We start from the raw sequence: 64,833 nt of genomic DNA on the forward strand, positions 1-64,833 counted from the left end.
GTGAAGGTCTGTCTGCACTGGGGGCAGCTGCAGAGAAGCTTCTGGACATCCTGATCCCAGTAGCCTTTAATACAGTCCATACAGTAGCTGTGTCCACAGGGAATAGTCACTGGATCCTTCAGTATCTCCAAACAGATTAAACAACTGATCGAGTCCATGGCCTCTGCCATTTTGAAACACAAGCAGGCTGAGCTGACGAGATAAGGTTTGTTTCTATTCGTGCTGAGGAGTAGGCTTAGGAGTGGCTCCCACTGACCTATATAACATTTCACTTCCCGGATCTGTGAACTCACATATCAGATACCAGGTCTGGCCAGCAGAGGGGATATAAGTGGTCTGTCACAGACATAGAAAGAGAGAACTTTCTTGTAATGCATTGTAATTTTGAGATTGAATGAGATTTACTAGAACAGCCATACCCATTCAAGTCAAAGCTCTGTGACTGTGGATCGACAGGGCGGCAGGTAGCTTAGTGGTTAAGAGCGTTGTGCCAGTAACCGAAAGGTCGCTGGTTCTAATCCCTGAGCCGACTAGGTTGAAAAATCTGTCGATGTGCCCTTGAGCAAGGCACGTAACCCTAATTACTCCTGTAAGTCGCTCTGGATAAGAGCGTCTGCTAAATGACTAAAATGTAATTTAACAATCAACTCAACAAAACATATATTACAAAAGAAACATCCATTCCATGAGCTACATCAGATTGCATATAATTTATTTCAACAAACAATGCAAACAACTCATTGTCAATGGAGCTTGTATAAAGCTGGTGTCTAACATTAATAGTAAATCCCTTTCAGTGAAATGGACTGTATCTTCTCAATAGTGCACTCACTAGTAGATTGTATTAATGTTTTCATAAAATGATTATGTTATTGTGTCAGGCTGAAAAAGACTGTATGATATTTATGAACACACTGAAAGTCAATGAGTGTAGATACAACTTTATGTTTCTTTACTAAATTGGTGTCAGTATCTTCAGAGATTATCCATAACCAGGACCAACCCAGAATCCAGGGTAGAGGGGCTGAGTGAATGTGGTCTGGACTCTGTGGAGGAGGGTCATTGTGTCAGAGACAATGTAGAAGGACAGAGTTCCTGCCTTGATATTTACTCACATTTCAAGAACTCCTCTCTGGTATTGGGTTCAGGAGGTGAAACAACCTTAATCTTTGACAGCTCCTCACTGTCCTCCACTGCTGCCTGTGCACAGTGCTGTTAGGAAACACAGAGATAGGAGGGGGGTTCATTACAACCAATTTAATTAAACAAATAACTCTGCCCAACAACACCCTCCCCCCTCCCATGAACTAAACTGTAGGAACTATAACTTATTCCATGAATTGTATCCACTTGTGATGTTTTTGTTGTAATATTGTTTGTGATTTACATTGGTGTATGTATTTATGTACTTTATGTGGTGATGCTGTTGTATTGGGATGTTAATGTGTAAGACACATTTCCAGAAAGCGACATAATACACGATAATAATAATAATGTATTTTTGTCGCTTTCTGAAAATGTGTAATAATAATAATAATAATAATTAGTATTGTTCTTATTATCCCGCCCATTCACTCAGCTCTCACCAGGACCCCAGACAGCCTGTTCACCACAGTGGGACTCCGTGAGATTTGAACGAGGCCCTCCATGGGCTCCTCACTGGCTTTATATCAGACAGATACAAGTAGATTGTCCTTACCTGTTTCTCAGTCTTTTATACACAAATAGAATATGTTACAATTAGGGGTGTAACGATTCGTTTTAACAACGATTCGATTTGTATCACGATTCGTGGTTGTCGATACGATTCAAGGACGATATTGGTTCATTTAGAACGATACGATCCGAAACGATTCAGTGACTTGAAATCGATTCAGTAACCTTTTAGGCAAAAATTCAACCAGTGTGACTGAAATAAATACCTGGATACTGGACAGTGCAGGTGAAGTTTCCTAGATTCCTGTTTCTTGTAAGGACCGCAATGGTGGCTTGATAATTTCTCGCTCGTCGGCTTCTCCTCTGTCGTCCGCCATGCTATGTTTTGTTGTCTTTGCGCCTTTGCGCTGCTGCTGGCGCGGGGCGATGACGTCACGGATAGGCAGACTGAATCGAGTAATGTTTAAAGCCTTTATCATTAAAAGTGCTAAGAAAAAACATCCATATAAAGTCTGACGTGCTTAAATCCAATGGGTTATTTCCTAGTATCGATACAATCGATTTATTACATTTTAAAACGATGTTAGATTGATATATGTTGTCCAAAAGGCCAACTCGCCGAGCACAGATCGATGTAGTTGGATCATAGGAATATAAATCGATACATCGATGTAGTAGATGGATCGTTACACCCCTAGTTACAATATTGTTCACTACAAATATTTTAAAACAAACAATATGTGCAACATATAAAAGTCAAATGGTCAATAAAAAACACAACATATACAGAGCCTCTTACCCAGATCTTGGACTAGATGAGATTGTTTTTCAAATAGAATCTCATAAAAGGCTGCTTTCACCGTTGTTCCTCCTGAACATAGTACCTCGTAAAGCAGTCTCATCTGTTCCTGGCAGGGCCTGCCATCACGGATCGTATTGTACATTTCTTTATGAAGCATGTTTCTCTGGATCAGTTCATCTACTATGGGAATCACCATGGTCACCCTCTGAATTAGCTCAGCCCTTTGCTCATCCACAAACTTGACACCTTCAGTTAGAGAGAGAGAGGTAAAGTTATTAAGGCAATCTTAAATAATTACTCAGTGAATCTGACCCTAAGTTAGTAAGACAAGGTGGGTGGTACATTTAAAGTTTTGTTTTCACTAATGTTTGACAAACATGGCAGATATCGGTCAGTGTCATAATAACAATAATACTTTGTAATATTGGTATTATGGGTCTTACTCCTTGCTACAACTAGCTAAGTAATTTAATAATCTGTGAATGATTTAAACCAGTGCTTTAACTGTTGAGACTACAGCAAATCTTGGAGAGAACTTAATTCGGGAGCATCTAGTTCAAATTTTGAGAATGGAGCAAATGTTATATTGTTTTTTCTCTTAATCTCAGTTGATACCAAAAACTGTCACCTAACCATTTTCTGAACTCATGGTTGGAATAAGCAGTTTATTCTGAGAGAGGGGGGAGACAAAGAGACCATTAATCCTCCCCATTTATAAACTATAAACTAAAGATAAAATAAACTGAGGTAGCAGCTGGGTAACTGTAGGACTCTAATTATTATTTCTTTCATCTGTCCGGTATGCCTCAGTTGGTGGCGCTTGCAACAGCTGGCAATCTGGAACTTTGTAAATATCGTCAAAAAAAAAATCACTGGACAAGTTAATGGAAACATAGCTACTGACTGAGACTATCTTTATGACTAGAACTCTAAATGAATAAACAGCGATAGCAGCTGGGTAACTGTACGGCTCCCCTAACTCGGGATAATTCCTCTTTCGTGTTATATTTATGACGTTTTAGTCATTTAGCAGACGCTCTTATCCAGAGCGACAGTAGGCTAGTGAGTGAAATGATGAGGAAAAAGTCAAGGGGTCTGAATACTTTCCGAAGGCACTAATATATATAAGCTAGTGGCAACCAGTGAAGGAGAGTCATTTCATACAAGCGCATTTTCGTCCACATTCCCTCTTTTCGCCGCCTCAAATAGTTGAATCATGCCATATTTGGACTAGATAATGCTAAACAACGTTGGCACGTTGGCATGTTGTCTTAACAACAAAAGACAACAATTAGTTAATTTGACACACAAAAAAATAATCTGTTGAAATCGCTCTGTGGATGTATTAGACGGATCTTGGGTCCATGAATTGGGGTATCAGCCTACTCTGTGACACCCACAGCCTTGCTCAAGGGCACATAAACAGATTGGCTAATTGGCTCGGGGATTCGTACCAACGACATTTTGGTTAATCGCCCAACACTCTTGACCGCTAGGCTACCTGCGGCCCTAGCCCATCATTGTTTACATTGTGTCTTTGAAGCAGCTGGTTTCTCAACTAAAGTCTAGTAGGGGAGAGTAGGGTAAGTTGAGCCAAAATAGTATGTTGAGCCACCCTTGTCTCTAGTAAACCATACACAAAATTAATAATTTGACCAAATATTTAGGAAGAGGTCATCATTTCATGGAGTCTGTGATGGAAGAAACCACATGGACAAAGTGGTAAGCAAGTTAGGTCCAAGAAAGCAGAGCTCCCTGCTATCCAGGACCTCTATACCAGGTGGTGTCAGAGGAAGGCCCAAAAAATTGTCAAAGACTCCAGCCACCCAAGCCATACTGTTCTCTCTGCACGGCACGGCAAGCGGTACCAGTGCACCAAGTCTGGAATAAACAGGTCCCTGAACAACTTCTACCCCCAAGCCATAAATCTGCTAAACAAGACCGCTATATACAGTTGAAGTTGGAAGTTAACATACACTTAGGTTGGAGTTATTAAAACTCGTTTTTCAACCACTCCACAAATTTCTAGTTAACAAAATATAGTTTTGGAAAGTCGGTTAGGACATCTACTTTGTGCATGACACAAGTCATTTTAAACAGCTTGGAAAATTCCAGAAAATGATGTCATGGCTTTAGAAGCTTCTGATAGGCTAATAGACATACTTTGAGTCAATTGGAGGTGTACCTGTGGATGTATTTCAAGACCTACCTTCAAACTCAGTGCCTCTTTGCTTGACATCATGGGAAAATCAAAAGAAATCAGCCAAGACCTCAGGAAAAAAAATTGTAGACCTCCACAAGTCTGGTTCATCCATTGGAGCAATTTCCAAACGCCTGAAAATACCACGTTCATCTGTACAAACAATAGTACGCAAGTATAAACACCATGGGACCACGCAGACGTCATACCACTCATGAAGGAGACGTGTTCTGTCTCCTAGCAATTAACATACTTTGGTCCAAAAAGTGCAAATCAATCCCAGAACAACAGCAAAGGACCTTGTGAAGATGCTGGAGGAAACAGGTACAAAATTATCTATATCCACAGTAAAATGAGTCCTATATCGACATAACCTGAAAGGCCGCTCAGCAAGGAAGAAGCCACTGCTCCAATACCGCCATAAAAATGCCAGACTACGGTTTGCAACTGCACATGGGGACAAAGATCGTACTTTTTGGAGAAATGTCCTCTGGTCTGATGAAACAAAAATAGAACTGTTTGCCCATAATGACCATTGTTATGTTTGGAGGAAAAAGGGGGTTGCTTGCAAGCCGAAGAACACCATCCCAACCGTGAAGCACGGGGGTGGCAGCATCATGCTGTGGGGGGTGCTTTGTTGCAGGAAGGACTGGTGCACTTCACTAAATAGATGGCATCATGAGGAAGGAAAATTATGTGGATATATTGAAGCAACATCTCTAGACATCAGTCAGGAAGTTAAAGCTTGGTCGCAAATGGGTCTTCCAAATGGACAATGACCCCAAGCATACTTCCAATGTTGTGGCAAAATGGCTTAAGGACAACAAAGTCAAGGTATTGGAGTGGCCATCACAAAGCCCTGACCTCAATCCTATAGAACATTTGTGGGCAGAACTGAAAAAGCGTGTGCGAGCAAGGAGGCCTATAAACCTGACTCAGTTACACCAGCTCTGTCAGGAGGAATGGGCCAAAATTCACCCAACTTATTGTGGGAAGCTTGTGGAAGGCTACCCGAAATGTTTGACCAAATTTAAACAATTTAAAGGCAATGCTACCAAATACTAATGGAGTGTATGTAAACATCTGACCCACTGGGAATGTGATGAAAGAAACAAAAGCTGAAATAAATCATTCTCTCTACTATTATTCTGACATTTCACATTCTTAAAATAAAGTGGTGATCCTAACTGACCTAAGACAGCACATTTTTACTAGGATTAAATGTCAGGAATTGTGAAAAACTGAGTTTAAATGTATTTGGCTAAGGTGTATGTAATAATAATAATAATAATAATATGCCATTTAGCAGACGCTTTTATCCAAAGCGACTTACAGTCATGCGTGCATACATTTTTACGTATGGGTGGTCCCGGGGATCGAACCCACTACCTTGGCGTTACAAGCGCCATGCTCTACCAGCTGAGCTACAGAGGACCACATGTTAACTTCTGACTTCAACTGTAGCTAATCAAATGGCTACCCACTGCTGCTAATACTATCTATCCCGTTGCCTAGTCACTTTAACCCTACCTACATGTACATAGCTACCTCAATTACCTCGTACCCCTGCACATTGACTCTGTACTGGTACTCCCTGTATATAGCCATGTTATTTGTACTCGTCATTGTTATTCCCTGCGTCACTATTTATATTTTTTTAATTAAATGTTTTATCTTTAACTCTGCACTGTTAAAAAATGACCCGTATGTAAGCATTTCACTGTTAGTCTACACTTGGTGTTTACTTGCAAAGCATGAAAAAAATAACATTTGATTAGACTCAATACATAGTAGGTTGACTGGTGCGCTTAAAGAAAAAAATTTAACTTCATATTCATAATCTCCAGCCCCACCCCAACATCAAACATATGTGAAAATGGTGTGTTTCTATGTTTTGTAGTAAAAAAGATAGAGGAAGATCAGTGTTTCCAATTACATCAGTGTTCGTGTGCATCGTGTGATTTTGACCAATTGTGAGTAGACATTGCCTACTAATTGGTTGATGGTGTCATTGGAAACACTTATCTTTCTCTATATTTTTTACTACAAAGAAACATGCCACTTTCACATAGATTTCCCTTTAATGTGGCTCATTTCACACTGGTTTCAAAGTCCTGCAGTAAGAAAACTCTTCACAGTTGTGTTCTGTGGATGTCACTGAGTAGGCTGATATCCCATTTCATGGACCTAAGATCCATAGGTAAGGCAATACATTGCAATATGAACATTCAATACGCACAATAGTCTGTATAGTGAGGCGATTTCCCACAGTTCAAGTTCCCTAATATGAGCTACGACACTACTATTTGTGTAAACTCTACAGAATTGTAATCTGTGGATGTCATAGAGTAGGCTGATACCCCAATTCATGGACCCAAGATCCATAGGTAAGGCTGTACAGTGCATAAAACAGTTGAGGCTCCTCAGAGGAGGAAGGGGAGGACCATCCTCCTCAGTGAATTTCATAAAAATTTAAATTGTAAAACATTTAGACAGTTATCCTTTTTAGATAAAAACTATCCTAAATATAATCACATCACCAAATAAAACACACTATTATGCAAAGAAGGTCTACAGTAGCCTCAACAGCACTCTGTAGGGTAGCACCATGGTGTAGCCGGAGGACAGCTGGTCCTCCTCTGGGTACATTGACTTCAATACAAAACCTAGGAGGCTCATGGTTCTCACCCCCTTCCATAGACTTACACAGTAATTATGACAACTTCCGGAGGACGTCCTCTAGCCTATCAGAACTCTTGCAGCATGAACTGACATGTTGTCCACCCAATCAAAGGATCAGATAATTAATCTAGTACTGAAAGCATAAGCTACAGCTAGCTAGCACTGCAGTGTATAAAATGTGGTGTGTAGTTGACTCAAAGAGAGAGAAAGAAAATAGTTGAACAGTTTTGAACAAATTAATTTATTCCAAAATTAAGGAGAAGCAAGAGATTCTATTTTTTCCCCCACTTAGTTAGCTAGCAAATGCAGCTAGCTAGTTTAGCCTACTGAAACACCCTGCTCAAACAGAGGGATACTATGTTAGCTAGCTGGCTATGACTTTCCAACACAACACTGGAACTCTTCCAAGTCAAGGTACGTTTTTGGTATTACTCATTTATTGCAACCTGGGCCCGCCGGTGTAACTGCTTACTGACTGTACACTAACGTCACTGCATGATTGTAGCGGGTTTACTAATGCGTTAGTTCTATTAGCTATGCTGACTATGACGTTACTTTAGCTAATATGGTGACAACAATGTAGGCTGTGTGTAGCGGTTTGTTTTGGAAAGGTTATTTTGCCTGGTCACATACAGCTGATGTGTTGTGCATTGAAGTCCACAAGCGAAGGGAAGAGGTGAGATGAGGAGAGCGCATGGATGCGAGAAGGAATTCAACGTGGCTGCTATGAAAGTGAACTGTGTTTACACGTTATCAGGGGTGTATTCATTCCGCCTATTCTGTTGAAAAAGGTTTTTAATCGAAAGCAAACGGAACAAAACGGGGATAAACATACCTGAATTTGTCCAATAGAAACTCTCGTTTGCAACTGTTGTACTAATGATTACACCCTATTTCAGCTAGATGCAGGCAAGAGTGTGCAAGGCGGTACTGAATGTCACTGTCTGAAACCTCACATTTGTCTCTCGACCTGTGTGCACCTACGCTGTAAACTTTCATTCATAGGCTAGGTTGTAGCAACCTCATGGTGGGAAAAGGGAACATTTGAGTATCATGTAGTCGCCTAAACCTATCACTGTTAGATTGAACTGGGTGAATGGAATATGAATGAGAGTCAACCAATATGCTGTAATAGAAATAAGGCCATGCTCATGAAAAAAAATTGTCCTCCCTCATCTTAAACAGCACTGACCGCCACTGGCATACAGTGGGGAGAACAAGTATTTGATACACTGCCGATTTTGCAGGTTTTCCTACTTACAAAGCATGTAGAGGTCTGTAATTTTTATCCAGAAAATCACATTGTATGAGTTTTAAGTAATTCATTTGCATTTTATTGCATGACATAAGTATTTGATACATCAGAAAAGCAGAACTTAATATTTGGTACAGAAACCTTTGTTTGCAATTACAGAGATCATATGTTTCCTGTAGGTCTTGACCAGGTTTGCACACACTGCAGCAGGGATTTTGGCCCACTCCTCCATACAGACCTTCTCCAGATCCTTCAGGTTTCGGGGCTGTCGCTGGGCAATACGGACTTTCAGCTCCCTCCAAAGATTTTCTATTGGGTTCAGGTCTGGAGACTGGCTAGGCCACTCCAGGACCTTGAGATGCTTCTTACGGAGCCACTCCTTAGTTGCCCTGGCTGTGTGTTTCGGGTCGTTGTCATGCTGGAAGACCCAGCCATGACCCATCTTCAATGCTCTTACTGAGGGAAGGAGATTGTTGGCCAAGATCTCGCAATACATGGCCCCATCCATTCTCCCCTCAATACGGTGCAGTCGTCCTGTCCCTTTTGCAGAAAAGCATCCCCAAAGAATGATGTTTCCACCTCCATGCTTCACGGTTGGGATGGTGTTCTTGGGGTTGTACTCATCCTTCTTCTTCCTCCAAAAACGGCGAGTGGAGTTTAGACCAAAAAGCTCTATTTTTGTCTCATCAGACCACATGACCTTCTCCCATTCCTCCTCTGGATCATCCAGATGGTCATTGGCAAACTTCCGACGGGCCTGGACTTGCGCTGGCTTCAGCAGGGGGACCTTGCGTGCGCTGCAGGATTTTAATCCATGACGGCGTAGTGTGTTACTAATGGTTTTCTTTGAGACTGTGGTCCCAGCTCTCTTCAGGTAATTGACCAGGTCCTGCCGTGTAGTTCTGGGATGATCCCTCACCTTCCTCATGATCATTGATGCCCCACGAGGTGAGATCTTGCATGGAGCCCCAAACCGAGGGTGATTGACCGTCATCTTGAACTTCTTCCATTTTCTAATAATTGCGCCAACAGTTGTTGCCTCCTCACCAAGCTGCTTGCCTATTGCCCTGTAGCCCATCCCAGCCTTGTGCAGGTCTACAATTTTATCCCTGATGTCCTTACACAGCTCTCTGGTCTTGGCCATTGTGGAGAGGTTGGAGTCTGTTTGATTGAGTGTGTGGACAGGTGTCTTTTATACAGGTAACGAGTTCAAACAGGTGCAGTTAATACAGGTAATGAGTGGAAAACAGGAGGGCTTCTTAAAGAAAAACTAACAGGTCTATGAGAGCCGGAATTCTTACTGGTTGGTAGGTGATCAAATACTTATGTCATGCAATAAAATGCAAATGAATTACTTAAAAATCATACAATGTGATTTTCTGGATTTTTGTTTTAGATTCTGTCTCTCAGTCGAAGTGTACCTATGATAAAAAATTACAGACCTCTACATGCCTTGTAAGTAGGAAAAGGAAGATAGGAGCAATGAAGAAGCAAGGGACAGTCTCAAAAATAAATAAGGGATGGCAATTGGATGATAAATTACCAATATTACCTAAGTGATTGTTTAGGTAGGTGGTAATATTGACACATGGGCAAAACATGTGTCAAAAGGGGGGTGGTAGGATTATAGGAGATGGTAGGATTAAATAATAAATATATACGAAGGAGAGGACAAAATACTTTAAAAATTAAAAACAATTTTTTTTTTTTTAGATACAGTCTAGAAAGAGAATGCAGTCAGAAATAGAAATTGAGAGCTGAACACGTGTGAAGATGGTTTATTAACCACACCCGTATGTCAGAGGTTTTGTGCCCCACAAGTGAACTAAAGGAGAAGGTGACCCACTATCTAACCAGGTGACTGGTGAGCATCCAGTCCCTAAAGAAGAAAAACTGGAAGCAGGCCTGTTGGGAAGGGCCCTATCAGGTTATATTGGTCACTGCCTTTGCCATTAGAATAGCAGAAAGAGCAACCTGGGTCCACGTTACCCACTGCAAAGAGGTAAGAACACATACAAGCACCATTGAACACATGCAGAGTTAGAGAGAAGAACTGGACCAATAGGGTCTGGGGATCACCTCTGTTAACGAAGATCTCCTACCCCGACCTATCATCACTGTAGTAAAAAGAGGTTGGCTCTAGATCAGACAGAAAGGGGTGGTGTCTATAGAATGGTAAGCCATTGTTGTACATTTATCCCTAACAATACCAGTCCTGACGGGAGTATCTCTAAAGCCCTAGTTGGTTTAGATAAACTATCAGCTGAAATGAAGAGCATGGCTGGAATGGAGGGAAACGGTCTGTTCTCCTGGTTGGGGGAGTGGTTTGGTAAGTTCGCATCATTGGTGGTTACTGGATTTCTGACCCTAGTAATTGTGTTTCTAATATTAATGTGCTGTACTGCCTGTGTAATTCCTTGTTTGAGAAAATCTGTTACAGATGTTGTGGTATGATGCCCCTCCTAGGGGCTCAAGAAGGAGATGCAGACACTGAGATGGGGTTGACAAAGGATGATCCTTGGTTTGCTATTGGTGAGGTGGCGGAGTGACACCCTAGAGAGGGTGTCTAAAGGGGACCAACATTTACTTCCCTGTTTATGTTTTATGCTTTATTAATCAAGTTAACCATTGTGAATGTTTGTCTTTCCTTATGTAAAGGTTTGAAGTTCCTGGGTGGCTGGTAGCCAACCTAGTACAAGTTAGGTGTAGATGGAAGGACTGAGGGTTTTTATTTTTTATTATCATTATTGCCTATTAATAAAAGTGTGATTATTTTTGTTTATATTGTATTTTAATGAGTGACACCCTAGTGGGTGTCAAAAGGGGGAATCCTACATTTCCCTGAAATTTCTTATTTTGGGTTTTCTTATTTTGGGTTCACACCCAGTGGGTGTGAAAAGGGGTATTGTGGGAAATTATTCTCTTATATTTTAGATGTGCTGTTAGCTTAGAAAGAATACATTAATGATTAAACATAATAGGTTTGTACTGTACTGATATAAATTGTTTAACCTAACAAGCTGTGATTAATGTGAGGAACTATTAGGGGGTAGGCCGAGACAGACTTGTGATTCACACAGACACATACACACTGCCTCTTTGTTTGAACGCTCAAGGACATGTTCTGCTACAAAGATGTCTGGGGTTGCTGACTCGGGACAAGCTGCAGATAACAACTTATGCCTGGCAACAGTGAAGCGCCAAGGGTCTGGGACCAGCCTGTGCGCCAACGATAGGCTGAGTAAGTCTAAACCACGCTCAGTCTCTACTCTGATAGGCCAGCAGGGAGCGGGACTTATCTCTGTCAGAGTATTTAAAGAAGAACTTATAACAATGGACCAGTTCTCTGACTGCCCTGTGTGGTATTTCAGTGGACCCGTATATACGAACATCATATTTACCATTGAAGTGTTTTGCATTCATTAAAATACTAGTCTATTTTAGAAGACGTGTATTGACCTCTTTTTGTTCCAATACCAGATTTGAATTGACGCAACTTATCAATATGTATACATTTTGTGGAACACGCTGCATATTGTAAAAGTCGACTGCGCGACAGACCACACATAATTTCATATCCAACTTTTTACCTCTGAAATATAGCTAACGGATGTTCTAATGTTGCTAGCTTAGTTGCTAAATGTTGATAGAACTGCTAAGGAAGCAAAAAGGAAAGAAATTGTAAGCGTTAGATAATACATATCACAAAAACAGCTGAATGTTGTCAAGCTTTACCTATCAAAATTGGAGTCCTCTGACGGAGGCGTTTTGCACAATCTGCAAAAATGTTTCGAACTTTGAACCATTAACTTTTTGACACCTATCACTGTTGGCTATGTTTAATCTTACAACAGTTACATAGAGGCAGTATTTAGTCAAATGTTACAATCTATGCATCAATATTAAACTAATTGGGACACTAATTTTAGTTACAGATAACATCAAACAAAAAACGTTGCTACACTTTCAGTTATTGTGAAAACTTTCATCACCTTTCAATGCCTTAGCTTTGAAATGTAAATGTTTATACATATTCAGATTGAGTTATCTTTCTAAAATGTGTATAGTATGCCAAGTTATTTAGCTACATGTATTAACACCACAGCATGGAGAAAGTCAAGAGGAAGCAGTGGAGTGATGCGGACATGTTCCAAGCCATGGAGGACTACATGGCAGGGATGGCTATCCGCCAGGCTGCCAAGGTTAGGCATCTTTTGTTTTTAGGAGATTACCATGTGTATGTGAATTGTATCTGCTAGAAACAGTTATCTTTTCTTATTTACCAAGGTGCATGGTGTACCTCGGCAGACCCTGGCGAACAGGCTGAGCGGCCGGGTGACCCATGGTTGTCGCAGTGGACCACTCACATTGCTTGCACTAGAGGATGAAAATTCTCTGGTGCAGTACTGTATCTACTGCGCCAGCCATGGGTTCACCTTCACCAGACAGAGGCTGATGAAATACGCCGACAAAATACGCAGGTATTTGGTGTTTTATGTGTTTATGTATGTAGATTGGGGGACTGACTGTTCTTAATGTGTGTGATGTAAATGTGGATGTGTATGGTGATGCCAAAACAAACATTTTCATCCTGGATGGACAATTTATATATTCTATTCTATTGTAGGTTTCGGCACCCAGGGGAAACAATCCCACCACTGGGGAAGAGGTGGTGGGAAATGTTCAGGAGGAGGCACAAGAAACTGAGTTTGAGGAGGCCGAACACCCTGAACAGGGGGAGAGCTGAGTGTGCCACACGTCCGACGATGGACACCTTCTTCACTTCTTATGAGAAGCACTTAGAGGAGAGTGGGTTGAGGGAGAAACCCAGACAAATCTATAACTGCGATGAGTCTGGGTTTCGTAGTGACCAGAGCAGGCACAAAGTGCTGGCTCCCCGGGGCGCAAAACACGTGTACCAGCAGGCTCCGGGGACCAAGGAGCACATCACAGTGCTGGCCTGCTTCAACGCAGCTGGGGAGGACGTCCCCCCATTTATCATCTACCCCAAGTGTTTCCCCGGTGGACACTACACACTGGGAGGCCCCCCCCCCCAAGCCACTGAAGGGTCCCATTTAATGTCGTCTCGGTCCCTACCGCGTCCCACCACCGCTTCTCCTAGAACCAGCAGCAATTTGCCGTCCATCAGCACCTCCTCCCCAGTGACCACAGGAGGACCCTCAGCCCATCACCAGTCCCAGCCCTAGCTCTAGAAGAGCACCCCCTAATAGAGGGGGGGGGCTAATAGCGAAGGACCTGGGGCACATCCTCACTGTCCTGAAGTATCGGCTAGACCGATACAGAAGACTCCCTGTGGTCGCCACATGCCTCACCGGGGAGGAATACACGCGCCAGTGGCAGGAGAGGGGTGAGAAGGAGAGGGCCGAGGCAGAGGAGAAAGAGCGTCGGGCGGCCCTCAGAACACAGAGGGCACAGGAGAGGGCTGCCATGGATGAGACCATTGACGCCATCGCCTCTGCTGGACCCCCTGCTGGAACCACTCCTGACAGCTGCATCACCACTGCCAGTGCCTCCCAGTGTGCAACACCTGTAGGAGCCGCCGGAGTCCCCAGCTGCAGAAGAAGGCCACGTGCCTACTCTCCCGGCCACACCATCGTTGGCCCCTCAACCCCACCATTACAAACACCAGCTCCTCCAAGCCATCGTCAGCGGTTTTGTCCACCACCACCACGATGCACACCACCCCCCCTGTCTGTCACCACCAACAAGGCCTCCTCTAGACCAACTGCCTCCTCCGTCTCCCCCGGTCACACCACCATAGCAGCCTCGGCTGGTGTCCCTGCCCCCTGCAATTTGAATACAGCCACCTCCACATGTTAAATTACGAAAAAATTACTGTTTGTTACCTATTTTATAAAACAGCAATGTAAAAAAAAAAAAATCTCTTTACATTATATCTACAGTCCATAGCACCAGCCCTCAAGTCATCTCCACCTCCTCCAAAACTTCTGCAGCTTCCTCCAGAGGTATTGATGTAAAAAGGTTGAAAAGGGTTTTCATTAAACATGCTCTGTCTAACACTACTTTTTCTCAAACTGCAGCACAGAAAAGGAAGAAAAGCTCCAATGTCAAACCACCCATGGCACCACTCTCAGGTACTTCATAATCTGTTTGTCTCTCTCTCTGTTGTATCAATTACTATTGTTGTTGAAGAACTTCTACATTTTGCAAAACCATGTTAATCAATTTGATTATTCTTTTATTTTTTATAAAAGAAGACACCCTCGCTGCGGGGAGCATGATCCGCCTGCAAGCTCCCCTCAGGAGTGTAGATCCGAGGTGCCATGGGTGTGCTGTGACTTCTGCCAGCACTGGTTCCACTGCACGTGTGTGCAATGGGATCCAGAGGTAGCGGTGGAGCTTGACTTTTATTGTGAATTTTGTGACAATATAGGGAAGGAGGTCAAGATTTAATTGTTTGTTTTGTTTGTATTCATATGAAATTATTTATTTGTACAAAAAAATACATGTCTAAAATATAATATATATTTATTCAACCCATCTTGTGTATTTCTTCCTTTACTTTCCAAGTGCATCTCTGCAACACAAACTCCAACTGTGCTGCCATCCTGTTAGAAGGTAACAGATTATTTTACTATAGTGGTTGAGTGACTTTCATTGTGTTCCATGGTGTTTATCGTCCCCTAGTGGAGCTTTCTGGTACTTAGAAGAATGCACAAAAACCGGAAGTAGAGTAGTCATTCTGCACGCAGACAAGCAGCTAGAAACAACGCTACGGTACAGTTCTTTCTGTGCAACTATTTCTTGTCACGCTTCAGCCTCGGAAAATATTTGTTTGTAAGTTCAATTCAAGCATATTGCTAGTGATGATAATATTGTTATTGATAGAATTGCCTGGTTAAATAAAGGTTAAATAAATAAAAATAAAATAAAATTGATAGAATTGCAGTAAGCAATGTTAGTTGGTTACATTTACTCACGCAAATTGCATTGACGCGTCAGCTGTATTAGTTTGCTCGTGCGTCTTGTAAGTGAATTGTAAAACATACTATAGTTTGTTGCTGTTTCTAGTGTAATATGCTTTGTTATTGTACAGAGGTGTTTGCACATTATTAGAGTAATGAAAGTAGTTGGCTAGTTGCTACTCATATGGTAATTTCTTATCTGGTTTGTCGTCATGTCAGATACATGCCAGGTCGCAGTTGTAAATGAGAACTTGTTCTCAACTGGCTTACCTGGTTAAATAAAATAAAAAATAAACATGGTACTGTCAAAGTTGCGTCAATTCAAATCTGGCATTAGGAACAAAAGAGGTCAACACGACTTCTAAGGTATACTAGTTATTTTAATTAATGCAAAAACCTTCAATGGTAAATATGATGTTTCGTATATACGGGCTCTCTGATATGTCTCGCAGGACATTCCAGAGAACTAACACATTGCTCCAGAAACAATACCCAAATACTAGACAGAGGAAGTTTCCCACTTCTCTGCTGGCCAATTAGAGTAAAGATTTGAGCAGTTTAAACTATCTCAGCCAATCCGTTGATGCAGTGGTTGCTCTCATCTCCTCGGCGCCATTTGTTACACACTCCAGGCAGACACAAGATTATCATAACAACCTGTCATAGTGAGAAGAGCCAGCTCCCTTAGACATCATTCCCATGTCAAAGGAAGAGTCATAGATCACAATGAACCATTATAGTCTTGTATTTGAAGACACAATCCTTATCTTCTCTTCACATCAATCACAGCCTTGCCAGGTGTCACAGCCTACATTAGCCCAGTCAAGAATGCATTCTTTCTAAGTTAGTCATCCTATCAGTTTAGAAGAATAATAAATCCCTAATAATCCCCCTTTTCACACCACATAAGGTGTGATTCAAAAATAAGAAAACACAGATCTTCATTCATTATAATACAAAACAAACAAAAAATCACACTTTTATTAATAGGCCATTATGATACTAAAAAATGCAAACGCTCAGTCCATCTACACCCCACTTGCAAATTGTTACCAGTCATCAAGGAACTTCAAACCATCACATAAGAAAAGACAAACATTCACATGGTTAACTTGATTAATAAAGCATAAAACACAGGATTAATAGAACACAAAACATAAGACTATTATAACATAAAACACAAACAGAGAAGTATATTTTGGCCCCCTTTAGACACCCTCTAGTGTCACTCCACCAAGCCTGGTAGGTCATATCCTCCATTCCTAGGTTGGAGTCCAGGATTGGGCCGTATCTCACCATCTGTGGGAAATCACCTTCTCCATCTCCTTTCTCACCAAACCTCAGACACAGGAAATAAGACAACATCCACAAAGAACAAGTATACCCATAGAAGCTATAACTTCACCCAGAATAGTTACAACAATAGTTTTCCATTTATCAAATATGTTATCAAACCAACCGTTTATGGAGCTATCAATATCAGAGTTCTCAGCCAGTTTGTTCGTCAGTGTAGTTACTCCCCTGAAGCTCTTTTGTCACTGACCCGTCCGGTGCTATATTGTTTGAGGATGAAAATACAGCACATATATCCAAACAGAACACAAACTCCGCCCCTCTCAGCCAAAAGCATATCTAACGCTATTCTATTCTGCTTTGTCATTAAGATAGTTGCCGCTGTCTGCTCATCTAATCCCTTTATTGCATCACAAGTGTGGTTTATAAATCTTTGCTGGTTATGGTAAATATAATTTATCCAATCTAAGTTTTTATTAATTGTTGACCAACAAAAATACTTGATTCAAACTCAACTGCGGTCTGATTCCTAGCTTTGAATTGTTCTGGAACCTCTCGAGGTACTCCTATCCCATCACAGGATCCTTTCATCAAAGGATCCCAGGAGGAGGTCCTACTTTCTATTTGACAACTCACCAGTCTCTGACACATTTGATTGTTTACATATGTAGTTGAGTTCACAATCAGTTATCACCACACAACCATCAGATGTCAGCACAGGCCTGGTTTTGGGTCCTACAATCCTCTGTCTGCAACAAATAGGAGAGATTAGTCATGTTCTCTTTCAGTTGTGATATTCTCTGTGTAGGAGCACAGCTAAGATGCCCTACTCTGTATCCTATCTTACTAGTCCTAGAATAACAATTAGAATCCCCTGAGATTTCAAACGTATGCAACCTAGGTCGGAATGACTTTGTTATCGGGGATACTGATAGTTCAAGTTACTACAAGACTCTTTCACCACATTCCCAGGTGGTTTGCATGGGGATAAACCTGTTTTTGCGTACTTCAGACTTTCAGACAGTACCTACCCTTCTATGGGTCGCACTGCCATTTCTGGTAATTCCCTACCCTCACAACACTACACCTGTCCCCAAACTGTATATGGAGATTTACATATCCCCCACGCTCTCGATATGAGCAACTACATAGTCCCAGGATGTACACGGCGACACACATATAGTGATGTCCTCCCCTAAAGTCCTTAATCTTCCCCTTTCCCTACGTCTAGCTGTCTCCTATGCCTTCATAGACTATGCTCAGGTATCATTTTATCAACTTGTTTTAGGTTAACTACTACTTTTGGCTGATCAGAAGGGTTTGAGTGTGTTAGGAATATGGCCCCCCACAATCAGACAGCTACCTACCGTCAGGAGACCTGTGAATCCCCACCCTTGCCCTGAGAACATGTCAGACGCCAACCCATTACTTTACCTTCTACCAAACTCACACAGGGATGATCAGACAGGGTAAGGGAATCTTCGTTAAGGAGGCAACCCCGGACCATAGTGGTGATCGGATCTTTCTCCTAACTCTGTGTTTGTTCATCAGGTGTAACTGGGTTTACCTTTTTGCAGTGTGTGACATGCACCCAGATTGATCTAATAGGACTTGATAGGGCCCTTCCCAACAGGCCTGCTTCCAGTTTTTCTTCTTTTAGGGACTGGATCCACACCCAGTCTCCTGGTGTGATAGAGTGGGTCACCTTCTCCTTTAGTTCACCTGTGGGGCACAAAACCTCTGACATACGGGTGTGGTTAATAAACTATCTTCACACATACATGTTCAGCTCTCAATTTCTATTGTTGTTTTTTCTTTTTAAGTATTATTATTTAATTCTATCAATATTATTTAATCCTATCACTCCCCCTTTTTGACACATGATTCGCCCATGTGTCAATATTACCACCTTTCTAAACCATTTCTTATGTAATTTATCATCCTATTGCCATGTCTTTAATTTTTTAGATTATCTTTTGCTCCTTTATTGCTCCTCCCACTTCCTTTGTCTTTTATGGAAGCTAAATTCAACTTTCATCCAGTTCAGAATCAATTAGTAATCCAATCAATCAATCTCTTATCTTATAAAAACACTCATGTTTAGTTCAAACTCTGTTCTACCCAGGCTCTCCCGGGCTTGACCTGAAGACTAATTGTTGGACATGACAAGTCTATTTCTTAAGTTACCTAAGTCTTCTGTCTAGCAACAAAGAATAAAATCTCTATGTTCATGATTAACCCAGTTATATCTAATAGCCCACCAGAAAACCTAATCATCTTTAAATCACTACCAATGTCATATCCCTCGTTATTCTCTACCATTTGGATAACATCCCTGATGTATGTATGCCTCCTTAGAGTTCCAAATTACTTTACCATGGGCTACCATTGCCTTCCCATAGCTAAGATCACTTAATTTACCCGTATGCAGTACATAATGGAGTACGCAAACTTTACAGCACTTTATCATTACCAATAAGCTCATCATTTGTTTTTGTTTTAACGGTTTTGGCGCTCCAAATATAGCAGTTTTTATGGATGAGTTTAACATTCTCCCCTCCTGTGTTATAGTGTGTCCTAGGTAAATGACCTCGATCTACCAAAGTTTAAGTTTCTTTCTGCTCACTTTGTGTCCCTGTTCTTCCAGGAAGGTTAACAATTGGATTGTATCCCTCTTACATCCCTCCTGAGTGGGATTAGCCAATAGAATATCATCTATATAAACTAACATTTGCATCCTTCCCTATGTTCAAACTTTCCCAAATTATTAGTTATAGCCTGGGCTAAGATTGTAAGACTTCCCGAGTAGCCTTGAGGCATCCTAGCCTAAGTCCATTTCCTTCCCTGAAAAGTAAAGCCAAACCACCCCTAACTATCCGGATGAACTTGGATGCTAAAGAAAGCATTAGCTAAATCTATCACTGTAAAATAGGAGTTCTCTGGTTTCAATTGGTTCATCAATGTATGTGGATTTTGTACACATGGAACTCTGGGAATGATATTTCTATTAAACTAACTGTAAGTCCATGACCATCCTCCAGTCGGCGCTAGGTGCCTCCTTTCTAACAGGAAATATTGGAGAGTTTCATTGTACCTCATCTCCAGGAATTATCACCCCTCCCTTAAGTAAATGCTCAAATGTAGGTGTTATCCCTTTTATTGCTTCTGGTTTCATAGTATCATTTCTTGGTATGGTCTATTATCGAATCGAGGAATCACTTTTACTGGAGCTACCCCCTTTATTAGTCCTACATCTGTTGTCCTTGTGACCATAATTTGAACAGAATTGCTGCTAACTCAGCCTCCTGTTCCTGAGTTAAGAAAATCTCTTCCTGTCATCCGTTAAAACTTATCTCCAGATGGACACTGGGCTGGGTTTTTGCTCTCCCATTCAACTTTATTCTATATCTCCCAGTGGAGTGGCCATACTGATCCCCATTTTGTGTATTCTGCCAGTCAGTAATGTTCTTCCCTTGTTTTATATATTTACCTAGTGATAAACATTCCTCTGAATGTTCTTTCACTAGGACAACATGGGGGCTCCACCTTTCTCTGTACAGCCTCTGGCTCTGTGAACCCATTTTAACCCAATTTGTAAAAACAACAATCACAAATAGCCAGGCTTCACTCAATTTGATAGCTCACTTTTATGACCTAAATTCTGCCTAACTGAGATGAGCTAATCTCTTTCTCCTAGTTATATTCTAAAGATGGTAGTACACACAAAACATGATAGATATTCCCAGTCTTAACCCATCAATAATTGTTTGTATCATTCTAATTCCTCCTAACTAATCCATTAAACCACTCAAAATTCCTCGAGTATACTATGATTATTTAATTGATTATCCTAACTCTGCTACATGTGATCTCATCTCAAATAATCGATTTATCAATTATTTATTCAACTCCCTAGGAAAACCTGTCTTCCCTTCCATCGTTCCTGTCCTCCCTGTATATGTCATATTTGAGTTTTTAGCCAATACAATCACAGTTACATCAAATGTTCCCTCATTTAATGGTATTTTCTTCCTAATATAACTTCCCTGAATGAGATTAAATCCCCTGTCTTCCTCTACTATCCTTATATCATTACTGGATCAATGATAATAACCGTAACAACTATCAACAACAATTGTAATAACTAATTCACATTACATTGTGTCTTTTTTCTGATTATGCTACAATTGTAGCCTATTTTATCACCCCAGTCCAAAATATAAGTTTATGTAACAAATCCATAACCCACTACAGGCTTGCGCCATTCCCCAGCACAACAGCCAATGCATACTTTCATCCTAACCAAAATAAATTATCGTTTCAAAATGGTCCATCTATCTTGTATTTCCCCGCTAACCCATTTCAGTTCGCTATTCAATGTATTTAACTGTTCTCTCTGATTATGCCCTAATTAATAAAACAAATACTTGCTATCGTTGGTCAGCATACGCTTAATGACATTCTTATCATCTGAACTATACTGTCTCTCACCCTCCCCTTGCTCCTTCGGGGAGAGCGCATGGTAACCTTATTACATATTTTCATAGACTTTTCTAGAATACTTCTATTTAAGCTATCTAATTCAACCTTTCACATAGTAATCTAGGTATATAGCCCCACTGCGAAAGCTTTGTCTACTGTCCCTACCTGTGTTCGAACCAGGGACAACGCCAGTCACTTCACACCATCTGCGATGCTCTCAAAGTAACTACTTCCAGTTCATAGAGCAAGTGACGTCACCAAATGAAAATCGCAGTAGCTTTCACCTCAGCAAAAAACTCTCTCTCTCTTTGATTCCCTATTGTATAATTAAGTTTTTCTATTTACCCCCTAAACACGCTCGCTACAAATAGTCCATTCAACATTACCAAACCAAATACTCCATCGTACCCATTCAATCAACACATCAGCCGTGGAATTCACACTCATAAATGCAGATTATTACTCCATGCCTTGAAATGATAAATAGATTTCCACTAATAGTACCATTAATGATCTCATCTTACCCTCTGACACAAAATGAAGTTCCCTCACTGTACTACGTTAGCTCTACCATGATAATTAGTTCAATTTAACCCTCTATTTGTTTTGTACTATATTATACATTACGTCTAAAACAACATTACTTATGGTCAGTTTATTCCGCCATCATATTATCCAACAACGCCACAATCTTAAACTCATATGGGGCGGCCGACAGTTTAGTGACCAATAGCGCCGCGCCAACAACCGAGAGGTCACCGGTTACAATCCCCGAGCCGACCAGGCGAAAAATCTGCCGATGTGCCCTCGAGCAAGGCACTCAACCCCAATTGTTCCCATAAATCGCTCTAGACAAGAGCGTCTGCCAAATTACCAAAAACGCAAATGTGAATATTCTCTACTCTCTCACCCAACGCACGTCTACGCTCGGTGAGCAAGTTTAGAACACCCTCTCATCAAAAACCCACATGCGTTCCCAGCCATCTCCCAGTCTTTTCATGGCTCCAAAAGCCACACTTTCGCTCTCTCCAGCCCCTCCCCTCGCAACTCTACCTTTTTGAGGAGCTGTGAGGAGCTGCTTCTCGTCCCAGCGCGCCTCCAATATTCCGCCGTTACTCAAAGTACTCCAGTCCATTTATTTAAATCAAATAATTCCCACCTAATTAGTTAAAGTTTGTGCACGTTTATAAACCGAATTATTTCGGTCTAATTGTTTAACCAGTATTTTGCACGGTCAAACATCAAACGTTAAATCAAATAATAAACCAAATAGCCCAAACCAAGCACCTAAAACCAGTATTATTCTATGTCAAACATCAAACCTCAAATCAAATACTAAACCGAATTGTTTCGACACAACTATTCAAAAGCAGTATTATGCTATTTCAAACACCAAACGTTATATTTCAATATATCAATTCAACCGTTTTAGTTCAGTCACACAATTCATCACTTTAGCTTTATGTTCCCAATTGTTTTTAACGGGTTATATGGTTTAAGCAACCACAAATCCAACAGTTATTCCCAAATTATACCGTTTGGACAGCCACAGACGTCTTAATATACAGGTTTATTATTTTTTAATAACCCCTATTCACTATTTTATTTAGTCTGTGATCATTCGCGCACTCATGCATACAACAACACCCAGTGTCCCCCTGATTCTAGCTGTATCTCGCCCTCTGATACTTGTCAGTAGTGTAACACTATCTAAAATTTAAGTGCCCGTTATGATCGTAGCCGTATCTCAGTGGATATGTGCCACAACGTTACACTTTGATCAATTAACCCCTGTATCTCACAGTTACACCATTTGTGCTCCAGAGATTTCAGTATTTTTCTCAGAACCTAGCCATATCTCTTCTGGATATGTGTCTCAGAAACAATACTCAACTAAAATTTTTGGCGTTCCTCTGATCCTAGCCATATCTCTGATGGATATGTGTCAGCAGCCAACGCCCTTAGCCAATAATTCCCTGTGTCTCACAGTTCTCACCCCTGGTGATCCTAGCCTGGAGACTTCAGTATTTTCCTCAGAACCTAGCCATATCTCTTCTGGATATGTGTCAAAGAAACAATACTCAACTAAAATTTTGGCGCTCCTCTAATCCTAGCCATATCTCTGATGGATATGTGTCAGCAGTCAACGCCCTTAGCCAATAATTCCCTGTATCTCCAGTTCTCACCCCTGGTGATCCTAGCCTGGAGACTTCAGTATTTTCCTCAGAACCTAGCCATATCTCTTCTGGATATGTGTCAAAGAAACAATACTCAACTAAAATTTTGGCGCTCCTCTAATCCTAGCCATATCTCTGATGGATATGTGTCAGCAGTCAACGCCCTTAGCCAATAATTCCCTGTATCTCCAGTTCTCACCCCTGGTGATCCTAGCCTGGAGACTTCAGTATTTTTCTCAGAACCTAGCCATATCTCTTCTGGATATGTGTCAAAGAAACAATACTCTACGGTACCAATGTTTTAACATCACATTCACCAGAGGTTTACATGTCACAATATTGTGCTTATCTACTCATAATAGTTTCATAATTTAGTTCACTTACATCAGACAGGTGTTTCACAAAATTAATTTGGATAAAGCCAATTTGCAGATCTTTGGTTATTTAACAACAGGTATCTGCTTACCTTTGTAGAAGCCCGGGCAGTTTGTGAAACACACGGTTCGATTAAAGAGTTGACCAAATGGGCCGGAAAGTATCCAGCGAAGTCCCTTCTACCAGATCGCGTCGGGGTCACCAATTGTCAAAGTTGCGTCAATTCAAATCTGGCATTAGGAACAAAAGAGGTCAACACGACTTCTAAGGTATACTAGTTATTTTAATTAATGCAAAAACCTTCAATGGTAAATATGATGTTTCGTATATACGGGCTCTCTGATATGTCTCGCAGGACATTCCAGAGAACTAACACATTGCTCCAGAAACAATACCCAAATACTAGACAGAGGAAGTTTCCCACTTCTCTGCTGGCCAATTAGAGTAAAGATTTGAGCAGTTTAAACTATCTCAGCCAATCCGTTGATGCAGTGGTTGCTCTCATCTCCTCGGCGCCATTTGTTACACACTCCAGGCAGACACAAGATTATCATAACAACCTGTCATAGTGAGAAGAGCCAGCTCCCTTAGACATCATTCCCATGTCAAAGGAAGAGTCATAGATCACAATGAACCATTATAGTCTTGTATTTGAAGACACAATCCTTATCTTCTCTTCACATCAATCACAGCCTTGCCAGGTGTCACAGCCTACATTAGCCCAGTCAAGAATGCATTCTTTCTAAGTTAGTCATCCTATCAGTTTAGAAGAATAATAAATCCCTAATAGTACCTTGGCACTTGCTTTGTAATTATGCAACTTCAACTTGAAATGTATAATGTACAGCTACACTATGTCAATTGGATAATAAAGTATGTTATTTTCTATATATTGCAATTTCACAAATGTTTTCAATACATTCGTTCAAGAAAACTCATGCCTTGGAAGTTTTATTGAAGACTCAGTTGTTAGCTATCTGTCTAGTTTTGCATGGGAACGCAATTCCAAGGCAGAATACCAACAGTTTTCATTGTTTGTCAATACACATAATTGAAATTAGTTTTATTTGATGTAAATTATTAATACTCATATTTTAGTATTCAACTGTTATCTACTTTCTCAACATAAGATTAATCTGTAAAACAAGCGATGAGACATTATTTGGTTACAACACTGAATGTTGGTGAAGAACCATTTCTTAAGAGTCCACAGGAGGGCGCACCGGGCTAAGCAATGAAAAGTTGACCGGCAAGTCATTTTTTACCTGAAGGCTAGCCAACTATCTAGTGAACATTTCGGATACGAGGTTGGTGTCTCTTTTTTCAACACAATTAAACCGATATATCTTGTAAATGAACAAAATAGTAAGGTGGCCTATAACTGGGGACCGTATGCCAATAATACGGACGTATTTTTTTTGCTAAACCGCTTATCAAAAAGCTGATAATAGTATTTCCACTGAAATGTCAAACATGCTAATTGCTAACCCGTTAGCTAACATTTTTACGACACCAATAATCACAAATTTGATGGCTTGATCACAACACTGTTGAAGGTAATACATTTCTTAAACGCTGTTGAATATGTCGATAATACGGGGTTCCACGCTAGCTAGCTACAATACTGAAGCTAAGACACTCACCTTGACCTGTTGATATTTAGCTAACGTTAGCAGGTAGCGGGCGTTGGCTAGGTTTTTTCAAAAAAGCTCTGGCTTCGTTTGGTCTACTACAAATCGCGCCTTTACTTTGGCCAATCAAAAACGATGGCGTCGTGGCGGTAAATTTGAGCCATTCTCCATCAACTGACTGTCCACAATCTTCCATCCAGCATAGGCAGCAACACAGAAACATCTTAAAATCGGTTTACTGTCCAGCAAATGACAATGTAAGAGCGTATGCTTTCATTTGAATTTGTATTAAGTGTAATGATGAATTGGCAAGTACTAGATAGGTAGCTGTGTTTTCAGTGCAAGGTCGCTCATGAGGAGTGTCATGACACATCTAGTAGCAGATAGCTAGCTCAGGTGGTGACAACAATCTGTGACTACTGCCGCGTTCATAACATCTCTGCCCTCAAATACAACTGGGAACTCGAAAAAAACGAGATGGGAAAAATCGTTTTGAACAGTCATCCACCTCAGGATTGCAAGTCTGGAACTCGGGCCTCTTTCTAGAGCTCGGACTTTCGGACCTGAAGATCACTGAAGTCATGATTTGACCTAGTTTTTTTCCCCAGAGTTCCCAGTTGTTTTGAAAGCACCATCCCACAGAGTTTCTAAACCTTTTTGATCATACTTCCTTGCTAGCTAGCTAGGCAACAGCACAGATGAATACAGCTATATTTATTTGGTAACAACATCTGTCCGACAGTTCTAGCTAGCATCCTTATTTCTTTAAACATATCCATGTCCAACCCTGGCAGCTCCTCAATCCTTTGAAGATGGAAATGAATGTTTCCAGCATAAGCAAACATAATGGTGAGTATTATTGCTGGACTTCTATATGTTACACATTACACCACTTTTTTGTTTTTGTTCATTTATTTGTTATTTTTAATTTTTTTAGCCACAAAGACAGATCTGAGTTTGTTGCTGGAGTGTCTGAAGTACCAGATGAATTGTCCTGCTTCACAGAAACAAGCTCTTCTCACCATCTACTCTATCTGTCAACAGAGAGGTCTCTCACACACACAGGGCCACAAACAGCAAATCTCCTGTTGATTGATCTAATAGACAAATTAATCACTAATAGTTATGTAATGTCACTGATTCTCTCTTTCTCAGAGGAGAATGTGGACTTCTTCAGAGAGATGGGAGGAGTGGTGTTTGTGCGCAACCTCTCCAAATCCAGTGCTCACTCAGAGGTCAGGGAGACTGCTCAGTTCACACTGGGAACGCTGGCAGAGGCCAATGGTGTGTGTGTTGGTAGTGTACTTGAAGCAGTTTCTCTCTGATGCTGCTGTACGTGTATTGTAAACAAACTGTGTGTGTGTGCAGTGTACTGTAAGCAGGCCCTGTGTAGGAGGGAGACATTCAGTGATCTGTCAGATTGTCTGATGCAGCAGGAAAGCCCACTGAGCCAGAAGAGAGTAGCTGTCTACCTGCTCTCTGTCCTTGTCGCCAACAACAGTAAGAGCAGACAGGAAAAACTGACTTTGGGTTTCTTTGGTCCTGCTGAGGTTGAGAGTTGATTTCAGACAGGGAGTGATTGTCATGACAGGCAGGTGTTTTACCTGGTACAACCAGAGGAGGATGGGCCTCCCCTGTCTAGTGCCTCTCAAGGTTTCTTCCTTCCAGGGATTTTTTCTTGCCACTGTACTACTTCTTGATCTTTGGAGTCTAAGCTGGGTTACTGTGAAGAACATAAGCCTTGTTCACACTGCAGGCCTAAATGCTCAAATCAGTTTTGTAGGAAAAATAACAGATGTGGATATGCAAAAAAAAAAAAAAAAAGGATTTGAGTCACTTCAAAACTGCCAGTGTGAACAAGGCTTTAGTGATGTTTATGTGAAAAGCACTAGGCAATATACACTTCCGGTCAAAAGTTTTAGAACACCTACTCATTCAAGGGTTTTTCTTTATTTTTACTATTTTCTACATTGTAGAATAATAGTGAAGACATCAAAACTATGAAATAACACATATGGAATCATGTAGTAAACAAAAAAGTGTAAAACAAATCAAAATATATTTTCTATTTGAGATTCTTCAAATAGCCACCCTTTGCCTTGATGACAGCTTTGCACACTCTTGGCATTCTCTCAACCGGCTTCATGAGGTAGTCACATGGAATGCATTTCAGTTAACAGGTGTGCCTTCTTAAAATAATTTATTTTCTTCTTAATGCATTTGAGCCAATCAGTTGTGTTGTGACAAGGTAGGGGGGTATACAGAAGATAGCCCTATTTGGTAAAAGACCACGTCCATATTATGGAAAGAACAGCTCAAATAAGCAAAGAGAAACGACAGTCCATCATTACTTTAAGACATGAAGGTCAGTCAGTACGGAAAATGTCAAGAACTTTGAAAGTTTCTTCAAGTGCAGTCGCAAAAACCATCAAGCGCTATGATGAAACTGGCTCTCATGAGGACCGCCACAGGAATGGAAGACCCAGAGTTACCTCTGCTGCAGAGGATAAGTTCATTAGAGTTACCAGCCTCAGAAATTGCAGCCCAAATAAATGCTTCACAGAGTTCAAGTCACAGACACATCTCAACATCAACTGTTCAGAGGAGACTGTGTGAATCAGGCCTTCATGGTCGAATTGCTGCAAAGAAACCACTACTAAAGGACACCAATAAGAAGAAGAAGAGACTTGCTTGGGCCAAGAAACACAAGCAATGGACATTAGACCGGTGGAAATTTGTCCTTTGGTCTGGAGTCCAAAACCTCTGTGTCTTTGTGAGATGCGGTGTGGGTGAACGGATGATCTCCGCATGTGTATTTCCCACCGTAAAGCATGGAGGAGGAGGTGTTATGTTGTGGGGGTGCTTTGCTGGGGACACTGTCTGTGATATATTTAGAATTCAAGGCACACTTAACCAGCATGGCTACCACAGCATCTTGCAGCGATACGCCATCCATCTGGTTTGGGCTTAGTGGGACTATCATTTGTTTCTCAACAGGACAATGACCCAACACACCTCCAGGCTGTGTAAGGGCTATTTGACCAATGAGAGTGATGGAGTGCTGCATCAGATGACCTGGCCTCCACAATCCCCTGACCTCAACCAATTTGAGATGGTTTCGGATGAGTTGGACCGCAGAGTGAAGCAAAAGCAGCAAACAAGTACTCAGAATATGTGGGAACTCCTTCAAAATTGTTGGAAAAGCATTCCAGGTGAAGCTGGTTGAGAGAATGCCAAGAGTGTGCAAAGCTGTCATCAAGGCAAAGGGTGGCTATTTGAAGAATCTCAAATAGAAAATATATTTTGATTTGTTTAACACTTTTTAGTTTACTACATGATTCCATATGTGTTATTTCATAGTTTTGATGTCTTCACTATTATTCTACAATGTAGAAAATTGTAAAAAAAAAATAAAGAAAAACCCTTGAATGAGTAGCTGTTCTAAAACTTTTGACCAGTAATGTATATTGTACATAAAAATGTGGTTAATTGTTTGTGTTCTTCTTCAGGGTCTGGCCAGACGTTCGCTCAGACCTCAGGCTGTCTGGATATCCTGCTGGACTTGTTCAGGTAAACACTGAAAATCACCACACTGGGTTTCCGGCAGACATGGGTTCTTTATTGTAAAAGATCATTATGGTCAAGAGGTGAGCAGCAGATGACATTGTTTTAAAACAATACCGGACATCGCCAATTCCAATTCAGGTTTATTGATGTTTATGTTTCTTTCCCCAGGACTAGTTTCCCTCTCTCTGGCGAGGCCACAGTGAGACCTGCTAACGTCACTCAGCTGTTCCAACTCTGGACCTCTGTGTCCAGTGCTCTATGTGGCTGTGTAAACAACCCCCAGAATGGTAACGTTTGTCTATTTGTGTCCTTGTACAGTGTTCTATGCAGCTGCACATTAAATAAACAACGGTAATTATGTATACATGTGTGTATCTTGGAGGAAGAAGAAAAACTTTATTTCCCTAGAGGAGAGCCAGCGTATCTGTGTGTCAGCCTTCCCCCTGGTCAAGGGCTGGCTGCAGCAGCTCTCTCACCCCTGCACAGAGATGGTTCAGCCCATCTGCTCCTTCATAGCCATGACTGTCGCCAACAACCGTGAGTAAAACAGGGATGATGCACTGACACTAATGCTTAGTCAGTTACTTACATACTGTATGTATTAGTATCTTGTGATTGAAATGGTATGTTAGCCTTTTTAACAGATTTTCTTGAGTTGTCTGTCACACAGAGTACCTAGGTTGCTTTTGCAATGGATGGTTTGTAATTGTAGTCCGACTAGTTTTATAAGTGTAGTGTTGTTTCTACAGTGAGGGTAAAAAAGTATTTGATCCCCTGCTGATTTTGTACGTTTGCCCACTGACAAAGACATGATCAGTCAATCATTTTTAATGGTAGGTTTATTTGAACAGTGAGAGACAGAATAACAACAAAAAATCCAGAAAAACGCATGTAAAAAATGTTATAAATTGATTTGCATTTTAATGAGGGAAATAAGTATTTGACCCCTCTGCAAAACATGACTTAGTACTTGGTGGCAAAACCCTTGTTGACAATCAGAGGTCAGACGTTTCTTGTAGTTGGCCACCAGGTTTGCACACATCTCAGGAGGGATTTTGTCCCACTCCTCTTTGCAGATCTTCTCCAAGTCATTAAGGTTTCGAGGCTGACGTTTGGCAACTCGTACCTTCAGCTCCCTCCACAGATTTTCTATGGGATTAAGGTCTGGAGACTGGCTAGGCCACTCCAGGACCTTAATGTGCTTCTTCTTGAGCCACTCCTTTGTTGCCTTGGCCGTGTGTTTTGGGTCATTATCATGCTGGAATACCCATCCACGACCCATTTTCAATGCCCTGGCTGAGGGAAGGAGGTTCTCATACAAGATTTGATGGTACATGGCCCCATCCATCGTCCTTTGATGCGGTGAAGTTGTCCTGTCCCCTTAGCAGAAAAACACCCCGAAAGCATAATGTTTCCACCTCCATGTTTGACGGTGGGGATGGTGTTCTTGGGGTCATAGGCAGCATTCCTCCTCCTCCAAACACGGCGAGTTGAGTTGATGCCAAAGAGCTCGATTTTGGTTTCATCTGACCACAACACTTTCACCCAGTTCTCCTCTGAATCATTCAGATTATCATTGGCAAACTTCAGACTGCCCTGTATATGTGCTTTCTTAAGCAGGGGGACCTTGCGGGCGCTGCAGGATTTCAGTCCTTCACGGTGTAGTGTGTTACCAATTGTTTTCTTGGTGACTATGGTCCCAGGTGCCTTGAGATCATTGACAAGATCTTCCCGTGTAGTTCTGGGCTGATTCCTCACCGTTCTCATGATCATTCCAACTCCACGAGGTGAGATCTTGCATGGAGCCCCAGGCCGAGGGAGAGTGAAAGTTATTTTGTGTTTCTTCCACTTGCGAATAACCGCACCAACTGTTGTCACCTTCTCACCAAGCTGCTTGGCGATGGTCTTGTAGCCCATTCCAGCCTTGTGTAGGTCTACAATCTTGTCCCTGACATCATTGGAGAGCTCCTTGGTCTTGGCCATGGTGGAGAGTTTGGAATCTGATTGATTGATTGCTTCTGTGGACAGATGTCTTTTATACAGGTAACAAGCTGAGATTAGGAGCACTCCCTTTAAGAGTGTGCTCTTAATCTCAGCTCGTTACCTGTATAAAAGGCACCTGGGAGCCAGAAATCTTTTTGATTGAGAGGGGGTCAAATACTTATTTCCCTCATTAAAATGCAAATCAATTTATAACATCTTTGACATGTGTTTTTCTAGATTTTGTTGTTGTTATTCTGTCTCTCACTGTTCAAATAAACCTACCATTTAAAATTATAGACTGATAATTTCTTTGTCAGTGGGCAAATGTAAAAAATCAGCAGGGGATCAAATTTTTTCCCTCACTGTATGTCTATGATGGCCAGGCAAAGATAGATGCAGACCTTCAGTCTGTAGAGATTAGTGTCCTAGAGTGTTTTAGTTTAGACAACCTTGGACTGACTGTTCAAATTATGGTTTCTATCTCTCTCTTTCTCTCTCTGGTGCAGAGGACGGTTTTGGTTTATGTATTGAACTCTCATTATCCTGTATTCATCTATCTCTGTGTTTCTCACCTTATCTCTCTGGACCCCTCTGTCAGATTGTGCTCAGGAGAGTTTTTCCACAGTTGGCGGGCTCGGAACTCTGACCCTTACTCTGATTCGCTTAGCCTCTGATGCCGCCCACAGCCCATTGGCCTGTCAGCAGTCTGTCATCATGACCAAGACCCTGTCAGCCTGCATCATTGACAACCGTGAGGGACTCACTCCCTGAATCCCAAATCAACCCCTCTCCCCTACCGCTAGGGCTAGTCACTTGTGTAGAACTCACTCACTCACTCACTCACTCATACAGCCATGTAAACCAGCTCTCCTTAGGTAACCAGTCCATTTTCTCCTCTCTCCCCCTACTGTGCGTAGCTGTGTTGGCGTCAGGTCTGGCAGGTTATGGTTTGGTTCCTCAGCTCCACTCCCTGCTGTCCAGCCCCAGCCTGGAGCCCCAAGACAGGCTCATTGTCATACTCACCCTGGGACACTGCACTGAGGCCTCTGGTATGGCCGGGACACCCAGCTTTATTGGCAACAAATAATGACGAGAACACATCTTACAATTCCAAAGAAAACATGAATTCATTACAACAATGATAACAGCACAGTAATAACTACAGTATTTATTTAATTCAATTCTCTCCCCTCCCTCCTCTAGAGGAGCACCAGTCTCAGTTGTTACAGTGTGGAGGTCTGTCCCTCATCATCACTCTACTGACTGAGTCTACAAGCGAAGAGCTCAGGAAGGCTGCTACCTTCATACTGCAGACCTGCAGACAGGCTAGTGAGTACACACACACACAAAGACCTGTATGCAAACGTGAGTCTAGCCATTTCATAACGTCCATAGCATTGTCTTTCCTCTCATCCTTCTCCTCCCTGTCCTTCCAGCTGTGTCTCTGCGTGGTGCGGTCCAGGGGGAGTCTCAGGGTCAGACTGGGGAGCTGGAGCCCCCTGTGGACATGGAGGGGTACTGGAGGTCAGCACGAGACATGCTGCACAGGATCAACCAGCTGGAGAGACAACAGGCTCAGGTATACTACACCACACACACATACACATGGCAGGAACCCGGTTACTGATATTTACCGGGATTTACCGCCCAAAACCCGTCTCTTTTCCCGGGATAAATAACTGCGAGAACAGCATGGCGTGAAATGGAACTGTTAAATTATATGTGATGTCTAAATCTGGCTTCTTTATGGCTTCTGCATGATGAATTATCAACGCTCAGGGTGGGGACAGACAGCCCATCTCAGTATGGAGCACAGTTCACAATGCATGTAGACCTATCATCTCATCATGTTAACTTTTTTTCTTGTGACAGGTAGGCCTACATTTGCTGCAGCGTAGCCTATGCTACAGTAATATAAAGACCGAATGCGCATCTAATTTACCCATCTCCATCTGGCTTTCGGGGGTCACCGTATTTTTTTTTTATTGTAAAGATTTTAAAAAATGTTATTGCAGCTGCAGTCACTTGAATATCGTTGCTTTAAATCAGTGCACGCCCAAGCACTCTCTCGCAGTCTTTATCTCCATCAACTCCATTGAAATGGCATCCAAAATAGATAATCATGTTCTAGTTAAGCAATAAGGCACAAGGGGGTGTGGTATATGGCTAATATACCACGGCTAAGGCCTGTTCTTATGCACGACGCAACGCGGAGTGCCTGGATACAGCCCTTAGCCATGGTATATTGGCCATATATCAAAAACCCCAGAGGTGCCTTATTGCTATTATAAACTGGTTACCAACGTAATTAGAGCATTAAAAATAAATGTTTTGTTATACTTGTGATATACGGTCTGATATGCCATGGCTTTCAGCCAATCAGCATTCATCGCTTGAACCATCCAGTTTATACATTGATATATAGCCCTATATATAGATGCCCTAGCCTACCTCTTTCAGGTAATACATTCAATGCAGTATTAGCCTTATATTTAATATATTAATTATGGGTTATGGATAATAAGCTTCTAACTTATAGCGTCTGTCTCTTGTGCAATTCACACGCACCTGTGCTCCTCTGGCCTCTCCCATGCAGGAAAAGCTAGACTAGAATAACTTTCTGGACATTATTTTTTTTGCATTTCTTATACCAATAGACGATTCGAAGAGGGACGCAAGCTCTTGTTTGCTGAATGTTAAATACAGCAGCCAATAGAACTCACAGGTAGTTTGAAAGGAGAGTGAACGCCTGATGGCGGTAGGCTATAGCAGTTATTTATTCGGACCCATAACAAATCAATAAAAAAAACTCAAATCTTCGTGAAGAGAAGTGAAAGCCTTCTGCATCTAATTCTAGTCCTATATTATTCAACGATGTCATTAAAATGATGAAGATAAGGACAACAAAACGTATTTCATTTAACGGTTGAAAGCTAGGAGGGAATGAAGCAACAATAGAGAGAGAAATAGGAGGTAGGCTAATAACATACTGTGTTATGAAAGGTATATATGTGTCAGCCTACTAATTATACAAATAGGCCCAATTATATTTCAAAATTAAAATCAAATTCGCTAGCCTATACTTTGTAGGCCGCATGTGCTGCACCAGAATTGCATGTTCTCTCCCTGCTTTATCATGGTTTGAACAATGTGCATAATTCCAGTCCATCTATTACAGTATAATACAGTACAGTAATACAGTTCACACTCAAAAAGATTAGCTTACTGGAGCTAGTTTAATTTATTTACCAAGAGAGCATATAGCTAGCTACATCTATGGGCTTTTTCTGTTTTTCTGTTGTGTGTAATGTTCAGTAGCCTATATCATAGGCTATATGTATTGGATAATGGCACAATCATTTGGGATTTTTTGGGCTTAGGCTCATTAAATGTATTTTAATGTATGGCTCATAAACTGTATTTAATGTATGGCTCATCAGGCTCAGGTAGAATCAGGCTTGAATTTTCGATCAAAGCTCTAATCAACTCCAGACATAGGCCTATTTATATGCTTTATAATGCTTTTGAATGACACTTCCGATTTTGGCGGGAAATACTGGTTTATCCGGGAAAAAAGTGATTGATTCTCGGGATGGAACATTTGTAAAATACCAGGAAGATATTCAACACATACACACCCTTCTCCACATACAGGCATGCACACTCTCACTCCCACTCACTCACTCATCCACATACACACCCCTTAAACAGCAAGCCTTTGTGTGTGTGTTGGGGTTGTTGCACAGGGAGCGGAGGAGGAGTGGGAGGGGGTTGAACCAAACCTCCCAGACCAACATAACCCTGCAGAATGGGGGAGGAAGGAGCTACTCTCACCCCTACCTCTCCCCCCATCCGTACCCCTACCCCCTCACCACACCTTTTTACCATACCAGGAGAGGAATGGAGGAGGAGACAAGAGGTGTGAGGAAAGAGAGGAGCGTTGGAGAGGAGTAGAGAGTTGGGGTCAAGAGAGAAGAGAGGAGAGAGGAGGAGGAGAGAATAGAGGAGAAGAGCGGGGGATGTCCTGTGAACGCACCCCAGTCCAGCCGGTTCTAGTGGGAAGGGGTGGAGATGGAGAGAGAGTGGAGCGACACCAAGAGGAGAATCAACCCACAAACAGAGGGCAGGACCTAACGGTGCAGGTCTAACACAGCTCTGGTCCACTCCACACACAATGGTCCTGTCCAGAAACAACCCCTACCCTCTAGGGGACTTCATGTCAATCTGAAGGGATTGGATAGGTATAATAAGCAATATGGTACCTTGCCCTCTGATATGTTGTTTCTGGACAGGACCAATCTATTTTATACACACTGTACTAGGCTCTTCAAGCCCACTGACTCTCTTGGTTTTATATAGTAAGTTAAGTGTCAAGGTGTGTGTGTGTGTGTTTTGATCAGAAGCGTGTAAGGAGACAGATATTCCAAACCAGTGAGGAGCCTCAGAAACCCAGCCACAGCAGCAGAGAGAGAGAGAGGGAGAAGAGGACACACACACACACACAAAGGCACACCACGCTGCACGTGTACACACTTGGAAACACACAACCAGAGAAGGAAAGGGACAGGGGCTTGGCAGCTAAGAGAAGCACTTATCCTCTCTACACAAACGCACTCACAGAGAAAGGCAAAAACACAGCATCACACACACATGGAAACACACAGACAGAGAACCGCCGAGACAAGCACCCTGGGATGAGGGAACAGGCACACACACAGTCTGTGTCAGCCGTGTGCGATGCTGGACCTGGTAGAGCTAGTGTCCCGGGGCAGCCCAGTGGTGGAGAGGATGAGAGGTGTTCTGTATGTCTGGGGACAGGAACACCGGTCCCTTCCTCCTCCTCGTCCAGGCCACTAGAAGGACACTCCCAGACACACAGACACAGGTCAGCACTCTGCACTATATGCAAATACTACATTTATTGAAACACGAAGTGTGAAATGTAATTCTGTGTGTACTGTTCTTCTCTCCCTCATGGTTTGTGGTTTAGCCAAGTGTTCAAGTGCCCAGCTCCAGGCAAGCCAGGAATGAGCAGGCAGAAGAAACCGTTGGATGATGAAGGTACAAAAATGTCAATGGGATAAGGTGACAATGCAATACTGTCTAGACTATGTATACAAAGGTATGTGGACACCTCTTGAAATTAGTGTATTCGGCTATTTCAGCCACAGCCGTTGCTGACAGGTGTATAAAATTGAGCACACCGCCATGCAATCTCCATAGACAAACATTGGCAGTAGAATGGCCTTAGTGAAGAGCTCAGTGACTTTCAACGTGGCACGGTCATAGGATGCCACCTTTCCAACAAGTCAGTATGTCACATTTCTGGCCTGCTAGAGCTTCCCTGGTCAACTGTAAGCGCTGTTATTGTGAAATGGAAACGTCTAGAAGCAACAACGGCTCAGCCGGGAATTGGTAGGCCACACAAGCTCACAGAACGGGACTGGCGAGTACTAAAGCGTGTAGCGCGTAAAAATCGTCTGTCTTTGGTTGCAACACTCACTACCGAGTTCCAAACTGCCTCTGGAAGCAACGTCGGCAGAAGAACTGTTCGTCGGAGCTTCATGAAATGGTTTTCCATGGCCGAGCAGCAGCACACAAGCCTAAGAACACCATGTGCAATACCAAGTGTCGGCTGGAGTGGTGTAAAGCTCGCCGCCATTGGACTTTGGAGCATTGGAAACGCATTCTCTGGAGTGATGAATCTGGGTTTGGCGGATGCCAGTAGAACGCTACCTGCCCAAATAGTGCCAACTGTAAAGTTTGGTGGAGGAGGAATAATGATCTGGGCCTGTTTTTCATGGTTCGGGCTAGGCCTCTTAGTTCCATCGAAGGGAAATCTTAACGCTACAGCATACAATGACATTTTAGACGATTGTGTGCTTCCAACTTTGTGTCAACAGTTTGTGGAAGGCCCTTTCCTGTTTCAGCACGACAATGCCCCGATGCACAAAGCGAGGTCCATACAGAAATGGTTTGTCGAGATCGGTGTGGAAGAACTTGGCCTGCACAGAGCCCTAACCTCAACCCCATCGAACACCTTTCGGGATGAATTGAAACACCGACTGCAAGCCAGGCCTAATCGCCCAACATCAGTGCCCGACCTCACTAATGCTCTTGTGGCTGAATGGAAGCAAGTCCCCGCAGCAATGTTCCAACATCAAGTGGAAAGCCTTCCCAGAAGAGTGGAGGCTGTTATAGCTGCAAAGGGGGGACCAACTCCATATTAATGCCCATGATTTTGGAATGAGATGTTCAATGAGCAGGTGTCCACACACTTTTGGTAATGTAGTCTATCTCTTTATCTATAGCTCTGAAAAAAGCTGAACTGTCTCTTACCAAATCGATCCAGTAACAGTAACACAGTTCTCGTCTCCCCCCCATGGGTGTGTATTGTGTTAAGTGTGTGTTCACCCAGCTGTGTCTGTCTCCCCAGGCTGTGTGTCGCGGTTCAGTGAGGTGACCAGCCGGTCGTTCCCTGTCTTCCATAGGAACTGTCCCCACAGCTGTGACCTGCACCTGGTACTGCAGCAGGCCACACACAGCTACACACAGCACCTCCGAGATATACGCAGGAGGAGAGAACTACACACAACGGGACAGAGAGAGACGCAACGAGAGACACAGAGAGTCTGGGATCACTGCAGAGATAAGATTCCTGAAATGCTGAATACACCCACACACCGATGTGATCTGAATTGGGATTTGTGTCCTGTACGAACAGAGGCCAGTCTGACTCCTGTCTGTAAAGGAACCCTCCTGAGGAGCTTCTCAACCCACAGAGGACAACGCAACACTGACCACAACCGTAAGATTCACCATCTCAACAAAATATTTATATATCCTCCATCTTTTGGGTGGAAAACAATAATATATTATATACTTCTCTTCTCCTCTGTCTCTCTCTCCCCTCCCTTCTCTCCCCCCCCCCTATTTTTCTATCTCAGATGTGAGTCTCACTCCCCTTAAGAAGTGTGGTCCATGTGAAGGTATCACTCGGACTCCTGTGCATAAAGGTCTGATGAGGAGCTTCTCTTCTGTGACCAACAGGGGGCAGGAGAGAGGAGGTACAGTATGTTCAGAAACCATAACAACACATTAGCCTTTATTTTACCCTGCTAATAATGAGATAGCCTTATCGTTTCTCATGTATCATCTGCCTCACTCTCTCCCTCTGTCTTTTGCACCTCTATTTATCTTGTCTCTCTTTGTCATTCACTTTTACTCTCTCAGATGTTAGTCTCACTCCATTGAAGAAGCCTCTGCCCTCTGAAGGTAAGAAAAGGAAGCTACTGTTGAAATCTGATACTGTATATTTAGTTTAGATCTTTTTTGGGATGGAAGTTTTACGGAAGAGGATGTGTGTGTGTGTTGCATCATCATAATGATGTGGCCAGTGACACCTTGCTTCTTGACAGTCCAATATCTTAAAAATTGGCTGCTTACATGCAAAACATTTTGGGACTGTATCAACAGTGGACTGAGTGGATTTTCCCTTTAAGTTATGGGATAAGTTAGATGCTGGTGACAGGCTGCTATGAAGTTACAACTAATATGCGAATTGAATGTCTGTGTATGTGTGTATTTTTTGTGGGATTCCTGGTCTCCAGTGTATTCCTTGCAGCATAGAGAAATGTTGAACTGCTGCCTATGTTCTCACAGCACAGGCCAGGGCTGCCTTAGAGTTGTACAACACTGGCTGATAGCTAGTTAACACACTGTTACTGACCTCTCTGTTACTGACCTCTACAGCTGTACAGCACAACACTAGCTAGTTTACACTGTTCTAGAGCAGTACAGTTGTACAACACAATCTAGTTTACACTCTGTTCTAGAGAAGTGCAGTTGTACAACACTAGCTAGTTTAGACTGTTATAGAGCTCGAATGTCGTGTAGCAGTGGCCACCTCTAAGCTTCTGTGTGTGTTGATTCACAGTTCACTCTGATTTACTCTTGCTCTCTCTTTTTGAGCACCTTTCCTCCTTCACTTTGTCTGAAATACTACACTATCTTTCTCTGTCTGTTTCTCTCGCTTTCTCCATCCAGACTGTCGCCCTCTCGTGTGCTCTCTACCCCACTCGCCCTCCTCTTTTCTCTGCTCTTTCACCATCTTGATCTGTCCATTCTGATGACCCCCCTCACTCTCTGCCCTTCTCTCTCATGCTCTATCTCTCCTTTTATTTTCTTTCTCCCTCTCTGGCCAGAGAATCTCTCCTCATTGTTCTATTGTTCTGGTAGCAGGCAGCTGTATTAGGCTGGACGGATGATGTAATGTCACTCCAATGAAGAAGAGAAAGAGGGAGAGATTGTATTTGCTCTTTATTAGATTGTCTCTCTGTTTAGCTCAACGCGCTCTGAGAGCTGTTGATCTCTGCTCACAATGAGGCTTGACACATCTGTTCTTTGCTTACTGTCTCCCTCTTTTTCTCTCACTGTTCTCTCACTCTTCTTTACACACACACACACACAGACAGAAGAACACATCATGGGGAAGATGGTGCCATTGATGATCAGCAGAAGACTCTGTCCATGGGAAACCCCTCTTTGACTGTAATAGAGAGAGTGTGTGTGTGTGCATGTCGGGAGTTTGTGAATGTGTCCAGATGTCTCTGTAGAAGTGTATATTGAATTGGAGGTTAATCTAAAGTGGATGGACTGTATAGAACGGCCAGTGTTCTAGTAACCAGGCAATGTGGCAACAGAGATGACTATGCCAGTGTGTGTGTACTAGCGGAAAGTTACCCAAGAGGTATGTGTGTGTGTCATGGTGTCCTCTCTCTTGCAGCACACTGAGCAGAGCAGTTCCAAAACCAAGGAAAAGAGGATGATGACAGATGAGGTGTGTGTGTGTTGTCTCATGTCCTCTCTCTCTCTTACTGTTCTATACTCTGCATTCTCCTACATTGACCTCGCTCTTGCGCTCCCTCTCCCCCCTCCCCTTTTCCCTCTCTCCATCTCCAGAGGAGGGAGAGGAGGAACTTCAGCTGTGAGGAGGAGAGTTATCTGTGTCGAGGTATAGAGCGGTTTGGTCCATCCTGGAACGCCATCCTTTGGGCCTATCCGTTCCAGCCGGGACGCACCAACGTAGACCTGGCCAAGAAATACAAACGTCTGCAGGTAATGGGCATCAACAATGGTTTTACAAAAAATGATGTCACTGACTTCAATTTCAGTTGGTGAGTATTCAACTGACCCTGCTCTCGCTCTGTGTCATTTTCTGGGTCTTGTTCTCTGGCTTTTGTTCCCTCTCTCTCATTCTCTCTTTCCCTCCCTACAGGCTAAAGCCCAGGGTATGGATTCAGACTCTCCATGAGATCCTAGTAGAACACATTGATTGTCTATTGTACATAAATCAGTCATATATTTGAAATACTCTGATTTAATATTCAGTAATAGTTTAAGTACTATAATTTAATCCCCAGTTTGAAATTAACTACTATGCTGTACTACTGTAAATCAAATACATTCTTTAATTTAGTAATATATTTGAAATATGTTAATTTAATGGTCATGGAGGATTAATGAAGGATCTGTTCTGTATTTCTCAACCTTGTTTGTTTTTACACAGCAGTATTTTGCTGTCAATTTGAAGTAGTTGGAATATAGTTTGGAATAGAAAAATGGAAATGATTCATGTAATGATTTGCACTTGATGCTTTAATAATTTATTTTGTTAATTGTTCATGTATGAATTGAGACTGAAATGGTTGCTCACTCGTCATCCCCTGAAGTTGTTTGTATTGAATTAAACAGAAGGGTGTCAGTATGCAGCGATGGGTGTCAGTCACTGTCTGTGATACTCTCACACCATGCCTTTTCATTCTGGGACCCTCAAGGCTCCATGGAATTAACAATGAGGATGTTCATTTACTGACTTGAGGTTAAGAACCACATTTTTTAAAACTTCTAGAGAGTTTATCATGTTTGTCCGTCAAGGGGAAATGTTTTCTACAGCTTATTATTAGATATTTTAGTTTAAGACAATTTTATGTAATGCATGGGTGTGAGTTGGTTAAACATGCATTAAACATATAAGGCCGCGTGGGAGAAGAGAATATATGTGAAAGTGCACAGTATGTCTATATGAGTTACAGTGGCCTACAGCTGACAGACATTGAATACTGTATCTTGATGGATTTATGAGTATGGATTTGGATACAGGGATTGTGTTCTCATTGGGAAAACAACAGCTGGAGCTCATACTTTTGATGGAACTGACAGTTTGCATATGTCAAAGCTATATGGAACAAAAATATAAACGCTACATTCAACAACTTAAAAGATTTGACTGAGTTACAGTTCATATAAGGAAATCAGTCAATTTAAATAAATTCATTAGGCCCTAATCTATGGGTGGGCCTGGGAGGACTAAAAGGCACATTTTAGTGGCTTTTTATTATCCCCAGCACCTGTGTAATGATCATGATGTTTAAGCAGCTTCTTGATATGCCACACCTGTCAGGTGGATGGATTGTCTTGGCAAAGGACGAATGCTCACTAACAGGGATGTAAACAAATTTGTACCAAAAAAATGATAGAAATAAGCTTTTTGTGCATATGGAAAATGTCTGGTTTCTTTTATTGCAGCTAATGAAATTATGAATTATGAATTTTTTACATCACAACACAACTGATTGGCTCAAACGCTTTAAGAAGGAAATAAATTCCACAAATTACCTTTTAAGAAGGCACACCTGTTAATTGAAATGCATTCCAGGTAACTACCTCATGAAGCTGGTTGAGAGAATGCCAAGAGTGTGCAAAGCTGTCAAGGCAAAGGGTGGCTATTTGAAGAATCTCAAATATAAAATATATTTTTTTGGTTACTACATGATTCTATGTGTTATTTGATCGTTTTTATGTCTTCACTATTAATCTACAATGTAAAAAATAAAAAATAGAAAAAATAAAGAAAAGCCCTTGAATGAGTAGGTGTGTCCAAACATTTGACTGGTACTGTATGTCTCCTGATAAGGAATCTAGATTTTTTTAAATAAAGAGAACTAATAATGAAATGCTATTAGCGACCACCAGTCAGACTATATATCATTAGTCTACATACGGCTCTAGCTAGCTATCACTACGTCGTCTTATTAAAATAGACCAGTAGCCCTTCTCCTAATTCTCTGTGGTGACCACATCTGGACAGCCCAGTGAATCAGCAGAGTGGAGTTACAGTGCATTCGGAAATTATTCAGACCCCTTTTTCCACATTTTGTGACGTTACAGCCTTATTCTAAAATGTATTAAATTATATTTTTTCCTCATCGATCTACACACAATACAGTGGGGGAAAAAAGTATTTAGTCAGCCACCAATTGTGCAAGTTCTCCCACTTAAAAAGATGAGAGGCTTGTAATTTTCATCATAGGTACACGTCAACTATGACAGACAAATAGAGAATTTTTTTTCCAGAAAATCACTGTCTGATTTTTTATGAATTTATTTGCAAATTATGGTGGAAAATAAGTATTTGGTCACCTACAAACAAGCAAGATTTCTGGCTCTCACAGACCTGTAACATCTTCTTTAAGAGGCTCCTCTGTCCTCCACTCGTTACCTGTATTAATGGCACCTGTTTGAACTTGTTATCAGTATAAAAGACACCTGTCCACAACCTCAAACAGTCACACTCCAAACTCCACTATGGCCAAGACCAAAGAGCTGTCAAAGGACACCAGAAACAAAATTGTAGACCTGCACCAGGCTGGGAAGACTGAATCTGCAATAGGTAAGCAGCTTGGTTTGACGAAATCAACTGTGGGAACAATTATTAGGAAATGGAATACATACAAGACCACTGATAATCTCCCTCGATCTGGGGCTCCACGCAAGATCTCACCCCGTGGGGTCAAAATGGTCACAAGAACAGGGGGACCTAGTGAATGACCTGCAGAGAGCTGGGACCAAAGTAACAAAGCCTACCATCAGTAACACACTACGCCGCCAGGGACTCAAATCCTGCAGTGCCAGACGTGTCTCCCTGCTTAAGCCAGTACATGTCCAGGCCCGTCTGAAGTTTGCTAGAGTGCATTTGGATGATCCAGAAGAGGATTGGGAGAATGTCATATGGTCAGATGAAACCAAAATAGAACTTTTTGGTAAAACCTCAACTCGTCGTGTTCGGAGGACAAAGAATGCTGAGTTGCATCCAAAGAACACCATACCTACTGTGAAGCATGGGGTTGGAAACATCATGCTTTGGGGCTGTTTTTCTGCAAAGGGACCAGGACGACTGATCCGTGTAAAGGAAAGAATGAATGGGGCCATGTATCGTGAGATTTTGAGTGAAAACCTCCTTCCATCAGCAAGGGCATTGAAGATGAAACGTGGCTGGGTCTTTCAGCATGACAATGATCCCAAACACACCGCCCGGGCAACGAAGGAGTGGCTTCGTAAGAAGCATTTCAAGGTCCTGGAGTGGCCTAGCCAGTCTCCAGATCTCAACCCCATAGAAAATCTTTGGAGGGAGTTGAAAGTCCGTGTTGCCCAGCGACAGCCCCAAAACATCAATGGAGGAATGGGCCAAAATACCAGCAACAGTGTGTGAAAACCTTGTGAACACTTACAGAAAACGTTTGACCTTTGTCATTGCCAACAACGGGTATATAACAAAGTATTGAGAAACTTCTGTTATTGACCAAATACTTATTTTCCACCATAATTTGCAAATAAATTCATTAGAAATCCTACAATGTGATTTTCTCTACTTTTTCCACCACTGTCTCTGACACAATGACCCTCCTCCACAGAGTCCAGACCACATTCACTGAACCCCTCTATCCCTGCTTTCTGATTGAGGATGGATGTTCTGTGAGGATACTGATACCAGAACATTAATGAAATGATTAACACAGAATATTTTCAGTCTTTAAACATAATTGAAACAAGTGTATTTACATTTTACAATAATGTCAGAAGAAGCATCTTTATTTCATGCAGCAAGAGTTGACTGGGGAGATGACTGGGGAGAAAACTGGGGAGATCTACTCACAGACAATGGCAGGTTATAATTCTATGAAACACAGTACGAGATTTGACGAGATTTGACGTGACTTCCGTCTCGCTTCCGCATTGTCTCCGTACTGCTGTGCTGTTTGTTGCTACTTGGCTACCTGCCAAACTATTCACGTTTTACTTTTAATAAACGTTTAATCAATCTTTGTGTTCAACAAATTTACCAACTTTTTAGTTTTGTCCTCACTCATCTTTTTTCGTTAAACTTTTTCACCCCGGACGTTTATCCCGAGACAGAAGAGTCATTTTCCTGTGCGTTTTAGCTGCCAACTTTACGTTATTTTCCTTTTTCCATCGCAACTTTTTTCCCTTATTCAACTTTTTCACTCCGGACGCTTTATCTGGACATGGTTCATCAACATCTTCAACAGCCGAAGCTAAGTAGTAACATTAACATGATGTCTTCTAATTGCAGTCGCTGTACTCATAATATACAGGAGAACGATCGCCTTACTGGCGAAAAATAGCTGTGCTACAAGCCCAGCTTCAGACGCAATCGTTAGGCAAGGGTAATCTCAGTGTAGGAAAGGAAGAAACAGCGTCTGTGCCACCAGTAAGTACAGACAGTAACGTTAGTATAAATCCCCCCGCACAGTCCCCGCAGCCGGACAACTTTCTCATGGCTTCTGGAGGGAAATACTGTTGGAATGCTCAACCGGTGTCGCTCATTCAGCCGACAGAAACCTTCAACCGGTTTTCCCCATTATGTAGCGAGTCGGAGTCGGAGTCTGAGTCTGAGTCTTCTCTAGTCTCTACTCCTCCCGTTACGGGGTCTGAGACGCCGAAGGCTCCCACCATTAGCTCTGACAAATTGAAAACCCTAGTCATTGGCGACTCCATTACCCGCAGTATTAGACTTAAAACGAATCACCCAGCGATCATACACTGTTTACCAGGGGGCAGGGCTACCGACGTTAAGGCTAATCTAAAGATGGTGCTGGCTAAAGCTAAAACTGGCGAGTGTAGAGAGTATAGAGATATTGTTATCCACGTCGGCACCAACGATGTTAGGATGAAACAGTCAGAGGTCACCAAGTGCAACATAGCTTCAGCTTGTAAATCAGCTAGAAAGATGTGTCGGCATCGAGTAATTGTCTCTGGCCCCCTCCCAGTTAGGGGAAGTGACGAGCTCTACAGCAGAGTCTCAGCACTTAATCGCTGGTTGAAAACTGTTTTCTGCCCCTCCCAAAAGATAACATTTGTGGATAATTGGCCCTCTTTCTGGGACTCACCCACAAACAGGACCAAGCCTGACCTGCTGAGGAGTGACGGACTCCATCCTAGCTGGAGGGGTGCTCTCCTCTTATCTACCAACATAGATAGGGCTCTAACTCCTCTAGCCCCACAGTGAAATAGGGTGCAGGCCAGGCAGCAGGCTGTTAGCCAACCTGCCAGCTTAGTGGAGTCTGCCAATAGCACAGTCAGTGTAGTCAGCTCAGCCATACCCATTGAGACTGTGTCTGTGCCTCGACCTAGGTTGGGCAAAACTAAACATGGCGGTGTTCACCCTAGCAATCTTATTAGGATAAAGACCTCCTCCATTCCTGCCATTATTGAAAGAGATCGTGATACCTCACATCTCAAAATAGGGTTACTTAATGTTAGATCCCTCACTTCAAAGGCAGTCATAGTCAATGAACTAATCACTGATCATAATCTCGATGTGATTGGCCTGACTGAAACATGGCTTAAGCCTGATGAATTTGCTGTGTTAAATGAGGCCTCACCTCCTGGTTACACTAGTGACCATATTCCCCGTGCATCCCGCAAAGGCGGAGGTGTTGCTAACATTTACGATAGCAAATTTCAATTTACAAAAAAAAAATGGCGTTTTCATCTTTTGAGCTTCTAGTCATGAAATCTATGCAGCCTACTCAATCACTTTTTATAGCTACTGTTTACAGGCCTCCTGGGCCATATACAGCGTTCTCTCTGAGTTTCCTGAATTCCTATCAGACCTTGTAGTCATAGCAGATCATATTCTAATTTTTGGTGATTTTAATATTCACATGGAGAAGTCCACAGACCCACTCCAAAAGTCTTTCGGAGCCATTATCGACTCAGTGGGTTTTGTCCAACATGTCTCTGGACCTACTCACTGCCACAGTCATACTCTGGACCTAGTTTTGTCCCATGGAATAAATGTTGTAGATCTTAATGTTTTTCCACAAAATCCTGGACTATCGGACCACCATTTTATTACATTTGCAATCGCAACAAATAATCTGCTCAGACCCCAACCAAGGAGCATCAAAAGTCGTGCTATAAATTCTCAAACAACACAAAAATTCATTGATGCCCTTCCAGACTCCTTCTGCCTACCCAAGGACGTCAGAGGACAAAAATCAGTTAACCACTTAACTGAGGAACTCAATTTAACCTTGCGCAATACCCTAGATGCAGTTGCACCCCTAAAAACGAAAAACATTTGTCATAAGAAACTAGCTCCCTGGTATACAGAAAATACCCGAGCTTTGGAAGCAAGCTTCCAGGAAATTGGAACGGAAATGGCGCCACACCAAACTGGAAGTCTTCCGACTAGCTTGGAAAGACAGTACCGTGCAGTACCGAAGAGCCCTCACTGCTGCTCGATCATCCTACTTTTCCAACTTAATTGAGGAAAATAAGAACAATCCAAAATTTCTTTTTGATACTGTTGCAAAGCTAACTAAAAAGCAGCATTCCCCAAGAGAGGATGGCTTTCACTTCAGCAGTGATAAATTCATGAACTTCTTTGAGGAAAAGATCATGACCATTAGAAAGCAAATTACGGACTCCTCTTTGAATCTGCGTATTCCTCCAGGGCTTAGCTGTCCTGGATCTGCACAGCTCTGCGAGGGCCTGGGATCGGGAGAGACACTTAAGTGTTTTAGTACTATATCTCTTGACACAATGATGAAAATAATCATGGCCTCTAAACCTTCAAGCTGCATACTGGATCCTATTCCTACTAAACTGCTGAAGGAGCTGCTTCCTGTGCTTGGCCCTCCTATGTTGAACATAATAAACAGCTCTCTATCCACCGGATGTGTACCAAACTCACTAAAAGTGGCAGTGATAAAGCCTCTCTTGAAAAAGCCAAACCTTGACCCGGAAAATATAAAAAACTATCGGCCTATATCGAATCTTCCATTCCTCTCAAAAATTTTAGAAAAAGCTGTTGCGCAGCAACTCACTGCCTTTCTGAAGACAAACAATGTATACGAAATGCTTCAGTCTGGTTTTAGACCCCATCATAGCACTGAGACTGCACTTGTGAAGGTGGTAAATGACCTTTTAATGGCGTCAGACCGAGGCTCTGCATCTGTCCTCGTGCTACTAGACCTTAGCGCTGCCTTTGACACCATCGATCACCACATTCTTTTGGAGAGACTGGAAACCCAAATTGGTCTACACGGACAAGTTCTGGCCTGGTTTAGATCCTACCTGTCGGAAAGATATCAGTTTGTCTCTGAATGGTCTGTCCTCCGACAAATCAACTGTACATTTCGGTGTTCCTCAAGGTTCCGTTTTAGGACCACTATTGTTTTCACTATATATTTTACCTCTTGGGGATGTTATTCGAAAACATAATGTTAACTTTCACTGCTATGCGGATGACACACAGCTGTACATTTCAATGAAACATGGTGAAGCCCCAAAATTGCCCTCGCTAGAAGCCTGTGTTTCAGACATAAGGAAGTGGATGGCTGAAAACTTTTTACTTTTAAACTCGGACAAAACAGAGATGCTTGTTCTAGGTCCCAAGAAACAAAGAGATCTTCTGTTAAATCTGACAATTCATCTAGATGGTTGTAAAGTCGTCTCAAATAAAACTGTGAAGGACCTCGGTGTTACTCTTGACCCTGATCTCTCTTTTGACGAACATATCAAGACTGTTTCAAGGACAGCTTTTTTCCATCTACGTAACATTGCAAAAATCAGAAATTTTCTGTCCAAAAATGATGCAGAAAAATTAATCCATGCATTTGTTACTTCTAGGTTAGACTACTGCAATGCTCTATTTTCCGGCTACCCGGATAAAGCACTAAATAAACTTCAGTTAGTGCTAAATACGGCTGCTAGAATCCTGACTAGAACCAAGAAATTTGATCATATTACTCCAGTGCTAGCTTCCCTACACTGGCTTCCTGTTAAGGCAAGGGCTGATTTCAAGGTTTTACTGTTAACCTATAAAGCGTTACATGGGCTTGCTCCTACCTATCTTTCCGAGTTGGTCCTGCCGTACATACCAATACGTACGCTACGGTCACAAGACGCAGGCCTCCTAATTGTCCCTAGAATTTCTAAGCAAACAGCGGGAGGCAGGGCTTTCTCCTATAGATCTCCATTTTTATGGAACAGTCTGCCTACCCATGTGAGAGACGCAGACTCGGTCTCAACCTTTAAGTCTTTACTGAAGACTTATCTCTTCAGTAGGTCATATGATTGAGTGTAGTCTGGCCCAGGAGTGTGAAGGTGAACGGAAAGGCTGGAGCAACGAACAGCCCTTGCTGTCTCTGCCGGGCCGGTTCCCCTCTCCACTGGGGTTCTCTGCCTCTAACCCTGTTGCAGGGGCTGAGTCACTGGCTTGCTGGTGCTCTTTCATGCCGTCCCTGGGAGGGGTGCGTCACTTGAGTGGGTTGAGTTACTGACGTGATCTTCCTGTCTGGGTTGGCGCCCCCCCTTGGTTTGTGCTGTGGTGGAGACCTCTGTGGGCTATACTCGGCCTTGTCTCAGGATTGTAAGTTGGTGGTTGGGGATATCCCTCTAGTGGTGCGGGGGCTGTGCTTTGGCGGAGTGGGTGGGGTTATATCCTTCCTGTTTGGCCCTGTCCGGGGTTTCTTCGGATGGGGCCACAGTGTCTCCGGACCGCTCCTGTCTCAGCCTCCAGTATTTATGCTGCAGTAGTTTATGTGTCGGGGGGCTGGGGTTAGTTGGTTATACCTGGAGTACTTCTCCTGTCTTATCCAGTGTCCTGTGTGAATTTAAGTATGCTCTCTCTAATTCTCTCGTTCTCTCTTTCTCTCTGAGAACCTGAGCCCTAGGACCATACGTCAGGACTACCGGGCATGATGACACCTTGCTGTCCCCAGTCCGCCTGGCCTTGCTGCTATTCCAGTTTCAACTGTTCTGCCTGCGGCTACGAAACCCCTACCTGTCCCAGACCTGCTGTTTTCAACTCTTTAATGATCGGCTATGAAAAGCCAACTGAGAGACCTGAGCCCTAGGACCATACGTCGGGACTACCGGCCGTGGTGACTCCTTGCTGTCCCCAGTCCGCCTGGCCTTGCTGCTATTCCAGTTTCAACTGTTCTGCCTGCGGTTATGGAACCCCTACCTGTCCCAGACCTGCTGTTTTCAACTCTTAATGATCGGCTATGAAAAGCCAACTGAGATTTATTCCTGATTATTATTTGACCATGCTTGTCACTTATGAACATTTTTGAACATCTTGGCATGGTTCTGTTATAATCTCCACCCGGCACAGCCAGAAGAGGACTGGCCACCCCTCATAGCCTGGTTCCTCTCTAGGTTTCTTCCTAGGCTTTCGCCTTTCTAGGGAGTTTTTCCTAGCCACCGTGCTTCTACACCTGCATTACTAGCTGTTTGGGGTTTTAGGCTGGGTTTCTGTACAGCACTTCGAGATATTAGCTGATGTAAGAAGGGCTATATAAAATAAAATTGATTGATTGATTGATTGTTGCCAATTACCCACCTGTCTAAATAAAGGTGAAACATTTTAATTGAAAAGGAAATTATTGTCACGCCCTGACATAGAGTTCGCTAGTTGGGTTGGTCAGGGTGTGAATCCATGTTTGCTATTTCTATGTTTGCCGGGTGTGGTTCCCAATCAGAGGCAGCTGTCGATCGTTGTCTCTGATTGGGGATCATACATAGGTAGCCATTTTGCCTACCTATGTTGTGGGATCTTGACTCTTGTTTGTGTGTAGCAATTGTGAGCTTCACGTTACTTTTGTTGTTTTGTCGTGTGTTAACTTTGTTAATAAACATGTATGCATTCCACGCTGCACCTTGGTCCAATCCTATATTCAACAAACGTGACAATTATTATTAAATAGTGGCAATATCATATCAGGATTTATTTGACTGTGAAGAATTTATAGTGCTTATGAACACTTTATAAAAGTTATTTTTCGTGTGACCAAATAGTCATTAGTCATGAGTGTTCTTTCGTTTTTAAGAAATAAAGGAACTTAGAAAAGCCCTTTGGTCTGTAACAACTGCCTGACCTTTGCCCAAGACCACACCCCTTACAGAATGCACACTCAGATTTAGCGTTTATTTCCCAGTCACAACCACCAATGCTTCTAAAGAGACACAAAGGATTTTATTTTACTTACAGAACTCTGCTGCTCAGTCAGTGTGTGTATCAACATGGCAGAGGCCATGGACCTGGGGCCTGTTGCACAAAAGTAGAATTAAGACATCCGGGATAAATGACTCAGCTGAGCTCAATGAAGCCAAAACATGTGCGTCCAGGCTTAATTGGTTGCACAAAGACCAAGCCAGGATGAGCAGACACGGATTCATTAAGCCAGGTGAAACCAATCCTGGATAGGTGCGCGCTCACGGCTCACTCAAATAGACCCCGCCACAGATCACAGATTAACTGATTTACCATGGCAACTAGAGCCGCGTACTTTTCCCCGTCGGAAGCACAAATCCTCATGGAGGCATACGAGGAGGTAAAAGATATAATTAAGAAGAAAGGCAACACCGCCACAGTGATAAAGCAAAGAGAAAAAGCGTGGCAAAGTATTGCAGACCGCCTGAATGCGTAAGTAGTGCACAATTACACACTCACCGCTCCGCTGAAACATCACAATTACAATTCAAATATTTAATTCACATCTCCAAAAATGCAGTTGTACTGTAATTATGAAACGGTTAAATTTTTAATTGAAATGCACTGCAGATATGAGTGAAATTGTGTAAAGTAACTCCATCACACTGTATAAAGCTATGATAAATTTTTTGATATTTTTACTGAAAACAAGACAAAAATACCAAGTAATTTTTTGCAGTGTGACTCCATTAAATGTGTGTGTGTGTGTGTGTGTGTGTGTGTGTGTGTGTAGATTAAACATGAACGGGCCAAAACGGACATGGCAGCAGGTCAAAATCAAATACAAGAACATTCTGCAGAATGGTATGGTCCCTGACTAATATTTAACAAAGCACAAGCATATATTGTACCCAGAAGGTGCCTGCTCACACATTGTCTGTACTGTTTTAGCAGTGAAAAGAATACCCACAGACAAGGCACGGGTGGTGGGTCACCAAAGGCTGACCTTACCCCAGCAGAGGACATGGCCTTGGAGCTAAATAAAGGCAGGCCCGTCTTAGAGGGGATCCCTGGGGGGAAAGAGACGAGCATAGGTTCCTCCCAAGATGCCACCCGCTTCATTCAAGGTATGTCCTTCCATCTCTACATGGGATACAACCACATTCATATTGAATCAATTTGGACTGTCTGACTTTGGTTTACCTATTGCCTTGCAGTGTCTGGCAGCACTGTGTTCCTGTTAGAGCCACCAGCACAAGCACCAGACGATGCTGATCCAGTGAGTACTCCATCAAAGGCATACTGTAGGCCTGGCATGTCTTGTCTACTAGCTTCAATATGAATCCGATTAAATGTGATAGGGTGAAGGCCCCAGTGCAGCAGCAACAGCACATGATGGAGACGATGATGAGGAGGAGACCATCTCTCTGGATTCCAGAAGGCATGAGGTATCATGTTAAGACTGTGAAAGTACTATTTACTCTACAATGGTGAGGAGTCCTCATCAAAATCAAAAAATCTAATTTCTTTTACAGGACCCAGATGCTATACAGTGGGAAAACCAGCCTGGCAACATAGTGCGTATTAATAAAAGGACACCACATCCTGCCAAATTCCAGCTGCGCTAATTGTATTGTGTTCACAGAGCTCACAAGCTATCAGAAAGTTGTATGGCAACCACCTCCGGCGCCAAATAGAACTGGCAGACATAGACATTCAGTACAAGAAGAAAAAGATGGAAAATCTTGCACTGGAGTCCGAAATAAAAAAGAGGACAATTAGGAAACTGGACCTTGAAATAAAAAAACTTGAGAGGGAGGTGAGATATGCCTTCAATGTACACTGTATGCTAACTGTAACACAAATGTATTAATCATTATTTTTCTTTCCTCCCCCAGCTCCAAGAAGATGACACAGCTCAAAATAAAAATTAGGTATATTCTCGTAAAGTCAAGTGAGCCATGACATATGAGCTCTTATTGTGAGCACACAGGACGGTGGCATCTTTCTAAGGTTTTTTTATTTTCCCAGCAATCAGTACAACCAAGTCATCGTTATAAGGCATCGCCCTCTTTTGCCCACCCCCAGCACCAGGTGTGGCCACTAGCCTATATGAAGGCCCAAAATTGTGTGTTCCTTTCTGCTCTGACAATGGCATGCCCATTCGTGCGAGATGTGGTGGATGAAGAAGCACTTGTGCTGAGGAGAGCCTTCAGGCGAGAAAGGGTCTTCAGGGACCGGTTGGACCCACTGGCCTTCCCTGATGACCATCTATATGAAAGATACAGGTTTTCTGCAGATGGCATCAGGTATCTATGCAGACTACTGGGTCCCAGGATTAAGCACTGCACGGAGCCATGCACTGAGTGTGGAGCAAATGGTTTGTGTGGCCTTGCGCTTTTTTGCTAGTGGAGCCTTCCTGTACTCAGTGGGGGATGCAGAACAGCTGAACAAGGCCACAATTTGCCGCACAATAAGGAGTGTGTGTCTGGCTATCAAAGCATTAGCAGATGTCTTCATCTCCTTCCCTGGCCACAGAAGACTCTGTGACATCAAAGAGGAGTTCTATAGGATTGCAGGTAAGAGGATCTACAAATTACAGGACAACTGTTAACACATAGTAGGATACTCATTACTTTGTGTGACAGGTTTCCCCAATGTCATTGGTGCAGTGGACTGCACACACATAAGGATAAAAGCCCCTCAGGTGCCCATGAGGCCGATTTTGTGAATAGGAAATCCTTTCACAGCATTAATGTTCAGGTGAACATAACTTTTTGATATTGTCCATTGACGAACACTCTGCATTGCCAGTGATGTGCATTGATTGGTGTAATATTCCTCATCTTATGATTTCAGATGGTCTGCAATGCTGACTGTGTGATCAGCAATGTTGTGGCAAAATGGCCTGGCTCAGTCCATGACTCCAGAATCTTTCGGGCCTCTGAAATCTATCAGTGCCTATCACAAGGTAAGCCACACAACCCCTATTTATAACCATCATGGCTGTGTCAAGAATATCACTGTGTTTATGAGGTAGTAATGATGAGATTTTGTGTTGACAGGTGAATTCTCTGGTGTGTTGCTGGGAGACAGGGGGTATGGCTGCCAGCCTTTTCTCCTGACACCTTTCACAGACCCCCAGGAAGCACAGCAGGCCTACAACCATGCCCATGCCAGGACCAGGGCCAGAGTTGAAATGACCTTTGGCCTCCTGAAGGCACGCTTTCACTGCCTTCACAAATTAAGGGTCAGCCCTGTTAGGGCATGTGATATTACTGTGGCTTGTGCTGTCCTCCACAATGTGGCCTGCCTGAGGAAGGAGAGGGCCCCCAGAGTGCCACCAGCCATGGACTGGGACAATCCGGCAATCTTCCCTGATGACGACAGTGGTCGGCTGCTGAGGGACCAATATGTGTTGAATTATTTTAGTTAGTATGTGTGCTTTCAATTTTGGTTAAATATATCCTGCGGTGGCAGAGGAATTTGGGTTTTTTTGGGTTCGTTTTTTTTACGAATTTGGCCTCTTATGATGTTTGTGCGGTATACTGTGTGTAATACAAGGCTGCAGGGAGGCTACTGCATCCATTCATTTGTCTGTTCAGTTGATGTGTATGGATTTGCCCTGCATTTATTTTAGTGTGCAGACATGCAGGGTGTGTTATATACAGACCTTTGAATGTGTATGTATCATTTTGTATAATATGCTTGGATTCTGTGCTTTCCATCTTGTAGAGTCACTGTGACTTCAGTTTCGAAAAGGAGCTGATGGTTTACCTGCTTTGTTTTGTCCTTATTCAATAAAGGAACATAATGTTACACATTGTGTTTTTATATTCATATGGAATGTGTATTTGTTTATATGACAGAGTACTAGGGCCACACTGAAGAAAAAGGATAAAGTCATAAATTTATGAGGCTGGTTCTTTCTGCAGAAAAGCTACATATTGTTTTTACAGTTTTGATACTTATGACAATGTGATACTTAATATTCTGGCACATCAGCATGTCTTTGTTTATGAAACCATACTGAAGTACAATTTCACGAAATGCCCCACATCTGTCATTTTAACAACTGTCCTCCTTTAAAACAACTGGTTACAATATTATGACTTGTGTTTTTTTCCCCTCTGTGGCCCTAATATTCTATCATTTTATATATAGCCTTATAGTCTATGGGAAACTGTAAATTATCTAATGATAGCAACATCATCTAAAAATCATTTTTTATCCAAAATCATTGAAATTAATGATCACAAATGTTTAAATAATGACAGTGGGTCTAGTTATGTGATAACAATGTATAGTGAGCAGTGAAATAACTATTGGTTTCCATTTGTGGTGACTGCTGACTGACATTAGGGATGAGATTAAATAGATCCTGGAATTTAGCCTGGTCTGGAGCAGGCTAGCTCCACAGAATAAATCTCCATGGTAATTTATACCATAACATATCCTCCTGCCCCCTATCCATCTTTAGTGCAACCGGATTACGGATCAATTGAGCCAGGATCACCAAGATATCCTGGCTTAATCCCTTATCCTAGTTTTGTGCAACAGGCCCCTGATCAGTTGTTCAATCTGTTTGGAGATACTGAAGGATCCAGTCACTATTCCCTGTGGACACAACTACTGTATGGGCTGTATTAAAGGCTGCTGGGATCAGGACGATCTAAAAGGTGTCTACAGCTGCCCCCAGTGCAGGCAGACCTTTACCCCAAGACCTGTTCTGAACAGAAACCCTCTACTAACTGAGTTAGTGAAGAAACTGAAGAAGACAGGATTACAAACTGCTCCTCCAGCTCTCTGTTTTGGTGGACCTGGAGATGTTGAGTGTGACGTCTGTGCTGGGAAAAAATTCAAAGCCATCAAGTCCTGTCTGGTGTGTTTGGCCTCTTACTGTGAGACTCACCTCCAGCCTCACTATGAATCTCCTGTCTTTAAGAAGCACAAGCTGGTCAAAGCCTCCACACAACTACAGCAGAAGATCTGCTCTCATCATGACAAGCTGCTGGAGGTTTACTGCCGTACTGATCAGCAGTGTATCTGTTATCAGTGTGAGATAGATAAACACAAAGGCCATGATACAGTTTCCCCTGCAGTAGAAAGGATTGAGAGGCAGGTAAGGGCAACAACTCTAAACATGTCTTCCAGGATACAGTATATCTGAAAATATAATGATCAGAGAATAATTTAATGTGAGATAGTTACTATGTCTATATGATGGTACTAATGTGTGACAAACGTATGCTTTTAGAAAGACATAGCCAATATAAATTAACATCATGATATTCACGCTTTCATTCTATGACATGTGTTTCTCCTCAGAAGCAGTTAAGTGAGAACCAGACCAAGCAGAGAATTCAGGAGAGAGAAGGGGAGATACAGGAGGTGAAACAGGCTGTGAAGTCACTAAAGGTGAGTTTTACATGTTTCCACTTAACAGATAGTCCTCTATAAAGTTACTTACTATTCCTAAACGGAAGTCCAGTATAACTAGGGGGAACAGGCTGTCTGGGGTTCTGGTGAGAGCTGAGTGAATAGGCTGGTTAAAATGGAACCCCTCCTCTCTATGTTTGTCCTAACAGCGCTCTGCACAGGCAGCAGTTAAGGAAAGTGAGAGGATCTTTATTGAGCTGGTCAGCTCCATTGACAAAAGGCGCTCTGAGATGAAGGAGCTTATCAGAGCCCAGGAGAAGGCTGAAGTGAGTCGGGCTGAAGGACTCCTGAAGCGACTGGAGCAGGAGGTGGCTGAGCTGAAGAGGAGAGAGGCTGAGCTGGAGCAGCTCTTACACACAGAGGATCACATCCATTTCCTCCAGGTGACATCACTGACTCTCCTTCCACTGCAGCAGGTGTCACTCCTGAAGTGAAGTCATTGTCTTTCTCCATCATCACATTTTAATTGTCACGTGCTTCGTAAACAACAAGTGTAGAATACAATAAAAAATTGTAATATAAATAAAAATAGTAACACGAGGAATAAATACACAATGAGCAATGATAGCTTGGCTATATACAGTACATGGGGTACCAGTACTGAGTCGATGTGCAGGGGTATGAGGAAATGGAGGTAAATATGAACATATAGGTAGGGATAAAGTGACTAGGCAACAGGATAGATAATAGACAGTAGCAGCAGCAGCATATGTGATGAGTGTGTGCCTGTGTGTGTGTGTGTGTGTGTGTGTAGAGTCCAATGTGTGTGCATAGAGTTAAAAAGAGTTAGTGCAAAAAGGGTCAGTGCAGATAGTCCAGGTAGCTATTTGGTTAACTATTTAGCAGTCTTATGGCTTAGCGCTCCAGTCCCCTTTGCCATGCGGTAGCAGAGAGAATAGGCTATAACTTGGGTGGATGGAGTCTTTGACCATTTTTAGAGCCTTCCTCTGACACCGCCTGGTATAGAGTTCCTGGATGGCAGGGAGTTCGGCCCCAGTGATGTAATGGGCCGTACGCACTACCCTCTGTAGCGCCTTGCGGTCGGAAGCCGAGCAGTTGCCATACCAAGCGGTGATGCAGCCAGTCAAGATGCTCTCAGTGGTGTAGCTGTATAACTTTTTGATGATCTGAGGGCCCATGCCAAATCTTTTCAGCCTCCTGAGGGCGAAGAGGCGTTGTCCTCCCCTCTTCTTGACTGTGTTGGTGTGTTTGGACCGTGATAGGGCCTTAGCGATGTGGACACAGAGGAACTTGAAGCTCTCAACCCGCTCCACTACAGCCCCGTCGATGTGAATGGGGGCGTGTTTGTCCCTCCATTTCCTGTAGTCTACGATCAGCTTTTTAATCTTGCCCACGTTGATAATCTTTTACTTGTTTTCTGATCTGTCTCTGTAGAGTTTCCAATCTCTCTGTGTCCCTCCTGGATCTGAGGCCTTACCCAGCATCACTGTCTACCAAATCTCATTTGAGGATTTAAAGAAATCAATATCTGCACTAAAACAGCGACTGGAGGTTATATTCAAGGAGGAAATGGCCAAGATACCTGGGAAAGGTAGGACTTGACACACAAAAAACTGAAAAACCACAGCGTTATATCTTATTGTTATTTGGAAATGTTGGTACATAAAGATTATGTTGCTTTATCTGGCAATAGTATATCATATGGTATAATTAGATTTTGAACAGTAAATGTGAGATACAAATATTTTTGCTTGTCAGACTTTCTATATTGCATCTTTAACATGACATATCTCATGACATCTCTCTCTCTCTGGTTGGCGCTCTTTTATACCATTCTAGTTCTGCTGTCAGCGACCATAAGTACAGAGGAATACGGTAATATTGCTTTTGGGGCCAACTCAATATTAAATTATATTGGATTTTAGGTCGAAGCAACCTTTATGATAATGATGATTTATCATCTAATTGGTAGTGAGGAAAAAATCTAGAGGCAGATTCAAAGATGGTGATATTCTTGTCATGATAACTTTACCTCTCTCTCTCCAACTGAAGGCGTCCAGTTTGTGGATGAGCAAAGATCTGAGCTCATTCAGAGGGTGACCATGGTGATGCCTATAGCAGATGAACTGCTCCAGAGATGCATGCTTCATAAAGAAATGTACAATACAATCCGTGATGCCAGGCCCAGCCAGGAACAGATGAGACTGCTGTACGAGGTCCTACACTCAGGAGGCTCTAAGGTGAAAGCAGCCTTTTATGAGATTCTACGGGAAAAAGAACACTATCTAGTCAATCTGGGTAAGTGCACAAACATTTTAACACAACCGTTGTTGAATGTGTCCGGGGCCATGATGATCAGAGTGGATCAGCTATATTTGATTCTCTCTGTTTTCCATAGCAACAAATCTTCATGATGTTCCACTCCCCGAACCCAGGACCAGAGAAGAGTTCTTGAAATGTGAGTTTCAAACGCACAATTCCATGTACCCATGCATGCATGCACACACTATTACGTCTGCATTTTCACCTTTGTTTTGACATTTTCTCAGATTCCTTACCACTCACATTGGATCCTAACACAGCTCAAGAGTGCCTGTGTCTGTCTGAGGGAAACAGGAAGGTGACAAATAGTGGAAAGGCCCAGCCCTACCTTCACCATTCAGACAGATTTACCTACTTCTTCCAGGTGCTGTGTAAAGAGGGTCTGTCTAGAGCCTGCTACTGGGAGGTAGAGTGGAGCGGGGATTCGGTTAATGTAGCCGTCTCATATAAAGGAATCATCAGGAAAGGGGATGACGTCGCTGCGTTTGGACGGAATGATCAGTCGTTGAGTTTATACTGCTCAACTTCTAGCTGTACTTTCAGGTACAATTGCTTTACAACTGGTATAACTGTCCCCTGCTCCTCCAGAGTTGGCATGTACCTGGACCACAGGGCAGGAACTCTGTCCTTCTACAACGTTTCTGACACAATGACCCTCCTCCACAGAGTCCAGACCACATTCACTGAACCCCTCTATCCTGGGTTTACAGTTGATCACAGATCATCTGTGAAGATACTGACACAGTGATATAAGTAAAGGAGCTTTCATATGGTCCTCTGTAGCTCAGCTGGTAGAGCACGGCGCTTGAAACGCTAAGGTAGTGGGTTCGATCCCCGGGACCACCCATACACAAAAATGTATGCACGCATGACTATAAGTCGCTTTGGATAAAAGCGTCTGCTAAATGGCATATTATTATTATTATTATTATATTAAACTCAGTTTGGATTTAATCCATAACATTATGTTATTTCCCCTTTTTTTAAATAATCTTGAGCAGTTCTTAAAAATATGCTTAATATCTCTGCTGATGGAGTGCTGCTGTTTTCCCCAGCTCTGACATAACAGAAAATAGTAAGCCATGAGAAACTCAAACAAGGCCTAGTTCCAGTTTGGTCGTTAGCTCCTACCCCTTCAGTATGCACAAGTCTGACAGGACTGGATGGATGTAAGCAATATGGAGGATGCTTTTCTTGGCCTATTAGAAGAGCACATGGAGCCATCACCTATCGCATGCTTTTAGATCTGCAACACCAAAAGGTTAGGGAAAGGGGACCACAATGGAATCAGGCTTATACATACAGTAGGCTACAGGAATCTGTCAACACAAAGCACATACACAGTATGACATCAGAAATTACATACTTAACTTTTGTTAATTTAATCTGTTTTTTTGTTTGGTTTTTTTATTTCATATATTAACTTTATTGCTCTTTTAAAGCACTTCTCATGACAAAGCTAGTTTCGTAAATGTTGTTTCCACTGCATTTCAGCAACATCAAATATATCTGACGATGTTAAATCAATGTGGAAAACTGATTGAATTTGCAAAAAGTCATCAATGTAAGGAATTAAGTATTTTTTTCCACCCAACATTTAACCTAAATCCAATGACATATTGACATTTTTTGTTGATTTCAAGTTGAATTCACATTAGTTGACATCTCAACCAAATGTAAATCAAAACTAAACGTTGAAATGACGTCTGTACCCAGTGGGTACTGTTTGCTGAGACTCAATAAAAGGAGTACTACTGGAGCTACTACTGGACCTAGCTTCAAGACAAGAAAGAGGAGCTACTACTACTGGACCTAGCTTCAAGACAAGAAAGAGGAGCTACTACTGGACTTAGTTTCAAGACAAGAAAGAGGAGCTACTACTGGACTTAGTTTCAAGACAAGGAGAGAGAGGAGCTACTACTGGACTTAGTTTCAAGACAAGGAGAGAGAGGAGCTACTACTGGACTTAGTTTCAAGACAAGGAGAGAGAGGAGCTACTACTGGACTTAGTTTCAAGACAAGGAGAGAGAGGAGCTACTACTGGACCTAGCTTCAAGACAAGGAGAGAGAGGAGCTACTGCTGGACCTAGCTTAAAGACAAGGAGAGAGAGAAGCTACTATGAAAGCTTGGGTCTATAAGGTTCTATCTGCATTTTTGTCTAAATTGAGTTATTGACAGCCTTGTACTGTACAATGTTCTCTACCTATAAAGTACTCAAAATACACCAATTAATGTTAAGTTCCAAAGAATATAAAATAAAAACAAACAATGTGGGTTTGGAACTTTAAAGCCAATTATCTCAGAATCATCTTTTTGCAGATAGACTAGAGGAACTTAGTTTTTAAAAAAGGGAAGAGAAACACTTATTTTGTCAACTAAGTAGTTCCAACATTACAGTAAAGCACAAGTGGAGAATTGGGACAGAGGATGAGAGAAGCTAGCATTCTAGTTTACACCTCATTGGGGCAAGGGAACTTACAGTAGGAACTATTTAACACAACAGTTCCATTTTTACAGGAAACAGTGGAGAGAGAAAGCAACTACTGTACTGAACACCTTGTCAATATAGTGACAGTATTACACACAGAGGAGCTTCAGGCGTGAACAGTCAACATGGACCCAGCTCTGTGACAGAGAAGGAGAGACTTGGGGCTAGATTTAATCAGATTTACATCCTCATAGCTTTGTTGTGGCGGTGTCAGAGGTGTTACTGCATTAGAGCTGTCAAATCCACAAGCGCTCTTTGCGTTACCTTATCGCAGACACTGCCATTGGATGCATCAAAACCACAACTGACTATAATCCGACAATCCCATGCAGCCACGTTAGAAGTTCATGCAGCTGAGTTACAAGTTGAAACACTCAAATTAGATTGACAGGCTTTTAATCTTCCATCCAAATATACATGAAAACAAGCATTAGGGTAAATCCATTTGAATTCAATACATTTTTGACAGAACCTCATTTGATTTTAACAAAACCTTCCATACATATTTTGCCATTGTAGTAGTGCTCAGAAGTGACTTTTTGGACCTGAATGCCAAAACATTCAAGAGATACAGGTGCTCAGAGTTGACCTATTTTGCATTCCCCACCATACCATGAGACATCCATGTCTTCATTACTAGAAAAGATAAATGGTTGAGATTTATATAATTTTAAAAGTTGTCAAACTATATTGAACAAAAATATAAATGCAACATGCAACAATTTCAACGATTTTACTGAGTTACAGTTCATATAAGGAAATCAGTCAATTGAAATAAATAAATTAGGCCCTAATGTATGGATTTCACATGACTAGGCAGGGGCGCAGCCATGGGTGGGCCTGGGAGGGCATAGGCCCACCCATTTGGGAGCCAGGCCAACCCACTGGGGAGCCAGACCCAGCCAATCAGAATGAGTTTTTCCCAACTAAAGGGAAAAGGTGAAGAAGCTGGATGTGGAGGTCCTGGGCTGGCGTGGTTACACTTGGTCTGCGGTTGTGAGGCCATTTGGACGTACTGCTAAATTCTCTAAAACGACATTGGAGGAGGCTTATGGTAGAGAAATGAACATTAAATTCTCTGGCAACAGCTCTGGTGGACATTCCTGCAGTCAACATGCCAATTGCACGCTCCCTCAAAACTTGAGACATCTGTGGCATTGTGTTGTGTGACAACACTGCACATTTTAGAGTGGCCTTTTATTGTCCCCAGCACAAGGTGCACCTGTGTAATGATCATGCTGTTTAATCAGTTTCTTGATTTGCCACACCTGTCAGGTGGATGGATTATCTTGGCAAAGAAGAAATGTTGACTAACAGGGATGTAAACAAATGTGTGCACAACATTTGAGAGAAATAAGCTTTTTGTGCGTATGGACAAATTATGGGATCTTTTATTTCAGCTCATGAAACATGGGACCAACACTTTAGTTCAGTATATTTAAAAATGTATTAAAAATATATATATATTTGGATATGTTGTAGCTTAGACCCATTTTACATCATCTGAGGTTTGTATGTTATGCCCGCCATCGATTGAGACACAAGATGCTCTTGAATAAAGCAATAAATGTACTAAAATGGGAATAAAATAGACATTTCAACTTTCAAATGGTACCACAAAGATGGTTGGAGGTCCACACATCAGAGAATGTTGACTTGAATAGGAATATCTGTTGTTTTAAATTATGCTGTCAATCCTCCATAGGAAACCTATTGAAATCATAGAAATACAGAACATAGAATAGACTTGACCTTTTAAGTTGACGTTCGACGGTCGGTGGACCAGCGGCCATTTTTATTGTAGTAGTTAGAAGTTACAATTTCAAATTAATTTACATTTCAAAGGTGTACCAGCTGGAGAAACAGGAAAAAATCTCTGCACACTTCATCAGATGCACATTTATTTTAATTATAGCTGAGCTTTTAGTCAGTCGACCTTCATCAGAGCATATCTCCACAGAAACCCTTTTCTCCTAGCAAGTAGCGCTAATGCTAGTGCCCTTGAAAGAGGCTTACCCAAGAGCCAGTTCTATAGGCTCAGACGTTTGATAGAGCTGTCAACATGAAACAACGTTTTCTGGACAGGGGTTACTCCACCCAGTGTGTGGAAGAGGCATACCAAATTGTGTTCTTTAAACCTCGCCAGGATATACAAAAAAAAAGTTTAAAAACTTCTAAGGAGGTCTCTGTTACTTGCTTTACTACATTCAACCCCAAAGCCTTTATGATTAAAAACAGTGATGAAACACTGACATATGCTCACCTCAGACCCAACGCTCAGCCAGGAATTCAAGGACCCTCCCTTATTCGTCTACAATCGGGGAACCAATCTTCGTGGTAGACTAGTCCAAGCCAGCCTCAACACGGGTTCTAAACAAACCCTCCTTACTCCCCTGAGAGATGGAAACTACCCCTGTAGCAATTGTGCTCAGTGCAACAACACCAAATAAAACTCTGAGTTCAGACACCCTAGGTCTGGATAAATATACAGTGATAAAGGCTTGATCACATGCAACACAAAACAATTGATTTACATCCTACGCTGTGTTTGTGACAACATCTACTTGGACAAGACACCCAGAAGCTTGAAACAGAGAATAAGCGAACATAAGAGTTCTATGAGATGCAAGGATGAAAATATGGGTTCCTTATACGAACACTACATTCCCTGTGTACATGTGTTGTGTTCTAGTAGAAATACATCTATAACATGTTATGTTCTATTATGACATCTAGTGGCAATTTTGGGTACTTTAGATTACCAGGTGTCTGTACACAGGGAATGTAGTGTTCGTATAAAGAACCCATATTTTTCTACCTTTTCTGGCACATAGCTAAGTCTGGCCCACCGGCCAGAAAACTAGGTCCCGCCGGCCGGCCAGAAAGCTAGGTCGGTCCAGCCGGCCATAATTAGGTCCGGCCAGACGGCTAGATCCGGCCAGATAGCTATGTCTGGCCAGCCAACCAGATAGCTAGCTCCTGCCTGCCGGCCAGATGCAGAGGTCCGGCCGGCCGACCAGATAACTAGATCTCGCCTGCCGGCCAGGTGTCTAGTCCGGCCGGCCAACCAGATAGCTAGCTCCCGCCTGCCGGCCAGATAGCTAGGTCCGGCTGGCCTGCCGGCCAGATAGGTAGGTCAGGCCGGCCAGATCGCATTTATTTGGGCTGCAATTTCTGAGGCTGGTAACTCTGATGAACTTATCCTCTGCAGCAGAGGTACATCTGGGTCTTCCATTCCTGTGGCAGTCCTCATGAGAGCCTGTTTCATCATAGCACTTGATGGTTTTTGAGACTGCACTTGAAATTGTCCATATTGACTGACCTTCATGTCTTAAATTAATGATGGACTGTCGTTTCTCTTTGCTTATTTGAGCTGTTCTTGCCATAATATGGACTTGTTCTTTACCAAATATGGCTTTCTTCTGTATACCCCCCCTACCTTGTCACAACACAACTGATTGGCTCAAACGCATTAATAAGGAAATAAATTCCACAAATTAACTTTTAAGAAGGCACACCTGTTAATTGAAATGCATTCCAGGTGACTACCTCATGAATCTGGTTGAGAGAATGCCAAGAGTGTGCAAAGCTGTCATCAAGGCAAAAGGTGGCTATTTGAAGAATCTGAAATATAAAATATATTTTGATATGTTTAACACTTTTTTGGTTCTCTGGAACTGAGGCTGTGTACTGGCAAATAAATGGGAGAAAGGTTGGGTGACTAACAACAGAAAACCGTTGATTATAATTGACTTGTCTCAGCATTGTCATACACTGATATAGTTATATACTTTATATTTTAGTATATGCTCTTATCCAGAGCGACTTACAGTTAGTAAGTGCATACATTATTTTTTATATATTTTTTTTCATACTGGCCCCCGTGGGAATCGAACCCACAACCCTGGCGTTGCAAACACCATGCTCTACCAACTGAGCTACATCCCTGCCGGACATTCCCTCCCCTACCCTGTACAACTGTGCGCCACCCCATGGGTCTCCCATGGCTGCGACAGAGCCTGGATTCGAACCAGGATCTCTAGTGCCTTAGACCACTGCGCCACTCGGGAGTTAATTATATGAATTAATAATATAGTAATACTTATACAGCAATAGTTATGTTATAGTAGCTTAGATATACTGTTGTTTGTTTGAACTGTGGTGCATTGTCGTTGTTGTCTGCTACAGTGATGAGGACCTGGCAGGTAGTTACCAGGCCGTTCCCTGCATTATCAGTTGCCTCAATCCCCAGTATGTGCTACTGAT

The 64,833-nt window shown here is 42.3% G+C and overlaps 3 protein-coding genes across 7 annotated transcripts in view; 2 read left to right on the forward strand and 1 right to left on the reverse strand.

Annotated features, from left to right (window-relative positions):
* Positions 1–243, reverse strand: part of LOC121531942 (tripartite motif-containing protein 16-like) — a 2,264-nt gene extending 2,021 nt beyond the window's left edge. Inside the window, exon 1 of the mRNA XM_045204972.1 lies at positions 1–243. This exon is cut by the window's left edge and continues 88 nt beyond it. Coding sequence (XP_045060907.1) covers positions 1–170 — 170 coding nt within the window. The 5' untranslated portion in view covers positions 171–243.
* A 14,998-nt stretch (positions 244–15,241) lies between these two features.
* LOC121531939 lies at positions 15,242–41,364 on the forward strand. Of its 5 annotated transcripts, none has more exons than XM_041837513.2 (22): positions 25,083–25,176; positions 26,295–26,349; positions 26,438–26,548; positions 26,656–26,784; positions 26,869–27,000; positions 29,010–29,070; positions 29,236–29,354; positions 29,476–29,604; positions 31,649–31,801; positions 31,968–32,099; positions 32,254–32,379; positions 32,487–32,629; positions 34,797–35,192; positions 35,451–35,935; positions 36,041–36,111; positions 37,487–37,858; positions 37,998–38,117; positions 38,284–38,325; positions 39,521–39,600; positions 39,836–39,889; positions 40,012–40,167; positions 40,328–41,364. In XM_041837513.2, exons 2-22 carry the CDS (start codon positions 26,313–26,315, stop codon positions 40,361–40,363), a joined length of 3,084 nt encoding a protein of 1,027 aa, XP_041693447.2. In that variant the 5' UTR covers positions 25,083–25,176; positions 26,295–26,312; the 3' UTR covers positions 40,364–41,364. The 5 variants fall into 5 exon arrangements, with proteins under 5 accessions (XP_045060906.1, XP_041693447.2, XP_041693448.2 ...); XM_041837514.2 differs by having other exon boundaries at positions 34,797–35,186; XM_045204969.1 differs by lacking the exon at positions 25,083–25,176 and adding an exon at positions 25,484–25,757.
* Positions 41,365–50,445: 9,081 nt separating this feature from the next.
* LOC121531941 (tripartite motif-containing protein 16-like) lies at positions 50,446–58,853 on the forward strand. Its single transcript, XM_045205094.1, has 7 exons — positions 50,446–50,483; positions 54,917–55,478; positions 55,685–55,774; positions 55,945–56,178; positions 57,191–57,347; positions 58,155–58,214; positions 58,306–58,853. The coding sequence occupies exons 1-7, from the start codon at positions 50,446–50,448 to the stop codon at positions 58,824–58,826; spliced, it is 1,662 nt and encodes a 553-aa protein (XP_045061029.1). The 3' UTR covers positions 58,827–58,853.
* Positions 58,854–64,833: the final 5,980 nt, after the last annotated feature.

This window comes from Coregonus clupeaformis, chromosome 19 (genome assembly GCF_020615455.1).
Source record: "Coregonus clupeaformis isolate EN_2021a chromosome 19, ASM2061545v1, whole genome shotgun sequence".
NCBI lineage: Eukaryota > Metazoa > Chordata > Actinopteri > Salmoniformes > Salmonidae > Coregonus > Coregonus clupeaformis.

Excerpts from the sequence above, each read along its gene's own strand:
- LOC121531941 (XM_045205094.1), top strand. The coding sequence starts at position 50,446 with ATGGCAGAGGCCATGGACCTGGGGCCTGTTGCACAAAA. Across the intron at positions 55,775-55,944 it reads AGGCTGTGAAGTCACTAAAG|CGCTCTGCACAGGCAGCAGT; the intron begins GTGAGTTTTACA and ends TTGTCCTAACAG. Across the intron at positions 57,348-58,154 it reads GGCCAAGATACCTGGGAAAG|CAACAAATCTTCATGATGTT; the intron begins GTAGGACTTGAC and ends TGTTTTCCATAG.
- LOC121531939 (XM_041837513.2), top strand. The coding sequence starts at position 26,313 with ATGGAAATGAATGTTTCCAGCATAAGCAAACATAATG. Across the intron at positions 26,350-26,437 it reads CAGCATAAGCAAACATAATG|CCACAAAGACAGATCTGAGT; the intron begins GTGAGTATTATT and ends TAATTTTTTTAG. Across the intron at positions 39,601-39,835 it reads TGGGAAACCCCTCTTTGACT|CACACTGAGCAGAGCAGTTC; the intron begins GTAATAGAGAGA and ends TCTCTCTTGCAG.